The sequence below is a fragment of the Eptatretus burgeri genome, chromosome 9 (assembly GCF_056783735.1).
Source record: "Eptatretus burgeri isolate ZD-2024b chromosome 9, Ebu_testis_v1, whole genome shotgun sequence".
NCBI classification, from domain to species: Eukaryota; Metazoa; Chordata; class Myxini; order Myxiniformes; family Myxinidae; genus Eptatretus; species Eptatretus burgeri.
The window spans coordinates 67327702-67399790 of record NC_140969.1 but is presented as its reverse complement, the minus strand read 5'-3'; the positions used below and the strand labels follow the sequence as shown (position 1 = coordinate 67399790).

General features: G+C 44.3%; 1 protein-coding gene and 1 long non-coding RNA gene across 3 annotated transcripts; both read left to right on the top strand.

Annotated features, from left to right (window-relative positions):
* The first annotated feature begins 20054 nt into the window (after nt 1-20054).
* On the top strand, nt 20055-24466 carry LOC147020274 (uncharacterized). The gene is made up of 2 exons (XR_015061738.1): nt 20055-20314; nt 23298-24466. It is a non-coding gene; the product is annotated as an uncharacterized LOC147020274 (long non-coding RNA).
* Nucleotides 24467-29674: 5208 nt separating this feature from the next.
* Nucleotides 29675-66905, top strand: RFK (riboflavin kinase). Of its 2 annotated transcripts, none has more exons than XM_085895517.1 (5): nt 29675-29921; nt 52977-53091; nt 58794-58945; nt 60247-60349; nt 66330-66905. In XM_085895517.1, the coding sequence occupies exons 2-5, from the start codon at nt 53010-53012 to the stop codon at nt 66476-66478; spliced, it is 486 nt and encodes a 161-aa protein (XP_085751643.1). In that variant the 5' UTR covers nt 29675-29921; nt 52977-53009; the 3' UTR covers nt 66479-66905. The 2 variants fall into 2 exon arrangements, with proteins under 2 accessions (XP_085751643.1, XP_085751642.1); XM_085895516.1 differs by lacking the exon at nt 29675-29921 and adding an exon at nt 53450-53559.
* The last annotated feature ends 5184 nt before the right edge of the window (nt 66906-72089 follow it).

Sequence of the window (72089 nt, the reverse complement as noted above, 5' to 3'; positions counted from 1 at the left end):
GTGGTTGACTCCGACAGTGTGGTGCAGCCAGGGGCGTCGATCGCTACTTAAAAGTGGGGGGACATTGCAGGGTGCAAATTTCTGAGCCAATCTAGTAGATTACCAGGCAAATCTAGCCCTTGCAAATTGTGTATTCCAGACTCTCTTTGCTGGGGTGAATTCTAAACATTTAATCCGACCACTTCTGCCATGTTTCTTTGAAATAATTTAACGAATAAAAGATGGTGCTTTTAATTTCGAATTTCTTCTTGGTGCCAAAGTTTATTGTTACATTCAAAAAACATATATAACTAGAAGGGCACTCGGTGGAGCGCATACCTCCGCCACGCAATACCTGATCCACGAGAACATATCGGGTCCAATACGTTTTTGAAATACGCTATACTGTACTATATCGTTTTTGGCCTCGTATCTCAATGGTGAAGAATCACTTTGAAAATTAAATAATTCTCGCATCCAGATCCGATTCCGGATCTTCACCAAAATCGAATCAGTTCGTCCTTGTCACATACCCAACCTGTCCACCAAGTTTAATCCGGATCCGTCCACAACTTTTTGAAATATCCTGCAGACAGACAGACAGACAGACAGAGGCGTGAAAACAACCTCCTTCACCTTCCGTGGCCGAGGTAATAATTCAACATGCCAAATAAATCAAGCAAAACAAATCAAATGTTTGACTGGTTTTTTTTCTCATGACTCTTGAACTCATTCACAATGCAAAAACCAAAAATGAGAGTGACACAAAAAAAAAAACTAACCTCAAAACTTGCCAGAAATACGACCACGTGTGTCTGCCGCTCCATTGAAAATTTCCTGAGCAATGCCTTGGGAGTCAAGTGTTGCCAGTCGATCTCGACTGCTGGGTCATTGAACTACAAAGCCACTTCATCATATGCCTTAGTGCACTCAATGACCACTCAGTTTTGCATGAACTTGCTGGGGAGACCAAGAGAAGCCTGAGCAATCTTTGTACTTGTGGGAACATTTGACAGACTTCCAGCACCATGGCTACAAATATCTTCCGGTAATCCTCAACTGATGAACCACTAAACTGGTTATGAAAGAAGCCGAGTTCTTGCTCGAGAGAATCTGTAAGTTAAGGAATTTTGATTCTGTGCGGTTACCTCTGCAGTAGCAAACATCCCAGAAACTGTTACATCTGAACCCTGAAGGACCTTGTTGAATTGTCCAGGGCATTAAATGACAGGCAATGATGCAAACAACCCAAGAACACATTTTCCCGATGACAGGCAACTGTGAATGCCATGAGCTCACAATGCAGTATTTGTCCCAAAGTCATCAGTTGCTTCATGAAGAGCATCCAGTATAGCTTCACAGTTCTCCAAGACAGACTTAACTGCAGTGGAACTAGTTAACCGACACGTTGGGCAAATTGGCTTCAGTCGCGTCGGGCAAAAAGTGTCAGCGTCTTCGGCATGAATATTCAAGTACAGGTGTTTGAATTTCCCAGAGCTGTTGTTGAGGTTGCCAAGCTCCTGGACATTATTGAGTGCGTTTTGTATGAATGATGTAGTTTGCAGGGCTTTGGAAGTAATGAGTTGGGTGACATGAGCTCCACAGTGAACATAAGTGGCCAACGGTTAGATTTTCTTTACCTTTTGCCGGACAACCTTTGTACTTCCCAGCTATGTTGCTCACCCAATCGTAAATCTGTGCTCTAAGGTGTTCAACAGGCAGTTGGAGCCAGATCAGGACATCCTGCAGCATCTTATTAAGTGATCCTCCTGTTGTTGATGATACTTGGTGGAAGCCAAAAACATCCTCTTCAACAGTAAAGGAATCCTTGATGTACCGCACGCCGCACAGACTCCTGCTCATTGCCCTGAATGTCTTAAGTTCCATCAGATATGAGTGCAAACTGAATGGACATTTCATTCACATTACTGCAAACATTTCTCAGGATGGCATGACTCATCACTTGAAGAATATCGTTCTGAAATTCTGCGTTTGTAAATGCCGTCTCCCTTGACAGTCATGCCTTGAGGTTTACATCATCCTCAGCCCACAACGACAAAAGTATTTTGAAGTTACTTTCTGAGGCATCCTTTCCACAGATTGCAAGGCCTTGTCAAGATAAATATTGTAGTGAGGTCATAATCCTCAGTAGTGCTGATCGTGCAAACTTCTTCTCGAAGTTTGCTGTGCAACTGCACACTGACACCGAGTTGATTTTGCTGATATTTGAGATTTTCAGAGGCAAACTCATGTGTGGTTGATTGTTCGTGGCATCTGAATTTTTGGACGCCTTTTGTCCAGTTATGGAATCTCATTGAGACGAATGTGTCATTTTCACAGCTGGCAAGTTTGGTAAGTTTATGACGAGAAGAATCGGCACAAGTGTGACAAGAGTACCTCACCAATGCTCAGATCGAAATGAAGCCACGGAAAGTCATTGAACTATTGTTTTTGAAACTTCGATTTTTGGCTTGTTGGTGTTTGGATTGCATGCGATTATCACGAGGTTGAAAAGGCTGATCTGAGAAATTTGAGAGAGAGCAATCTCAAGGTCGGCACTCGAACATGCACCCTGATCTCCATTTACAGCTCACTATCCAAAAACATGGACAAAACATCTATCCTTTCATCCAAACTCTGTCTTCCTCATATGTGGCGACTTCATTTGTCATCATGCCAGTTGGCTGGGTGTGGGTACCTCTCTCTCCTGCCATGGAACTTCAGCAAAAGACTTTTGTGACTCATTGGGACTGACTTAATCGGTCAACTTCCTGACCGAGATCTCAACCAACGGTACTCCATCTCTTCTGGATCTGATTTTGACAATTTTTTCCTGAAAATATCAGCTGTTCTTCCTTCGCTCCAATTGGTTCTTCTGACCGTGTGCTTGTCAAAGTGGACATCTCTCTGGCTGTTATTAGAGAACCACCTCACCGCCGTCGAGTCTGACATTTCATTCAAGCCGACTGGCAGGGTCTCCAAGCAGCCATCAAACTTATAGACTGGTCTCCCATCGCCACTTTCTCCAACATCAACTCATCCTGGGGATTCTTTCAAAGAAACTTGCTCTCCCTCATGCACAGATTTATCCCCTCTCATCTTCAGTTGTCCTACCCTTCCTCCCACCCATGGTTCACTGAAGCTTGTGGCGAGGCATTTGTTCTTAAACAACTTGCCTTTACCTCATGGAAAGGAAACCCAACTGAGGGCAATCTCAGTTCCTTCCATCAAGCTCAGAACAAGTGTGTATCTCCCCTCATGAGAGCCAGAAAACAACATCTTTCTCATCTCAAGTCTTAACTTTCAAACCTCTCTCCCTCCTCAAAATCCTGGGGGTGTCTAATCAAATCTGTTTCTGGTGTATGTTCCCCCCTCCATCCACTCACTTACCTAAAATGGCCACACTGCTGATACCGCACGTGAAAAGGCTGAATGCCTAAACTTGGTGTTTGCATCTAAATCTTGTGTCCTAAACCCATCGCTTTCTCTACCCACCTTACCCAGTCGCACCCAACTGTCCCTGGACTCTGTGTCCTTTTCATCTGACAAAGTCGAGAGCTTGCTGTCAAACATTGCCTCAGATTCTGCAACCGGTCCAGACACCATCAGCCTGCGTGTCCTAAAAACCTGCTGCTCTTGCTCACCCTCTCTCTGTTCTATTCACCCTCTCATTTGCTCAAGGTCATCTGCCATCTTCTTGGAAATCAGCAAACATTCCTGCTCTGCATAAAAAGGTGCAAAAACAGATCCCTGTAACTACAGACCAATCAGCCTTCTGCCAATCATCAGCAAGGTTATGGAATCCACCATCGCTTCAGACATTAAATCCTTCCTCTTCTCCAATGTCTTGATTTCTGATCATCAATTTGGTTTCAGACCAGGTCACTCTACCCTGGATATGCTGCTTCTGCTCTTCCAACAATGGATGGAGGAACTGAATGCCAGAAATGAAATCAAAGTCACATCCCTAGACATATCGCGTGCTTTTGAAACGGTCGAGCACCCTGCCCTGATCACTAAACTCTCTTCCTGTGGTATCCAAGGCCATCTCCACTCATGGCTCGCAGACTTCCTCTCCTGTCACAGTCACCGTGTGGCCCTAAATGGAGTTCTGTCATCCCCTCTTTCTGTCCAGGCTTGAGTTCCTCAAGGTATCGTTCTGGGCCCTGTTCTTTTTCTGGTTTTCATCAATGATCTCTCGGACTCTCTGGAAAATCCTCTTTATCTCTTTGCTGATGACTCCATCCTCTGCCGTACAGTCTGTCATCTCTCAGACCAGCAAGCAGCAGCTTCTTCGCTCTGAAGATCTGTCCAATACGTGGAACACGTCCTTCAATCCTGACAAATCTCACACTCTCACAATGTCTCTCCGAAAGGACCGTTTAGAACCCCCCCCCCCCCCATCAACTTTCTCAACAATTTTCTGGAAGAAGTCCTTTCATTCAAGCCTTTATGTCTCACTACCTGCCATGATCTTTCCTCGGAAAGCCACATTTCCAACCTGGCCTCCAAAGCCATTCGCTGACTGGGAATCCTCCATCGTGCAGTCATTCCTTGGCCTTCCTGAGCTCCTGACCACATACAAAGCTTTCATCCACAGCCTGATGAAGTGCTGCTCTCCCCTCTGGGCTGGTGCTCCTGCCCCTCACCTTTCTCATCTTCACGGTGTAGAAACCAAGGCATTTAGGATTATTGGTATGTCCTGCGGTAAGGCTGAGTCTTTGGGCCTCTCACTCTCTCACCGCAGGCAGGTTGGTGGTCTTTCTGTCTTCTACCATCTCCTCTCCAGCCTCACCCCCCCCTACTCTGTTTGCTATCTGTCCCACCCATATTTCCGCAGGGTGCTCAAGATCTGCCAGCAACCCCCTCCTGGTTAAACTACCAATATCAAAAATCACTGCTCACCTTCACTCATACATTCCTCTTTTTTTTTCGCCTTTGGAACAAACTCCCACGCACTCTTCAACCCCACTCTTCCTTCCAGGTCTTCAAAATAGCTATTCACCACCATTTATTATCTCCCCCCATCCAAAAGCATGATCTTTTCTACCCCTGTTAATCCACCCCCAAATCCACCTCCTTCAAATTCACTGCTTTCCTTTCTGAAAGTACCTGTAGTGTCCATCTTGTTTACCCCGTGTACCCCGCCCCATCCCTCTCCCTTCCACAGATCTCCTCATGTGTCTATTCCCCACTGTTTTCTGCTTCCCTCTCCCATCCCTCTTGTCCCCTCCCCTTATTATACGTTCTGTGTGTTCGCTCTTATATGAGCCATAACATTGATTATAAAAAACTTCAACATCTAAAAAAAGTGCTGGGGATTGTGAAGAACAATGAAAATAGAGATTACAGGATGCAAGGAGTAATTTTGGAGTGTGTCACACAGGAGAAGGATCTGGGGGTGGTCATAGATAGGGGAGGTAAGCAGGCAGGTCTCAGTAAAGCAAATAGGGTTTTGGGCTGTATTCGGAGGGGGATCAAATATAAATCAAAAGAGGTGGTGTTAACACTGTACAGGAATTTAGTGAGGGCCACATCTTGAATATTGTGTGCAGTTCTGGTCACCACAACTTTGGAAGGACATAGATGCCATGGAGAGGGTTAAGTGAAGGACTACTGGAGTGATTCTGGGCCGAGCTCGACTCAGCTATGAGGAGCGGCTGAAGCAGACAGGGCTTTATACACGAGAAAGGAGGCGGTTATGAGGGGATATGATGGAGATGTTTTGGATAATGAAAGGTAAAGATATAATAATTGCAGAAGAGTTATTCAGAATAATCGACAGTGATAGGACCAGGGGGCAACAGCCCGAGAGAAAGAATAGGAGAGTTGAGACAGTAGTCAGGCAGGGGACTTTCACTCAGAGAGTAGTTAGTGCATGGAATGGCCTCCCTGGAAGGTAATGACAGCAGAAACAGGAGATAGATCAAAATTTGAATTCAATAGGCACCTTTAAGTGTTTTTGATACAGGGATATAGAGATGTTGGCAGGATGTTTCGGGAGGTTGGGGAGAGAGAGAGAGAGAGAGAGAGAGAGAGAGAGAGAGAGAGAGAGAGAGAGAGAGAGAGAGAGAGAGAGAGAGAGAGAGAGAGAGAGAGAGAGAGAGAGAGAGAGAGAGAGAGAGAGAGAGAGAGAGAGAGAGAGAGAGAGAGAGAGAGAGAGAGAGAGAGAGAGAGAGAGAGAGAGAGAGAGAGAGAGAGAGAGAGAGAGAGAGAGAGAGAGAGAGAGAGAGAGAGAGAGAGAGAGAGAGAGAGAGAGAGAGAGAGAGAGAGAGAGAGAGAGAGAGAGAGAGAGAGAGAGAGAGAGAGAGAGAGAGAGAGAGAGAGAGAGAGAGAGAGAGAGAGAGAGAGAGAGAGAGAGAGAGAGAGAGAGAGAGAGAGAGAGAGAGAGAGAGAGAGAGAGAGAGAGAGAGAGAGAGAGAGAGAGAGAGAGAGAGAGAGAGAGAGAGAGAGAGAGAGAGAGAGAGAGAGAGAGAGAGAGAGAGAGAGAGAGAGAGAGAGAGAGAGAGAGAGAGAGAGAGAGAGAGAGAGAGAGAGAGAGAGAGAGAGAGAGAGAGAGAGAGAGAGAGAGAGAGAGAGAGAGAGAGAGAGAGAGAGAGAGAGAGAGAGAGAGAGAGAGAGATAGAGAGAGAGAGAGAGAGAGAGAGAGAGAGAGAGAGAGAGAGAGAGAGAGAGAGAGAGAGAGATAGAGAGATACAGAGAGAGAGAGAGAGAGAGAGATACATACAGAGAGAGAGAGAGAGAGAGAGAGAGAGAGAGAGAGAGAGAGAGAGAGAGAGAGAGAGAGAGAGATAGAGAGAGAGAGAGTATTTTAGAATATATGCCTGCCGATACAGAAATCAATTTTGTGAAGACCCCTGGGCAACTGTCCAGTTCATGATGAAGGGCCGAATGACCTCCTGCGTCAAATTAAGTCCTTGTGTATCCTTGTGTGTAATTGCCAAATTATTCTCTGGATCCTTTCTTAAATAATGGTGTTGCATTTGCTACTCTGAAAAATACAGATAACATCCCTTTTTTACGAACCCACAGTGACACCTGGCGTGTTGATTTTATATCAAGAAACACATGGGATGTTACCTGGTTATATTGACACGCGTGGTGTCGCTGTTGGCTCGGAGCTGATTTTGTCAGTCGAAAACGACTGACCGATGGTCTCTGTCCTAAGTCAGACCTTCTGAAATTGGAGTTAGGCAAGGATACACAAGGAATTTAGATGCAGAAAGAGGCCATTCGGCTCATCATGCCTGCGCCACATCAACACGAGACCAACTTTTTCAAAAAATAGAAATTCTAAAAAAAATGTTTTTGTGTTTTTTGATATTTTTTTGTTCGTTTAATTTTTTTAATAGTTTTTTTTTGTTGTTTTTTTGCTTCCGGTTGTAGGGAGGGAGGTGTGTCGAAGCCCGAAGGCGGTTCTTGCATGAGAAACAACATCAATCATACACCACCCCTTGATGAGACCCCCACAGACAACACTCTGCACACATGCATACAATCAACCATCAACGTTCAAGCTACCTAAAGAAAGGTCTTGACAACATCCCTATACCCCTCTATCTCCAATACTTCCAGGTGCTTACTGCATCTAATTCCAATTTTAACTTATTTACTGTTTCTGCTGCCACGACCTGCATTCCGTGCATTCACTACTCTCTGAGTGAAAGACCCCTGCCTCACTACCATCTTAACTCTCCTCTTCTTTCCTCTCAGGCCCCAAGTTTTATCACTGTCTGTGCTGAATATTTATTCTGCACATATTTTGTTTCTACCCTTCATTATCTTAAATATCCTGGTGTAGGCGAAATGATTCGGGTGGTGGCTTGGTATCCTAGGGTCCTGAGTTTGAGTCCTGTTAACTGCTGAATTAACACCAAGGGATTGACTCAGCCTGTCATCCTTCTGAAGTTAGTGAAATGAGCATCAGTGCACTGGTAATAGGGGCACTGCATCAGCAGCATAGCGGTGCCCCTAACCAACAATGCAACTAGCAGCCAAAAATTCTGTACATGAAGGGATTATCTTAAGGCCCTGTCACACCTTGACGTTTTAGCCAGCGTCTGCCGACGTATGAAAAATTGCCGAATACGCTGGCACACGTTGAATACGTTATGGGTAAGTTTTGCATACATTAAGAGCACGCTGCAGCACGCTGATATACGTCGTAGTACGTCGAGCACGTCGACAAATTTTAAGCATGCTCAAAATTTTTCGACGTATGCCAGCGTATGACTCGCACGTTTCGCATATGCTGGCCATAAGTTGTAGGCACGTTATGCGATCGTTGACACACGTTACTGGTAAGTTACTCATAAGTCAAAACACGTCGCGGTAATGTTTAGTGTACCCGAAACTTATTTCTAACCTGTGAGTAACGTGCTTTGAACCTATGAGTAACGTATCTCCAACGCACATTGGTGTATGTAGACGTATTTGACATCTTCCGGACGACCACAGAACTTACTGAACGCGTTTCTAACTTACAGCTACCGTATAATGGCGTATTGGCAGCGTTTAGAGGAATTGGTATATAAAAATGGGCTTCACAGGAGGAACCCATGAGTGTTCCAGACTCCATGTGTTTTTTTTTTTGTTTGTTTGTTTTTCTTCAGCATGACGGTGATGTTGACACTTCGATTTCTAGTGTGGTTATAATATAATGTAATTAATAGGCTGCCGCTCAACGATTTAAATCATAACCACACTAGAAATCGATTTGATGTGCTGTGATTTAATTCAATAGTTAGGGAGCGATCCCAACACAATGGAGATGCCCCTCCCCCTCTTCTGCGAAGAGGAAGAAGAGCCCTCTTTTTGGGGGGGGGGGGTCGCGGCTCCAAAAGGTTGAGAACCACTGGGCTAAACATTACCTCGATGTGTTTCGACTTATGAGTAACTTACCAGTAACGTGTGTCAACGATCGCGTAACGTGCCTACAACTTCTGGCCAGCATATGCGGAACATGTGAGTCATACGCTGGCATACGTCGAAAAATTTTGAGCATGTTAAAATTTGTTAATGAGCTCGGCGTACTACGACGTATGCCAGCGTGCTTCAGCGTGCTCTTAACGTATACCAAACTTACCCATAACGTATTGGACGTGTGCCAGCGTTTTAGACAAATTTTTCATACGTCGGCATACGCTGGCTAAATCGTCAAGGTGTGACAGGGCCTTTACATGGGAACTCAAATGCAATTTTTTTTTCTTTCTGAAAAACATTGAAAATCATTAATCACGGTCTAATTTGAAGGGGGAAAAAAATTTAATTTTTTTTTGCCGATCACAGTCTCAAAAAAAGCCCGAAACTCCTCGAGTATCCATTGTTTATTTCGTCAGTGACGTCACACCTTGAAGCCATATTGAATGGCGGTGTACACAGAGAAACAGTTCACGTTGAGCTCAGATTCAGAGGCTGATTTCATCGTCATTAGTCAATCTCAAGGTTCTCAGAATGTTGAAACTCAACGATTGGTTTGATATTGAAGAAACTATTGGAGACAAAATTAGTGATGGAAATGCTTTCGGTGGAATTATGGAGCCGTATCACTTCGAGCTTTGTGCAAGTGGTTCAGAGGGAGAAGTGCTAGTTAAGATGAAAACGCTGATCACATGACGCCTTCAGCTCGGTAGAGTTTGATTTTCCACTCAATTGATGGTTTACAAGGGAGGGATGTTGTATTAATTGATAAATCGGTTTATATATTACTCCAGCAGAAATACCCATCATCGCCCGATAGCCAACACTGTGGAAAAAAATGGGTGACTAATGCTTTGTCCCACCGTCACAGACTGACCAGGTGTCTTGTATGTTATAGGATCGTCCCATTTCATACTTTCCCAGGATGCCATTTGTGTCCGTGCCGTGTCCCACCGTTATGTCTGTGAGGCGTCGATGTCCCTCCCCAGTTGGTGGGTGATTGTGTAGTGGGGAGGAGGGTGGAGGGGGCGGAGGATGGTGATGGTGGTATTGTGGGGGTGATGGGGGATGGTGGAGGGAGGGTGTGGGATGGTGGCGGGTATTGTGGGGGATAGTGGAGGGGGAGAGACCCTGAAAGTTAGAGCGTCCTAGGTCAAATCCTCTCGGAGGAGTAGATGATGATTCATACATACTTTATCTCCACTCTAAATAGACGCTGGTTATTTGACCTGTAGAAATTTATGTTGACAATAAATAATTATTTTCAGGTGTTCTTGTGCTAACTGCCGGGCAATGGCAACAGGTATTTGATTCACCACTTAAATCATCCGTGTACATGTACAGTACCTGTGGCCCAGCCACCCAGTCAAATAGTGCTAGAAAACGTTTCAATAGCATTTCTTGTTAAAAGCGGTCATCCATGTTCAATCTGCTCTTCATGTGGTGGCGATGGATATATGATCAGATGACATTCTTACTTTTGAACTTAAAGGCCATTTTAGGTCATTAAAGGTCACGCAGCATCAAATAACGAAGATTTATCTAATTTTTGCAGTAGCTCCAAAATGAAAGATGAATGATGGCTGAAACGTTGTGATTTGATCGCTCATTGCACTTTGTTTATTCCAAGACCATTTCCATAGTAATAGGCGCAGAGCATCTTTGGTACATTCAAAATGGCAGCCAAAAAACTCGCTCTTATTCCAGCTGAAAAAGCGGTTTGAATTGAGTGTCAGTCATGTAAGCCTTCCTGTTCCTGGAACTGCATCAACAACTGGACCTATCCAGAAGCATAGTTCTCAACCTCCAATTATATGGAAAGCATGTATATTTTTCAAGAAAGCTTACAACAAGAAGGCTCACAGGGAGACAGCAATGGGAAAATCCGAATGCATCATGGAGACTGATGTTGGCAGGTATCAGTGACCTGCTAGCAGCATTTTGAAACATGAACTTTCCACTGTCCCACCTGCACTGGCAAAGGCTGGCGGAGAAATGACCTCGACCACAAAATCTGCACTTGTCAGCCTGCGGACAGAAGATGTTCAAGTTCCTATGGAAGTCCTGGATACAAACGTCCAGACTTTTTTGTATTGATGGACATGCTCTTATTCAGCAACTAGGCAAGCCCCGTGGATGCAAAACGTTTGGTGAATATGCTGATGTATTCGTCAAAGCAGTTGCACACTACTTTGGAGAACAAACAGACAACTCGAGTAGATGCTGTATTTGACAGGTATTTGGGCACCAACTCTATCAAGACATATACATGACGAAAGTCTGTTGGGTAGAAAAAAAAACCCAAATGAAGGATGATTGACGGTCCACACATTCCATTTTTTGTGTCGGGGAGCAATTTATCGCTATGGGTGAGAGAGAGTCTTTCGATAAATTGCTCCCAAGTCTTGTCTGAAATCTCCAGAGTCTTGTCTGAAATTCTGGAAGCAAAGGGACCTGAATTGCCATAACCATGGGAACTTGTAACAGTCGGTAGGTTTACGACGAACAGATGCCAGGTCAGCAAGGCGAGAAAGTATTCATCTTCATGCTAATCACAAAGAGGTACATACAGGATTGATTCTGCATGCATGTGAGGCTGTAGACTGTCGTTATCAGAGACTCTTGGTTATCTCAGATACTGATGTCCTTGTGATGCTTATATATTTATTTTCTGGCCAGGCCGTGGAGATATGGATAGTTTCAGGGACAGCCAAGAGCAGAAATTGCTACCCAGTGCATCACATCACCAAATAACTTTCCAATTAATGTGAAGGACAACATCATTGGATTCCACTCATTGAGAGATTGTGATATGACCTCCTCATTCACTGGATATGGGAAGATGACCTAATGGAAACTATTTCAGACAGATCCTCATCTTCTGAGCAGGGTTGGTCATGGTGGGTTGGATGCTGTAACTGAAAAGTTTGTCTGCCGGTTGTATGGTTCTTCTGATGAGTAGGACATTGACAAAGTCAGATTCAACCTCTTTCACAAAGGGGAAGAAAGACCTGGAGAAACTTCCACTGACCAAGGATGCTCGACAGCTACATATTGCTTGAGTGAACCACCAGGCGAAAATCTGTCTACAAGCCGACAAGGTACACATGGATATCCATCCATCCATCCATTGGGACCATACTCTGTGCAGAGCGTTGGTGTTGCCTATGCAGTCACCTTGGCTATTGGACACAATCCTGGACAGGTTGCCACTCCGACACAGGATACCAGCAAGCTGGCACTCATTTTGCCGACCTCGGAAGGATGACAGGCAGAGTCAAACCCACCTGGTATTAATTCAACAGCCGAGGGGGATTTGAACACAGGATCCTTGGATGCCAAGCCCACCACCCTCACCATTACGCCAACACCAGGCATACATGGATATCGGAGACGCTGTTACTGTGAACGCATGGAAAGCTGGAGCTGGTACCCTTCAAATTGTCTGGAAGAGACTTCCTTCTGTACCAGATGCCTCTCTGGAATTGATTACATGTGACTGTTCAGTAAAATGTGGTTCTGTACAGTGCAATTACATCCATCCATCAGGACCATACTCTGTGCAGAGTGTCAGTGCTGCCAAAGCAGTCTCCTGGGCTATTGGGCACAATTCTTGATGGGTCACCACTCCAACACAGGATACTCAAATGGCTCAGTCATCCCAGCAAGCTGGTACTGATTGTGCCAACCTCAGAAGGATGACAGGCTAAGTCAACCCCACCTGGTATTAATTCAACAGTCAAGCAGAATTTGACCTCAGAACCTTCGGAACCCAAGCCCCCAACCACCCTAACCATTAAGCCAACACCAGGCATATAGTACAGTTGCTTCAACAAAATCTTGAGGTATATTCCTGCTTGTGGTTGTGATGTGGTGAATTGTAGCAATCCTGCGGGACATGGTGTGTGTCAGGGTGGTGCTGAGGTGTCGTCCACCAGAGGGTGGTCTCTCAGGTTAACCTGAGGCAGTCCCTTTGGGTGGGTGCCTGGAATGTCCTCACTCTAAGAGAGGATGATCACCTGTTTCTGCTCCCATCTGAGCTCCAGTCTTTGAACATCAGTATTGCAGCACTCTCTGAAGCTGAAGCATGAATGTGTATGTTCACTGAGGGTGGACAAGGAGGTCTATGTTAGAGGAATCTGTGAAGGGGAAGGGCATCACCTGTGGTCAAGTGATTCTTGCCCTGCTTTCAGAGGAATTCGTGCATTGCGTTCCAACATGCTTGTCTCTTGGTGTACTGTAGTTAGAGAGGAGGGTGGTGAGCTCTTGACAGAGGAGTTTCAAGTGAAGGCCCGCTGGGCCGCTTACTTTGAGCAGCTGTACCAGGTTGATCCACCATCTGTTGAGTTGGATGTCAGGGGTGTTACTATCCCTAATTGCTGACCCTCCACTCAACTGTGATCCACCTTTGTTTGTGGAAACGCAGGATGCGGTGAACCAGTTGAAAGGGGGTAAAACTCCTGGGATCTGTGGCATCCATGCTGAACTTTGCAAGGCTGGTGGAAATGCTGCACTCGTGTCATTGCATGCAGTTCTGTGCTCTGTTTGGAGCACATGTATCATCCCAACTGACTCGAAGAGGGGCTTTGTTGTCTCTCTCTGGAAAAGGAAGGGTGAACGCCAGGACGGCAACAACTACCGAGGGGTGACGCTGCTCTCAGTGCCGGGCAAGGTCTTTGCTTGGATAATTCTTGATAGGGTTCTCCAACATATGCTTAAGCACCAGCATTCAGAGCAGTCGGGTTTTACACCAAAGAGGTCAACGATTGACCATATCCTTGCTCTTTGGGTCCTCACAGAATGCAGATGATGAGAGTTTCAGCAGGGGCTGCTCACAGCCTGGTATTGATCTCTGCAAAGCATTCAATCCAGTGAATTGGGATGCACTCTGGAGGATTCTCGGTCTTCGTGGGGTACCACCAAAACTGATCAATCTGATATCTGAACCATACTCTGGTACTGAAAGTCCTGTGTGGTGTGGTGGTTCCATCTCCAACTTACTTTCAGTTGTTACTGGTGTTCATCAGTGGTGTGTACTGGCCACCACACTTTTCAGGGCTTGTATGGACTGGATCCTGGGGAGGATGTCAAAGAGATCAAGCTGCGGTGCATTGTTTGGGAATGTCAATATCTCTGACCTTGATTTTGCAGATGATGCAGTCATTTTTGGCAAGACTGTGAATATCCTTATGGGGGCCTTCAAGGTGCTGAATGAGGAGTCGGATCTGCTGGGATTACGGGTTTCCTGGGTCAAAATTAAGATCCAGGATTTCATTGACATATTCAATGCTGTTATCTTGTCTATGTATTGTCTTGTATTGTCTTATGTTGTTGTCTTGTGGTGCTGTCGGTACCTATGCAGGAGGATGAAAGTCCGAGTCTTTAAATGCTTCGTGCTTCCAGTCTTGCTCTGCGGATGTGAGATTCGGACTCTGACCAAGGATCTGAGATGGAGATTTAACTCCTTCGGTACCAGGTCTCTTCGGAGAATCCTTGGCTATCGCTGGTCAGACTTTGTGTCCAACGAGTGGTTGCTGAGAGAGACTCAGATGAGATTTGTTCCCTGCTAGCATAATTTGCAGCTGTATGGACATGTGGCTCATTTTCCCGATGCTGATCCTGCTCACAAGATTCTCTCAGAAAAGGAGCCTCGTGAGTGGAGTAGGCCAACGGGCCAACCAAGTACCTCGTGGTTGTAGCAGATTGATTGGCATCTCAGGAAGATGGGGATGGGCCAGGCATCTGTCTGGAAGATGGCCAGACCGAGGCCTCTTGAGTACCGGCGGAAAGTGGATGCAGCAATGCGCTGCTCCAGCACATGTTCCCATACCTGACCAGACCTGAACTGCAGGACAATCGCCTGAATATGTGACTGAGTCCACATCACCTGCTCAAATAAGGCAAGAAAATAGTAACTTTGTGAACATTTTCCTTGGTTTGACTGAAATTGTACAGGAAATGTAAACAAAACTTTTGATGGCATTTCATGTTAAAAAGCAGTCATCTACATTTAATTAATGTGATTACCAAAAAATGACTTTTATGACCAAAAGAGTGACCTCAAGAGTCTTAGGATGACCAATTATTAGAAATAGCCTCAAAGGTGTTGAGGTAAATTGTTCAGGTGAAATTTTCATCTGCCAACATTTTGCCCAACCTCTGCAAGTATCAATACTTTCCTGAATCTGATCACCACCCGCTCTGCTATCCACCTTCTCTCCAAGCTTTGTGTCATCTACAAATTTGAAAAGCCTACTCTTCACCCCACTATCCAAATCGTTGATGTAAATAATGAATAGTAATGGTCCGAGTAGTGATCGCTGAGGTACCCCGCTACTTACATCCTCCCAGAAAGACATCCTCCCACTCACAGCCACTCTTTGCTTCGTATTACGAAGACGATTTGCAATCCAATTAGCTACCTGACCAGCTTTTAAAGTTCTTGATACACAATTATGATCTTGTGGAGTACAAGCCCTCACTTTGGTGAACAACCTCCGATGTGGTACCTTATAAAATGCCTTCTTAAAGTCTAGATATACTCTGTCCACTGCCTTTCCCTCATCCACCCAATCAGACACTGCTTCATAGAACTCCAAAAGATTTGTTAAACAGGAACTACCTTTGGTAAACCCATGCTGACTGACTACCTTTAACTAGTTTGTATTTATCTAAATGGTTCCTCATCCGGTCCTTAATTAACATCTCCAACACATTCCCCACAACTGAAGTTAAACTAACAGGTGAAAAGTTTCCCAAGTATTCTCTGGATCCTTTCTTAAATAATGGTTTTACATTTGCTACTCTCCAATTCTGCTCCTGCTCTGACTCCAGTGAGTTATTAAAGATATCTGTCAACATCTCGCTTCCCTGCAGAGCTGCACAAGGACACACAAGGAATCTCGATGCAGGAGAACGCCATTCGACCCATCGTGCCTGTGCCACATCAACACCAGACCAGTTTATATTAATTTTTTAAAATGCCAATTTTTTTACTTTTGTAGTTTTTTTGTTTGTTTGTTTTCTGCAGTTTTTTGTAGTTTTATTGGAGGTTTTTTTTGTTTGTTTGCTGAAGTTTTTTGTAGTTTTATTGGCGTTTTTTGTATTTTTTTTGGTTTGTTTTCTGCAGTTTTTTGTCGTTTTATTGGAGTTTTTTGTAATTTTTTTTGTTTGTTTTCTGCAATTTTTTGTCGTTTTATTGGAGTTTTTTGTAGTTTGTTTTGGTTTATTTTCTGCATTTTTTTAGTTTTATTGGAGGTTTTTTTGTTTGTTTGCTGAAGTTTTTTGTAGTTTTATTGGCGTTAAAAAAAAATTGTTTGTTTTCTGCAGTTTTTTTGTCGTTTTATTGGAGTTTTTTTGTAGTTTTATTTGTTTGTTTTCTGCACTTTTTGTCGTTTTATTGGTTTTTTTTGGTTTATTTTTGCAGTTTTTTTTATAGTTTTATTGGAGTTTTTTGTTTGTTTGCTGCAGTTTTTTGTCGTTTTATTGGAGTTTTTGTAGTTTTTTTGTTTGTTTTCTGCAGTTTTTTGTCGTTTTATTGGAGTTTTTTGGTTTATTTTCTGCAGTTTTTTGTAGTTTTATTGGAGTTTTTTTGTTTGTTTGCTGAAGTTTTTTGTAGTTTTATTGGCATTTTTTGTATTTTTTTTGTTTGTTTTCTGCAGTTTTTTGTCGTTTTATTGGAATTTTTTGTAGTTTTTTTGGTTTATTTTCTGCAGTTTTTTGTAGTTTTATTGGAGTTTTTTGTAGTTTTTTTGGTTTATTTTCTGCAGTTTTTTGTAGTTTTATTGGAGTTTTTTTTGTTTGTTTGCTGGAGTTTTTTGTAGTTTTATTGGCGTTTTTTTAAAAAAAAATTTTTGTTTGTTTTCTGCAGTTTTTTGTCGTTTTATTGGAGGTTTTTTGTAGTTTTATTTGTTTGTTTTCTGCACTTTTTTGTCGTTTTATTGGTTTTTTTGGTTTATTTTCTGCAGTTTTTTTGTAGTTTTATTGGAGATTTTTTTGTTTGTTTGCTGCAGTTTTTTGTCGTTTTATTGGAGTTTTTTGTAGTTTTTTTGTTTGTTTTCTGCAGTTTTTTGTCGTTTTATTGGAGTTTTTTTTGGTATATTTTCTGCAGTTTTTTGTAGTTTTATTGGAGTTTTTTTGTTTGTTTGCTGAAGTTTTTTGTAGTTTTATTGGCATTTTTTTGTATTTTTTTTTGTTTGTTTTCCGCAGTTTTTTTGTCGTTTTATTGGAGTTTTTTTGTTTGTTTTCTGCAGTTTTTTTGTCATTTTATTGGAGTTTTTGTAGTTTTTTGGGGTTTATTTGCTGCAGTGTTTTTGTAGTTTTATCGGAGTTTTTTTGTTTGTTTGCTACAGTTTTTTGTCATTTATTGGAGTTTTTTTGTATTTTTTTGTTTGTTTCCTGCAGTTTTTTTCGTTTTATTGGAGTTTTTTGGATTTTTTTTTCGTTTATTTTCTGCAGTTTTTTTGTCGTTTTATTGGAGTTTTTTTGTAGTTTTTTTTTTGGTTTATTTTCTGCAGTTTTTTTTCATTTTATTTGGTTTTTTGTAGTTTTTTTTAGTTTGTTTTCTGCAGTTGTTTTGTCGTTTTATTGGAGTTTTTTTGTAGTTTTTTTGGTTTATTTTCTGCAGTTTTTTGTAGTTTTATTGGAGTTTTTTTGTTTGTTTGCTGCAGTTTTTTGTCGTTTTATTGGAGTTTTTTAGTAGTTTTTTTGTTTGTTTTCTGAAGTTTTTTTGTCGTTTTATTGGAGTTTTTTTTGGTTTATTTTCTGCAGTTTTTTTTTTAGTTTTATTGGAGTTTTTTTGTTTGTTTGCTAAAGTTTTTTGTAGTTTTATTGGCATTTTTTTGTATTTTTTGTTTGTTTTCTGCAGTTTTTTTGCCGTTTTATTGGAGTTTTTTTGTTTGTTTTCTGCAGTTTTTTTTGTCATTTTATTGGAGTTTTTTGTAGTTTTTTGGGGTTTATTTTCTGCAGTTTTTTGTAGTTTTATTGGAGTTTTTTTGTTTGTTTGCTGCAGTTTTTTGTCATTTATTGGAGTTTTTTTGTATTTTTTTGTTTGTTTTCTGCAGTTTTTTTCGTTTTATTGGAGTTTTTTGGATTTTTTTTTCGTTTATTTTCTGCAGTTTTTTTGTCGTTTTATTGGAGTTTTTTTGTAGTTTTTTTTAGTTTGTTTTCTGCAGTTGTTTTGTCGTTTTATTGGAGTTTTTTTGTAGTTTTTTTGGTTTATTTTCTGCAGTTTTTTGTAGTTTTATTGGAGTTTTTTTGTTTGTTTGCTGCAGTTTTTTGTCGTTTTATTGGAGTTTTTTAGTAGTTTTTTTTGTTTGTTTTCTGCAGTTTTTTGTCGTTTTATTGGAGTTTTTTTTTGGTTTATTTTCTGCTGGTTTTTTTTAGTTTTATTGGAGTTTTTTGGGGTTTATTTTCTGCAGTTTTTTGTAGTTTTATTGGAGTTTTTTTGTTTGTTTGCTGCAGTTTTTGTAGTTTTATTGGCGTTATTTTGTATTTTTTTTGTTTTTCTGCAGTTTTTTGTCGTTTTATTGGAGTTTTTTGTACTTTTTTTGTTTGTTTTCTGCAGTTTTTTTGTCGTTTTATTGGAGTTTTTTGTAGTTTTTTTGGTTTATTTTCTGCAGTTTTTTGTCGTTTTATTTGGTTTTTTGTAGTTTTTTTAGTTTGTTTTCTGCAGTTGTTTTGTCATTTTATTGGAGTTTTTTTGTAGTTTTTTTGTTTATTTTCTGCAGTTTTTTGTAGTTTTATTGGAGTTTTTTTGTTTGTTTGCTGCAGTTTTTTGTCGTTTTATTGGAGTTTTTTAGTAGTTTTTTTGTTTGTTTTCTGAAGTTTTTTTGTCGTTTTATTGGAGTTTTTTTTGGTTTATTTTCTGCAGTTTTTTTTTTAGTTTTATTGGAGTTTTTTTGTTTGTTTGCTAAAGTTTTTTGTAGTTTTATTGGCATTTTTTTGTATTTTTTGTTTGTTTTCTGCAGTTTTTTTGCCGTTTTATTGGAGTTTTTTTGTTTGTTTTCTGCAGTTTTTTTGTCATTTTATTGGAGTTTTTTGTAGTTTTTTTTCGTTTATTTTCTGCATTTTTTGTAGTTTTATCGGAGTTTTTTTGTTTGTTTGCTACAGTTTTTTGTCATTTATTGGAGTTTTTTTGTATTTTTTTGTTTGTTTTCTGCAGTTTTTTTCGTTTTATTGGAGTTTTTTGGATTTTTTTTTCGTTTATTTTCTGCAGTTTTTTTGTCGTTTTATTGGAGTTTTTTTGTAGTTTTTTTTTTGGTTTATTTTCTGCAGTTTTTTTTCATTTTATTTGGTTTTTTGTAGTTTTTTTTAGTTTGTTTTCTGCAGTTGTTTTGTCGTTTTATTGGAGTTTTTTTGTAGTTTTTTTGGTTTATTTTCTGCAGTTTTTTGTAGTTTTATTGGAGTTTTTTTGGTTTATTTTATGCAGTTTTTTGTTGTTTTATTGGAGTTTTTTTTGTTTGCTGCAGTTTTTTGTAGTTTTATTGGAGTTTTTTTGTAGTTCTTTTGTTATTTTTTTCCTTCTGGGGGGGGGGGTGGGGGAAGGCGGAATTCTTGGGTGAGAAACCACAACATCAACCACAATCCTGGACCAGTCGGTTTATCATTGATCCCCCAACGGTTCCAACCACACACCACCCCTTGAGATCCCCACAGCCAACGCTGCACACGATCGATCACCCATCAATGCTCAAACTACCTAGAATTCCAGCCAACACCCCCATACCCCTCTATCTCCACAACTTCCAGGTACCTATCTAATTCCAATTTAAACTTATCCACTGTTTGTGCTGCCATTACGTTTCCAGGGAGACCATTCCAGGCATTCACAACTCTCTGAGTGAAAGTCCCCTGCCTCACGACCGTCTTCACTCTCCTCCTCATCGTGATGCATCCATTGCCTCTGACGTTGATACTGATCATGACAAGAAACTTCCGATAGAAACCTGACGACGAACCAAGTCCTTCTCTAATGAAGTGCTTTGTGTTCTGATTTTGTAATTTGTTTTTTTTTCTTTGTTCGTGGGTATTTTCTTTCGGAATGCTTTTCCCGGACGGTTTCTGTTTTCGTGGCGGTGTAACCGGCGCCGTTAAATAATACTCGAGAAACGGTTTCATGAGACGTTTTCGGTTATTTTCCCGTGCACGTGGGAACGCATTCGTTCCTTTTTTTGGAATAAGCAGTTTGCGGACAAAATTTACTTACGAAAACTCCACTACACAATGGGAAAATAAAAAAGATAAATGAAAATGGAGACAGTGGCCGGAAACCATTGAAGCCAAAGCACCACCGTACGGTTGTGTGACGCCAATCCGTGCCCTGCTTGGCTGGCGAGTTGCGCCCCGATCTTTCCGTTTGAGGGGTCCAATTTGAGGTACCGAGCTGCGAGCATTTCCGCCGAGGACAAACACCCAGGTAAATCGCTTCTCTCAGACTTGGGATTATCAATCTCTGGATCGATGGGGGGGGGGGGACTGTCACGTCCTGAACATGGCCATTTGGAGGGGGCACGGTCGTTGATCTTGATCTGTGCTGGATCCCTGCACACGTGGGCATTGGAGGCAATGAGGCCCTGCGATCAGGCAGCCAAACGGGCAATGAGGTTTGATCTCGTCGCCCCAATCCCTCTGGGCTCATCAGAACTGTCCAATCGAATTCGGGTCTACGTCAACAAAAAATGGCAATCTCACTGGGGTGGGTGACCTCCGGCAAGGGTAGTTGGTGCTTTGAAGTACACCCTTCGGTCGAGTCTCGATCTCGTTTAGTTCCCTCGACTCTTCCGAAGGGACCAGGGAATCCTCTCCAGGCTCAGACTTGGACACTGCACTTTAAACGCCTATTTACAAAGGCTAGGGTGTCAGTGTATGATTCCTGAGGTTCTGATCCAGGCTCAGACTTGGACACTGTGCTTTAAACGCCTATTTACAAAGGATAGGGTGTCAGTGTATGATTCCCAAGGTTCTGATCCAGGCTCAGACTTGGACACTGTGCTTTAAACGCCTATTTACATAGGATAGGGTGTCAGTGTATGATTCCCGAGGTTCTGATCCAGGCTCAGACTTGGACACTGCGCTTTAAACGCCTATTTACATAGGATAGGGTGTCAGTCAGTGTATGATTCCCGAAGACCTGAAACACATTCTCATTCAATGCCCTTGGTATGGAGAATCCAGATCACTTCTTGAACACAGCGTCCGACAGTTGGGGATCCCCTGGTCGGGCGAACCGGATACACTTTGTCAATTGAGCCAGAAGCACCCTCAACTCTGCAAATCGGTCTTAAAATTGATCAAGAATACGGGGCGAACAGTATAAAGTCCCAAGCACTTTTAATTTTTATTTTTTTATATTTGGCTGAAGCCGATGAGTTTGGGTATGTAGCGTTTATAGATCCTCACGGCTCTGATAACGCCAGTAAACACAAGGTGTGCCATCCCTCCGATGGACATTAAACTGGTTATCCCGTCTGCTCGCATTTGCTGTGGTGGTTGTATGGCAGCTTAGCTGCTGGGGTAGCTATAATTTCTTGAGGCGCGACTGTGTCGCTGATGCAGTGCCCCTCGACCAGTACACACACTGGAACTGGTACTCATTTCGCCGACCTCGGAAGGATGACAGGCTGAGTCAACCTCCTGGTGTATGAATTCAGCGGCCGATGGGGCTTGAACTCAGGACCCTAGGATCCCAAGCCACCACCCTAACCACTGAGCCAACACCAGGCTGCTGTGGTGGGCATTAGCGATCCCACGATGTTTTTCGCAAAGAGTATGTGAGGTATCGCTGGCTCCCTGAACAAATTGCAAATTCCCTGCCAATCTGTTAAATGTCAGTTCTGACTAACCGATTCGTGAGAGTCTTGGAACAAAATTTTCCCCAAGTTACCCCACAAGGAGTGTGAATAATGGGGGCCATTTAAAGTTTTGGTAGTAGTAGTAGTAGTAGTAGTAGTAGTAGTGGTTGTAGAGACTTAGTTGATAAACCAGGGTGCATTGCTACCCTCTGAAGGTTAATGGCTGACCTCATCCAAGCAATAGATCTCACTAAATAAAAGGCTGTGTACTTTGTGCACATCTATAAACATAATGGAGGTGTAGTTTTGGCTTTTGAGCCATGGGACCAAATGCTGGTGAAGTGTCCAACCACATGTAGGTAATTTCAAAATGCACTTGGTAGCTTAGCAGATACTTTTAATCGCACTACTACTACTACTACTACTACTACTACTACTACTACTACTACTACTACTACTACTACTACTACTACTACTACTACTACTACTACTACTACTACTACTACTACTACTACTACTGCAAGTCCAGCCAATATTCAGATTTGTAGTATGACTAGTAGTTGTACAATTACTACGGCCCCAAATAGTCTTCCCTTGTTGTGGAGCCGGGGCCAAGACTTTCACGAACCAGCTTGCTATTCCTGATGTTCGGCAAAGTGGCAGGGATGTGTAATTTAGCCAGGGTGCTGGTAATAAACTTGTGTACTTTTCATTTCATAAGGGATACCGTGGGATCTTTGACATACAGCAACTCTTGCCAGCAGATGGGAGGCAGACGTCACACACATTGATGCCTCACTCTGCCTACGAAGCACCAGTATGACGGTTTACAGCTGGTCTGAGATTCAAACCCAAGCAAGACAGCTCAGAGATGAATGTATACATACAATCTGTACATCTAGGCTATCCTGCCAGCACCAACGGTGACAAAGGCAGGGCTGAAGAAAAATTGAAGCTAACAGTTGTGGAGTGGAGTTTGAGCAATAATTTAAAGCTTTTTATTGCCTGTTTTGGCTCCTCTAAGCTGTCTCGCCTGGGTTTGAACCCCGACCCAGCTAGAAACTGTCATCACAGTGCTTCACTGGCAGGATGATTCATCAATGTATTTGCCGTTCCTCAAATGGATGTTAAATTGGGAATCCCATCTGCTGATGTTCGTTGGTGGACGTTAAAGATCCCATGGTGTCCTTCGCGAAGAGTAGGTGCGCCATCACCGTCACTCTCACCAAGTTCCAAAATCATGCCCTAACCAGCAGAGGGAATTCGATCAGTAGCACAGTCATGCCCCCAGCCCCCAGCCAATGATGCTACCCCACAGCCTTGTGCTGCATACTGAGGAAGAAGAAGAAGAAGAAGAAGAAGAAGAAGAAGAAGAAGAAGAAGACTCCTCTAAACTTTTGTGGATATTTTCTCATTGTGACAGTTTTTTTTACAATTTGATTTGAATAAATTTATGTGCTGCTTGTCTTTTTTTTTATGGGCAACATTTTTCTTCTCTAACCAAGTTATTATGATGACAATAAGGATTAATGTCAATGTGTAGACCGACACCACATATGAACTCCACCTAATCTGATCCTTTGCTGTTTTGTGCTTTTTGTTTTACAGACTTGTGGCATCTCTGGAGCTGTAAAATGCCCAAACGAAGTTGGGAGTCTGTGCAGTCCAGGTGTCTTCATCCAACAAAACGCTTTGGCCCCTGTAATCCTGGCTACAATCTGGATGCTTGGAAATTACAATGTGTGAGTAAAGTCCCAATCAAGCGCTACAGAGATGAGGAAGATGTGCTGGAAAACTGCCCAAAAGGTGAAGGTGAAAGAGCTGTGATTGAACAAAAATGTAGACGGTTGTGTGTTGGAAATGAAGGCACACCTGGTTTGGTGCAGGAGCCAGGAACCGCTGCTTTGAGTGGTCTCTGGGCCAGGGTGATGGAAGGCGAGAATCAACCACATTTTGCAGCTGCGAATCAACCAAGTGCCAGAAACTCTTCTTTGTGCTGTAGTTCTCTCAGTACATTGCCTGTATCTTGTATTGATCAGTTTGATTTTAGGGATGGAATGAGCCATGCGTGGCAGATAGGATTGCAAGATGGACCAGCAGAATTCAGCTCCTTTCTTTATTGGCAACCCCCTGTTGCTGATATGGATTTTTCAGACCTGTTGAAATCTGATATGGAAATACAGAGCAGTTGGGAGGCTGCAGAGCCATAATTAGTAATTCCCGTTTTCATTTTTGATATTAACCTCTGTTTTTTGTCTTTGATATTGGCAATGGCATGAGCATTGGAGCAGCTTCACCGTTTATAATTGTTGTACCTTATTTTCTGCTTATTTTGTTTTTCAAAGTCCTTCAACGAAGCAAAAAATAAATTGAAAGTATCGCAAGATCAGAGGAAGAATGGTATTTTGCATTGAGTACAGCGCCGATGCACTGCTCCGCCACATGCTCCCATACCTGACCTCAGCTGACAGCAATAGCAACTTGTAATAGGCAACTTAGCAGCCAGAATCTCGAAGCACAATGTGAATTCTGTACAAAAAAAGATAATTATGCTGTTCTAATTCTTAAGATACTCGTATTTAATTTCTGCAACACCAATACAGAAATAATTTGAAGAAGGCACTTCTTTTTTTTTTTCATGACATAAATTAAAAGTATATCCAGTCACTGCTTGGGATTTGTGGGTTGAATGATCAAAGTATGATTGCATTTTATTTTGAATACAAAATCCTTTTTTTCAATGGGACTGGTAATCTGAATAAAAACCTGGAAATAGATTTAGGTGTCAAGATCTTGGATTGATGGTTTAAATCAAGCTTTTCTTTCCATTACTTCTTAAAGCTGCAAGATAAATTAGAGAGTTAATAGAACACCTTACCCCACATAGTTTTGAGAAAAAGGACATGGGACTTTGTTGGAAACGTTTTTTTTTTATCTTGCAAAAACCTTGTTTTTATCAGCTTGTATGTTTTTTGTTTTTTTTGTTTGTTTGTTTGTTATCTTGCCAAAACGAAGTTTTTGCAAGATATGTTAGTCAGCTTGTATGTTTATTTTTTTTTTATTTTTTATTTTTTTTTTGTATACCTTGGTCGAGGCTCGTATGAGAGCTAACACACAACTCACAGCAAGGAGGCATGAGACAAGAGGGGCGGGAGTGGAAGGGACAAAACAGTGGGGAACAGACACATTAGGTGAACTGTGGAAGGGAGAGGGATGGGGATGGGACGGGGAACATGGCGAAGAGAAGATGGACATTTCAGGGACTTTCAGGAAGGAAAGCAGGAGAAATGAAGGAAGTGGGCTTGGGTGGATTATCGGGGGTAGAAAAGATCGAGGATTTGGATGGGGGAAGATAAGAGGTGGTGGTGAACAGCTGTTTTGAAAGCCTGGAGGGAAGAATGGGAAAGAATAGAGTGAGGAAGTTTATTCCAAAGGCGGGAAAAAAGAGGAATGAAAGAGTGAAGATGAGCAGTGATGATGAGTTTGTTTGTTTGTTTGTTATCTTGCCAAAACGAAGTTTTTGCAAGATATGTTAGTCAGCTTGTATGTTTTTTTTTTGTTTTTTTGTTTGTCTGTAATCACATATAAAAAATTCTGCAGAGCACAGTTATCATTGGAAATTTTTGTAACTTCACATATCAGAGGCCTATAGAGGTCCCTTTCAGTGCATAAAAATTTTGAAGGTCAAGGTCAAAGGTCAAGGTCACTTTGTCGCAAATCAGGGGAGTCAACGAAACCCTTATTTTTTGAGTAATTTTGATCGGATCGTCTTCAAACTTCATGGGAATATAGTTCATGGTTTGGCGCTCAGCTGATTAATTTTTGGTGACGATTAGCCTTGACCTTCATGGTTAACGCCAAAGGTCAAACATATTTGACCCCAAGGTCAAATTTTCAAGTTTTAGGAACCATATCGTGTAGTACCTCAAATTGAACACCTCGATAAGTGCTTTCTAGATATGTCAAGCTTGAGACATTATGACGTCATTTGGTGACGTTATGAGGAAAACGCATATTTTTCATGGTTACTCTGTAGAATGATTCTCATCGGAATCTCTCGTAGGCAGATATTCCTCAAGGAGTCGCTCCTGGTGGATAGCAGCTCTGTTCACCTCAGTGTGACCTTAAAGAAGTCACACGTGGTCACCTTTTGGCAAGATATGGGTCACCCTGCGGGTGACATTGGTTTATTTGTTTGTTTTTGGATACATAGTTGAGGCTAAAGAAAAAAAAAGTACACCGAACGGATCAAGACGCAACAAGACTAAAGAAACAGCAGGGAGAGGGGGTAAACACCAACAGCAGAACTGAAGGCCATTGGAGATGGAGGTGGACAAACAATGGGTGTGGGGAGGAATAGCAGGCAGGAGAGGATGCATGGGGTGGATAATATGGATACACAAGGAAACCCTGAGGAGGAAAAACTGGAAATTTGGTGGGAGGGATTGGGGTGGGTTAAACTGGGGTCGAAAATATCATGATTTTGAATTGGGGATGATCTGAAATTGGGGATGTTGGCAGCTGTCTTGAAGACCTGGAGGGAAGAGTAGAAGTCAAGGATGTGGAAGTTGGTTCCACAAGTGGGGAAAACGAGGAACAAATGAGTGGAGGTGAGCAGTCAGTGATCTTGGATTTAGGTAGTTTCACAAGGAAGGTGTTGATGGTGGACCATGTGAGCCCTGCATAAACCTTGGGGGGGAGACAAAGTAAGGAAAGAGCAGAGGGTGCAAGACAAGAAAGGAATCTGTAGAAAGAGAGACTACCGACCTGTCTGCGATGGCAAAGTAATAGGCCCATAGACTCAGCTTCATTGCAGGAGACTCCAATAATCTTGAAGACCTTGGTTTCCACAGCGTAAAGCTGAGCAAGATGTGAGGCAGGGGTGCCAGCCGAGAGGGGGAAGCATGACTCCATGACACTGCAGATGAATGCCTTGTAGGTGGATAGGAGTTCTAGTGTGCCAAGGAAGGACTTTGTATGATGGAGGGTGCTCAGTTGGCTGCTGGCTTTGGAGGTCAACTTTGAAATGTGGTTTGTCCAAGAAAGATCATGGTTGATAGTGAGACCCAGGAGTTTGAATGACTGAACATCCTCCAGGGAATTATTAAGAAAGTAGATAGGATGGTTTGTCAGACAGTACTTTCAGAGAGATATCGAGTGTGAGAATTGTCAGGATTGAAAGACATAGTTTTTTTTTATTTTAATTTTTTCAAGGTCTGAAGCAAGGGAAGAGGCCGCAGCCTGCCTGTCTGCCTGGAGGATGAGGGATATCATGGCAGAGGATGAAGGCGTCAGTAAATCGATAGAGGATTTTCCAGAGAGTCGGAAAGATCATTGATGAAGATTAGGAATAGGACTGGCTCCAGAACACTACCTTGGGTCACTCCAGCCTTGGCAGGGAGAGGAGATGAAAGGATTCAGTTGAAAGTCACACGTTGGCTATGAATGTAGAGAAAGTCAGTAAACTATCTGTGGAGTTGGCTTTGGATGTCATAGGCAGATCGTTTGGAGAGTAAGGCAGGATGCCAGATTATCAAAAGCACGAGATATGTTGAGAGACGGTCCTGATCTCATGTCTGACATTGAGGGCCTCCATGCATTGTTGTGTGAGTTTAAGCAGTAAGTCCAAGGTGGAGTGACCTCGTCTAAAGCAAAATTGGTGCTCTGAGATCAGGTTGTTGAAGAAAAGGAAAGATTTCAGAAAGTTTATTTGAGGAAAAAGAAGAATCAAAGTTCCCCAAACCCTGGGAGCACGAATGGCAAATTGAGATTCTTTAGTACCATTTTCTCCACATTGTAGTTGTTAATAATTGAAGGCAGCTTCAGAGATGCAAAAGCACTCGTCAAGGATTACACTAGGTGGTTTGCCACTGCCTTCACAGCAGTCGTCAGAACAGGGATTTGTAATTTCTTCAGGATGCCGGCGATAGCTCACCTCCTTTTTACGAAGGACACCTGGGATCTTTAACATCCACCAACTAATACTGGTAGACGGGACGTCTGTTTAATGTCCATCGGAGGGGACGGCACACACACTGATGAATCACCCTGCCTGTGAAACACCGTTTGACAGTTTATCACTGGTTCGGGAATCAAACTCATGATATAGACAGCCTTCAGGTGAGTGTGAGGAAACGTAAAACACTGACTGGTATTAAAGTTCGGAACCTTCCGGGTGACGTTGAAAGCTGAAATTTTGTTTGCCGATGGACATCGAAGTCGGGACACCAGAAAATCACAGAACCGTCGGAAAGCATCTGCAAATAAAAATGTAAAGGAATGAAAAAACACAAATGCAGGTGAGCGACCGAGACAATGGGGAAGCACAGTTGTTATTGCTTGAATGTGTAAACATACCCCACTAGTAATTACTACTCGTAAAAACTACCAGTAATTACTAGCAGGGTATGTTTACACATTCAAGCAAAAAAGACCGTGCTTCCCCCATTGTCTTGGTTGCTCACTTGCATATATATGAAAACGAAGACCCACCCACATCTCTCACCTATGGATGGAGGGAATAACCAATCAGTTCTCACGTAATTAAACCCAGGTGGCTCGGATTATATAAATAAATTGACTCCTCTCATGCTCTTCAAGCAGAAGAAGCCGCATAAAGCAACCAAGAAAGGTTACCCAAGGTAAGCCCTTTGCTGTTTCAAACCCTTCCCAGAGTTCCTCCACAACTATAAAGACGTTCACAAATCGTACACATGAGAATTCCAATGCTTCACACCCCCTCAGCTGCCGGACCGGTTTCATTGCTTGTTGGTGACTCCTCGGCGACGGCCCAGACAGCAATGCGTACCAACAATGCTCACAAGCATGTACCATGTGTAAACGTCAAAATAAGTCAACATATAAATTAAAATGAAGGGTTATTCCCTCCATCCACAGGTGAGAGATGTGGGTGGGTCTTCATTTTCATTTATATTGTGCACCGCTCCTTCCCAATTCCATATCCAGGTGATGCATGAAGTCATCGCAGAAGGGAGTATTCAGTTTTTACTCCGTTTGTTTGTTTGCTTTCTTGTTTGCTTTCTTGTCCGGGTGATATCTCAGCCATCCTTTGAGCTAGGAAGCTGAAATCTGGGGACAAAAGTGAAGATGTGCTTTGGCAAAAACAGTATTTATTATTTTTTGATCAATCAGTTAATTGTTTGATTACTTAATAATCATCGACTTATTTACTATTTATTTTCTTTCTCAGCTCGGGGCGGTGGACTTTGAATGTACAGCTACTTTCTATAATATATGTTGTTGTTCGTCTTTCAGCTGCTCCCGTTAAGGGTCACCACAGCGGATCATCCGTTATGATCCGCACACTGATTTGGCACAGGTTTTACGCCGGATGCCCTTCCTGACGCAACCCTGGTCGCCACTTACGACACAGGGCTAAGGATTGGGTTTCGCCATGATTCCGGGCTGCCCTACATCCTCTCGTAGTGCGGCCCAGCGCAGAGCACCCGTCCTCAAGTGATCCTCCAACCCAAGCCTCCGAGTAGCCGGATGACAGGCGCACACCACTACGCCTGGTTACTTACTATTATATATATATATATATATATATATATATATATATATATATTTTTTTTTTTTTCATTCGTTCACTCACGAAATGGATGGGTGGAACACATGCAAGTATCGATATTGAGGAAGGCACTTTATCTCGGCTGTTAGGGACAATCAAGGCCGAGGTCTTTTGTCGGATAATTCAAATGCCTTTTCTCCCCGGATGGTTGTGCAACTGCCGGCAAACGATAGAACCAAACTGGGTCCTTCCCACGTGTCCTGTTTTTGTGCAGGTCCATCACAGCGCAGTCGTTCACCATCGTTGACGGAATAAGAGCTTGTCTTTCATTTGACGAACTCGGTCTCGTCTCCGGTCCGTTGTCCTCCATAATGGCGGACGGACAACGTATCGGAAGTAGAATGACGACACGACGAAACCTCTGCGGGGGCATCATGTAGCCACGCCCACAGGAAATTACGCACATCAGCCAATCAGGACGGACGAACGATGCGCATGATTGAAGAACGAGCTAAGCCGATGAATGTTTCGTGACAGGACGCGATGCATTTCGCGGCCTCCATCCGAATCTCGGTTCTTTAAAAGATCCAACAGTAACACCATGTTTGACCACATAATTAGTGCTGCGCCGCTGGTCTAACGTCTTAATTAAGAAGAGTTTTAAAGTCGTCGTCGGGGAATCGGAGCTGTGTACCGTCCAGGTAAGACGAGCAGGTTGTTGTTCGCTTCATTCAATGCAGGAGGCGATTAGGCCCAAAACACTTCGATGCTTTTTCGCGTTGTTGATGATATTGTGGTGATGAGCGTTGTGCTGCTCGAGTGATATCGTTGGCGCCAAATTGTCCTCGAACATCGGATACGTGCGTGATTACCGTACTTGGCGTGCGAAGGCGACAGTGTTGAATACCTTTAAATATCGTCGATTGTCAAGGTCATCCGTCTGGTGAGGTGTCCCCTTTGTCATGTTGCCCACATCTGTGTTGTGTGAATTGTAATTGATAACCCTCTTCACATACCACACTCGTTGGTTGTCATGGTTGCAGCGTCCGCCCTCTGTGTGTTCCAAACCCCGGCCTCGAGTCATGTACATCCGGAAGCCTTCATTGTTTAAGAGTAGAAGGGTACCCGGTAGAGTGCATACCTCCACCACGCAATACTGTTACGGATCTGGCAGCTTGTGCACACACACACACACACACACACACACACACACACACACACACACACACACACACACACACACACACACACACACACACACACACCGGTCCCTAAAGGCCCAGTCACACCTTGACGTTTTAGCCAGCAATGGCAACGTATTAAAATGTATGTAAAACGCTGGCTTACGTTGAACTTTTGATGTTTTTTTTTTTTTAAAGATTCGGACGTATTCATAACGACTTGGTCTTATGCATAACGTATTAGTAACGGACACAGAACGTTTCGTTGTGTTATAGATAACTTATACCAACGAATGCTGAACCTGTTGTCGGCCTTCACAACCTATGCCCAACGATAGTCTAACTTAGGCATAGCGCGCTGCACGCATCGCCGACGATGACGTGGCGTAGGTTATGAAAATGCTGCCGCACAACGATTCGAATCATAACCGCCGCAGAAATGGAAGTGTCAACATCGCAGTCACACCTTGGCGATCTTGCCAGCGTATGCCGACCTCTGAAAAATGCGTCTAAAACGCTGGCGCACGTCGAATACGGTATGGGTAAGTTTGGTATGCGTGAATAGAACGCTAAAGTACGCTATCATACGTCGTAGTAAGTGGAGTACGTCTTGTAATTTTAAACATGTTGAAAATTTTACGACGTACTTGCCGTATGACGCACGCTCCGCATGCGATGGGAATAAGTTGTACGCACCACGATATGCGATCGTTGACACGCATCGACACACGTTACTTGAAAGGTACTCATAAGTCGAAACACGTCAAGGTAATGGTTAGCGTCAGTGTTCCAGACTCCCGGGTTTTTTTTTTTTCTTCGGTATGACGGTGTTCAGTGTACAGTGCGGTTATGATTTAAATCGTTGAGCGGCAGCCTATTAATTATATTATATTATAACCGCACTAGAAATCGAAGTGTCAAAATCACCATCTTACCGAAGGAAGGAAGAAAAAATAAATAAATAAAAATAAAACCAGGGAGTCTGGAACACTGACGCTAACCATTACCTTGATGTGTTTCGACTTATGAGCACCTTACAAGTAACGTGTGTCGATGAGTGTCACCGATCACATAACGTGAGTACAACACGTTACTCATAGGTTAGAAATAAGTTTTTCGGGTACGCTAAACATTACCTCGACGTGTTTCGACTTATGAGTAACTCACAAGTAACGTGTGTCGACATGTGTCAACGATCGTGTGACGTGCCTACAACTTATGGCCAGCGTTATGCGGAACGTGCGAGTCATACGCTGGCATAAGTCTTAAAATTTCAAGCATGGAAAAGTTGAGGACAACCGAAAAGTACAACGTTTAAAGCCAGCGTACAACGACGTATGGCAGTGTTTTTCATTGTGCTCTCAATGTTATCAAAACTTACCCATAACGTTCAACTTACCCATAATTCAACGTGTACCAGCGTTTTAGACAAATTTTCCAAAAATCGGCATAAGCTGGCTAAAACGTCAAGGTGTGACTGGGCCTTAAGCTTAGTTATTTCGATAAGTATGTGTTTATAGTTCGGGTCCCATCCTTATGTCTAATGGGAATTTTGTGTGTGCGCTTCAAGTTACTTTTATGGTCAGGCTTTTTTTTTAATATCTAAATCTTCATCCTTCGTTTTCGCACCATCGCCATCCATCGCCCACATGCAGCGTGTCACGCACAGGGGTGAGGTTCCCTCCCCCCACCGTGAGCTCTTCCAATCAACGGCAGCCACGAGTCGCCCGACAACCCCTCGTCCAATCGGGAGGCGAGTACCTCGGAGCGTTGCCCTCGACCCACGGGGGAGGGGAAGGATAAGATGAGGTGGCGAGCTCTCTTCGACCCATCGTAAAAAAACAGAGGAGCAGGAGAAGAAGCCTTGTCTTGCCTGCTGGCGTTCTCATATACGTGCTCGTCTGGTCCGTTCCCGTGCTGGCTGGCGTCCGTTGCATCGTCCCTGGTCCCTGGTCCCTGGTGCTTGGTGCTGCGTTGTTGGTGGCGGGTTCGTGTCCTGCCACCGGACAGGCTCGACCAGACCGTACGAGGCGGGCAGGTGCAAGAGTAGGCCCCTTCCCTCAGCTCGCCTTCCCTCCGAGCTGAAAGGCCGAAATAAAGACCTGACGGGGTCCAGTGTGTGTGTGTGTGTGTGTGTGTGTGTGTGTGTGTGTGTGTGTGTGTGTGTGTGTGTGTGTGTGTGTGTGTGTGTGTGTGTGTGTGTGTGTGTGTGTGTGTGTGTGTGTGTGTGTGTGTGTGTGTGTGTGTGTGTGTGTGTGTGTGTTTTTTTTTTTGCCGTCCTGTAAGTAGAAACTGTCTAAGTGCCCTGTGTTCATTGTACATTACATTTTCATATCCGGATAACTCTGCTCTTTGTGTGCTCCCCTGCCCCCTGATAAATAAACCCCTGTTAATTGCACCAGCTTGTTTTCTGTGCTTTCTACCATTGACCCAGCACAGTGCGTATTGAGAATTAGTGAGGCCGTTCGTGCCGTAAATTGTTAATTTGGACCGACGGATCTTGGTAATCCCCGCTTGGTTTACACCCGGATCGGGCTCGGTAAACGGTCTGTTCCGCCCGATGTCCGTCGAGGGTGTGGTTTTCCCCGGTAGTTAGACGACGTGCGCACTTAGGTATCTTGAAATTAGGCAATTAACCCTACCCCATTCCGTCAAAATATTGGCGACCACGGTCCACTAAGGGACCTATGACCTTTCGGACTTATCCGAGAGTCACGACCTAAATTCCGGGTGTTCGGTGGGAGACTACTCCACTGCTCCACCAAGTGGACGTTTATCACCACTGAACCCCAGCCCACAACAATACCTCATCCACGAGAACATATCTGGCCAAATGTATTTTCGAATTTCATGCTAGCTATTTCATCGTTTTTGGCCCAATCTCTCAATGGTGAAGAATCGCTTTAAAAATTAAATAATTCTCGGATCTTCACCAAAACCGAACCGATTCGTCTTTGTCACACACTCAACCTGTCCACCAAGTTTCATCAGAATCCGTCCACAACATTTGAGATATCCTGCACACAAACAAACAAATGAAAAATCACTCGTGGAATGACACTTTGATAAAAGGAACGGCACTCTGTAGAGCACATAGCTCCCTCCGCCAAGCTCAACAGTTTACATTTTGTATGCCACCGATAGGTCGGATCTGAATCCCGACCTTAACCAAAATCAAATCAGCTTCTCATCGTCACATAACAAACTCATCCACTGAATTTTGTCAAAACTCATCGACAACTTTTTGAGATATTATCTTATATTGTTGTGGGCCGGGCATCGGTTGCGAGCACGACCGCTAGGTGGAGCAGTAGTCGGCTCCACCGAACACCCGGAATTTATAGGTCGTCACCCCGGATAACTCCGGAGCCGACGGGTCCCTTATCGAACCGAAGATCGCCAATAGGTCGACCGCGTGGGATAGGGTCGATTGCCAATTTCAATTTACCAAAATACCCACGTCGTCCAAACTACTGGGGAAATTCACCCTCGGCGGAGCTCCAGCGGAACGAGCCGTTAGCGTGCTCGAACCGTGCGTAACCCGAGCGGATGGTTACCGAGATCCGTCGGTCCAAATGCCCAATTTGCCGCTTCCAAATATCCCAACACGCACCGTGCTAAACCAATGAAAAAACACAAAAACGAGCTGAAACATTTAACAGGCGATTTATTTATAATAGGGGGGGAAGAGGGGAGTACGCAAGGAGCAGAGTTATCCGACTATAAGAAGAAATGCAATAATGTACAGCAAAAGCACTTAACAGTTTCTACTTCTAGACAGGGCCCCAGACACACACGCACACACAAATACCCAAAAAGAAAGATGGACCTCGAGGTCTTCGACGTCCTGGGTCGGCGGGACTCGAACCTGCAACTCGTTGCCTCTGCGAGCGCCAAGTACGGTGGACAGCGTCGGGCTCCCACACACTCCTCTGGCATGCGATGAGACCAGAGCCAGCGACGAGACGAGATCAGACCGGTACCAGCGACGAGACGAGATCAGACCGGCGACAAGATCAGACCAGCTCCAAGATCGAACAGAGAACCAGAACACGCCAGCGAGCAGACGGGGCGCAAATTGTTTGTTCTCTGTTCCTTCGTCCTCTTCTTGGGCGCCGCTCGCTCGTGCGTGGCCTGCGCCTATTGGTCAACCGTCGGCGAACTCGCTCGCATCTCCCTGATTGGGCGAGAGCGACGTCAGGTCCTCGTGAACTCCGCCCACGTACGTGCTGACACGCATGTAGGCAATGGCGTCCGTGTGAGGGAGCGAGGTGAAGGCGTGTTGTTGTTATCGTTGATGTAAAAATAAAAGAAAACCCTGACTATCAAAATAACTACGCAGCACATAAACATTTAATTACCCATTAAACAAGGGAAAGGGAGCTATCTATCCCCATTTACTTATTGAAATAACTGAGCAATGGGGACCTGAATATCTGTGTGCACAAGGCTTCCAAATTCGTAACAATATATCGTTTTTGGCCCAATCTCTCAATGGTGAAGAATCACTTTGAAAAATTCTCAGATCCAGATCCAGATTTGGATCTTCACCAAAATTAAGTTTTGCTGTCCATGGCTAGTCACATACATACACACAAAAAATTCAGAACGATTGCTTGAAAACTGTGGCCAAAAATCGTGACAATTCGATGAACTCTACAGACCAACATACTTGGTGAAAAAAAAAAAATTGTCACCAAGTGATAAACAAACAGATCGGGGTGAAAACATAACGTCCTTCCACCTTCGGTGGTGGAGGTAAATATTGAAATTCTGGTCACGTGAATGGTTGAATGGAAGCCCTCTTGATACTGATTATCGTGATACCTGTTTACAGGTCTCTTTTTGTCTGCATCGCACCCTGTAGGTTGAGCTGTTAGCACTGGACCTCAAATTTTTTAATTAATTAATTAATTTTAGCATTTTAGGCCTGATTTCAACCCATTAATGTGCACAGATCTTGATGTGGTAACTACACCTTTGTTAAACATCAGACATGAGGCTTGTGGCCAAATTTCATCAAAATCTCATGTTTGGTTCAAGTGATTATGGCTGAAGTGTTTACAGCTGACGCACTCACTAACCTATGGACGCTGACTTCGCTGACTTACCCACGGACACTGCTCGATTGAAAAGCTCACCGGCTTCAATTCCAGGTGAGCTAAAATGGTAGTCTGTGTCCTGTTTTCTTCCTCGTAAAAGGATGGACCATGGACAAGCAAAGCTGGGAACGCAAAGGCAAACCACCCAGCATAACCCTTGGCAAGAAACTTCCTCGGCAGCACCAATGTTCTGTAAAGAGTAGGGAACATCAAACTCCAGTGTTTTCCATCCATAGGGCTCACTTGGGTGGCTGCCGAAGTCAATTTCTGGCCGCCCATCTGCTTTTAAATTAAAAAAAAAGATTTTAAATATTTATGGTGAAGATACATACATGCTAAATATAAGATATGTTGTCAGTGAGAATTTTTTTTTACAAAATTGATGATGTCAAGATACTAATTTGTGTCTCTACTTGCATGCTCAGAATGCCCCAGAATGCACCTACGAGCATTTAAAATTGCTCTAAATTTCCTGAGGGAGACCCCGCTCTCCCCCCCCCACACCCACTTATCGTGGCCGTCGCGGGCCGCGAAGCCGCCCGCAAAATTATACATGTTGGCAGTTTTACCCAAGTTATTTTAAAACCCAGGGTAAACCCTGAACTCAAATTGTCTGGATAGTTGTGCATGTTTAGACGTGCGTGATTTTAAAAAGGGCATGTTGCCCAACCATTGAGGGAGCATGCACCGTCCTAGTTCAGCCTTTTTATGATGACAATACACATTATTAATTTCTGGGATGCCTGCAACCACCTTCATTGTGGTTGTGATTATTGTGTTTGCTATATACATAACAGTATTCTGTTGTTCAATACAGTAACGTCACAGGTTTTGTCGGCTTGTGGTTGATCTAAAATGAATGGAAAACTAGTTTTCATTGTGAAGGAATGTGTCATTCTGCATCAGTGGACAGGTAGAACAATGGATGAAATCAATAGAACATTGATGGAAATATTCAAGCTGCAGTGGGAAGCAAGGAGAAGCTAATGTTTCAGGCATTGACTCTTTGTTGAAGTAAAAGAGCCTGACAATGGGTTAGCCCACAAACATCAGCTTCTTGCTTCCCTTGGACGTTATCATACTTCATCAATGTTCTGTTAAATCCATTCACAGGGTTTATCTAACAGTAGGGCTGACACGATGTCCTGGAGGTATGCACACTCACCTCAAAGCCATCTCACCTTGGTTTGAATCCTAACCCAGCTATAAACTGTCATCCCAGTGTTTCATGTGATTCATCAATGCGTGTACTGTCCCCTGGATGGAGGTTAAACTGATGTCCTGTCTGCCAGCTTTAGTTGATGGACGTGAAAGATCCAATGGTGTCCTTCGCGAAGAGTAGCCGTGCTATCGCCAGCACCACGGGCAAATTCCAAATTCCTGCCCTAACTAGTCAGACTGGCCTGGCTAGCCGGTTTGTGAAGTCTCAGGCCAAGCTTACCCGGCCGAGCCCACAAGAAAGGTGGGATAATAGTGGCCCTTAAAGAAGAAGAAGGGTTTCTCTAACATTGGCTGTTGAAATGAGAGCGAGAGAAGAACCTTCAGAGTTTAGGCTTTATTCCATTTGATTGGAGCCGCTTCTGTGGGCACACCGGGGAATACAGGTTCAGCTAGGAGTACATAAGCAGTAACGTATACATGTGCGATTAATCATTGCAGACTAAATCCGCGTAAGCACGGAGTTCGATATAATCTCCATTCTCACCAGTCAATGAGAACCTTCAGTTAACGAGCATCAAGTGAACAGCCGATGTAAATGGCAATGCCCCGGGGACAACCACTCGTGCCGCGGAGACCTCCCCTTATACGCGAGACGCACAACATGTGATCCCGCGTCATGTCCCTCAATTCACCTCAATTCACCACATTCTCCGCACCTTTAAAATGTAACTAGGGGCCCATCTTACACACCATGATTGCTTTAGCACTATAGGAGTATACATTTCAAGCAACGTGGACTAATAGGTCTACAGAAGCATACATGCCAAGCAGTGATTATTTTGAGTTCTAGGAGCATGGAAATGAGCATCGATATATGATATAATGAGCATATGGGAGCATGAGCAGCGAGAATGCCGATAATCCCCTTTACAGATTGAGTCGTCGAGGGGGCCTTATTCGTCGACCTCTCCGGGAGTAAATGGCAGTTTCACTTGAGGGAGACTCCCGATCCTCTTGGTGAGCCTCGACTTGTGCCGGGGATGACTCCTCGATCGCTCTCGGGTGGAACGCGGCAGCCCCGTCGCCCGGCGGAGTTCCTGGGGGGAAATGTCAGAAGGAGGAGTGCCAGAAGGTGGTGTACCTGCGGGAGGAGTACCTGAGGGAGCCAGATGGCGAACCGACACAGTGGTCTCCCTGCCATCCGGGAGCCTGACATGAGCATACTCTGGATTAGTGTCAATGAGTTCGACCCCCTCCACCAGGGGTTCATACTTGCTTTGTCGGACCGGGCGTTTCATGAACACTGTACCGGGATGGGTCAGCCAGTTGGGCACCGTTTGACCGTCAACATAACGTCGCTGGTGAGTAAACATTCGTTCGTGAGGAGTTGCATTGGTGGACGTGCAGAGCAAAGAGCGTATGGAATTCAGAGCGTCGGGAAGAGTAACCTCCCACCGCTCGGGGCCCAGTCCTCTCGATTTCAGCGCCAGAGTTACGGCTTTCCAAATAACTCCATTCCACCTTTCCACCTGCCCGTTTCCCTGTGGGTTGTAACCCGTCGTTCGACTAGTTGCTATGCCGAGCTCTAGTAGGAATTGTTTTAGCCCGGCCGACATGAAACACGGCCCTCTGTCTGAATGTATGTACGAAGGTTTCCCAAACATAGCGAAGAGGTCAGAGAGACATCTCACGACAGTGCCCGAGGTCATATCCGAGCACGGAAATGCGAAAGGGAACCTTGAATATTCATCAACAACGGTGAATATGTATCTGTTGTCTGTCTCGGTCGGCAGGGGCCCTTTGAAGTCGATGTTTAGTCTCTCGAAGGGGGAAGTGGCCTTGATCAGTCTGCCAGATGCCGCGCCAAAGAATCTGGGTTTTAGTTCAGCACAAACAGGGCATGAAGCATTCATTTGTTTAATATCTTCAACAGAATAGGGAAGGTTTTGTCTGCGCACGAAATGTGCCATTCTGGTTACCCCTGGGTGGCAGAGAGACACGTGTAGGTCTTGCAAAGCCTGACTGATTGTTGCCGAACTGTAGACCCGAGAGAAGGTATCTGCAGCAGGGTTTTCCTTCCCGGGCCGGTAAACAATGTCGTAACTGTAGCAAGCTAGGTCTATCCGCCATCTCATAATTTTTTCATTCTTAATTTTCCCGTTATTTTTCCCATCAAACATGAATGCCACGGATCGTTGGTCCGTAACGAGCGTGAAGTGGTTTCCCAGTAAATAATGTCTCCATTTCCGCAGCGCTTCGACGATGGCGTACGCTTCCTTCTCTATCGCTGAGTGTCTCTGCTCGCTTCCAGAGAGAGTTCTCGAGAAGAACGCGACGGGTCTCCCAGACTGATTAAGTGTAGCAGCTATGGCGTGATTTGAAGCGTCGGTTTCCACCACGAAGGGCACCGAGCTGTCGATCGATAAAACCACGGACTTACTGATATCATCCTTGAGGTTGTGGAAAGCTCTTACAACAGCGGCATCTGGTGGAAAGTTTTTGCAATGCACTAGGGGATGTATTTTCTCGGAGTATTGCGAAATCCATCTCGCATAGTAAGCGAACATCCCGATCACCCGGCGCATTGTCTGCAAGTCCTGAGGTGGTGGAAGCTCACGGAGCGGGCGCAATCGTTCAGGATCAGGCTTAATTGTGCCGTCGGCTATCGTGTAGCCGAGAAGGTCAATTGACCTTGCCGAGAATACGCATTTCTCGTAGTTGAGAGTCAGATTATATTTTCTAGAAATGCTCAAGAATCTGTCTAGATTCCTATCATGTTCCCCCTGATCCCAACCGCACACTGTGACATTATCCACGTAAACAAAAGTGTCTTTGAGGTTTTCATCTGAGATGATGTCGTCCATAACCCGTTGGAAGCAAGCTACCCCATTCGTGACACCGAAAGGTATTCTCCTGAATTGGTAGAGGCGCCTCCCTGCCTGGAATGCAGTGTAAGGTTTGTCTTCCTCTCGGATGGGAATTTGATGATAGGCGCTTCGCAAGTCGATGGTGCTGAATACCTTATAATTGGCCACGCGTTCGACCATCTCGTCTATGCGCGGCAGGGGGTAGGCGTCGAGTTGGGTGAAGCGATTGACCGTTTGGGAATAATCGACAACCATTCGTTTCTTATGGTTCTGACTGCTGGTTACTAACACCTGTGCGCGCCATGGCGAGTCGCTCGGTTCTATAATTCCTTCTTCCAGTAATCGCTTGGTTTCTGAAGTGATGAAATTCATGTCAGCAGTGGTATATCGCCGCGATTTAATCGCTATCGGTTTGCAGACCGGCGACAAGTTAGCGAACAGCTGGGGGGACGTCACCTCCGCGGTGGTCAACGCATTTAAAATTAGACGAGGCTTGCTTCCTCCAAAGGGTATTTCGACGCTCGTGTGCTGCTTGAGGACATTATGACCCAGAATTACGTCTGCGCACAAATCACGAAGCACCAGTACCCTTACATCCCGATGCGTGTACCCTTTTACGTCCAATTCAACATTGCAGTACCCTCGTACGCGGGATTGTAGTGAGGTGGCGGCCATGCATACCGTATTGTCAGTCGGGTGGATTACCCATTTCCTGCCCTTCACTAGCGAGCTGTTGACGAAACTTTCAGAGCTACCGGTATCAATCAGTGCCTCAGCCATATGCCCGTTAATTCGTACGTTGATGATAGCCTTGGATAGATTCCCCTGGGAGGCTGCAGTTAATTTATTTTGCGAGTAGAGAGCTGCAGAAGTGGGTTTATTTCTCCTTAGAGTAGATTTACATACCCTGGCATAATGCCCTTTCTTGTCGCAATTCATGCATGTGGCATCTCTGGCGGGACATTTTTGACGAGGGTGCCTTTTATACCCACAAAAGAAGCATTTACCAACCGGAGCAGTTGCTGAGGAGTTTGACGTGGCCTGGGTATCCGGCTCCTCGGGTGTTTCTCCATCCCCTATGTCTGGCTGTGTCTGTGCCAGTGGGGTTCCTTGGGTTCCCATCGTAGCAGCGTTCATTAGCAGCATCGGTGTCCCAAATGACTCAGATTGCTGCTGAGCCGTATCCATCGCTCGTGCCTGATCGACTACCTTGTCAAGAGTGGGTTGCGCTTTCTCTAGTAAGCGTTGCCGTATGTGGGCTGATCTGAGTCCTTGGATGAATGCCTCCCGTGTGGCTTCCTTTCGGTGTTCCTCGGCGCTTACGGCCCGGAAGCTGCAGTCTTTTCCCAGCTGATTCAGAGCTTGCAGGAACTGATCGATTGTCTCCCCGGCTGCTTGCTTGCGTGTGTTGAGAAGATGTCGTATGTATACCTCGTTCTTGGGCTTCACGTAGAGCGCTTGCAGCACCTCGATCGCTGCTTCGTAAGTGTCGCACTCCGAGAAGAGCCTGAATACACTGGGCGAGACATGATTCACGAGAGCGGCAAATTTGTCAGCTCCCTCCTCGATGATGGTCAGATAGTGTGAGAAGGAACAGAACCAATGCGACCATTTCATTTCTGCGTCAGTCGCGTTTGGGTCTGCGTCGAACCTCTCTGGTTTGTAGATCTTGTCCATCGTTGGTTGAGAGAGCCGAGAAAACCAAATGGAATAAATTGAAATGAGAGCGAGAGAAGAACCTTCAGAGTTTAGGCTTTATTCCATTTGATTGGAGCCGCTTCTGTGGGCACACCGGGGAATACAGGTTCAGCTAGGAGGACATAAGCAGTAACGTATACATGTGCGATTAATCATTGCAGACTAAATCCGCGTAAGCACGGAGTTCGATATAATCTCCATTCTCACCAGTCAATGAGCACCTTCAGTTAACGAGCATCAAGTGAACAGCCGATGTAAATGGCAATGCCCCGGGGACAACCACTCGTGCCGCGGAGACCTCCCCTTATACGCGAGACGCACAACATGTGATCCCGCGTCATGTCCCTCAATTCACCTCAATTCACCACAGCTGTTGTGATGATATTTACAATAGGTCAAATATATGTTGTGGCAGAAGGCTTCAATAAACATTCCTGGATGATGAAAAAGTACAGTTGGGCTCTTCCCCGAGGAAGGGGTCATTTTTGGAACATTTATACTTGGTTGATATTCAGTTTCCACATGCACATTAGTCCGGAAGCTCGGTCAGGTGGACAAATTCATATTCAGGCCTTCAAATATGTATATTGATAGTACGCATTATTAAAATCAATACCATTGCCTTCTGTGTCGTGAATCGTCATTATTACCTCCGCCACCGAAGGTGGAAGGAGGTTATGTTTTCATCCCTGTCTGTCTGTTTGTCTGTTATGGACGGATTCAGACGGAACTTGGTGGATGAGTTAGTTCGGTGACAAGAAGAAGCCGATTTAAATTTTAGTTCAGGCCCGAATCCAGATGCGGCCTATCAGTGGGAAACAAATCGTAAACTAATCAGCCTGTCGGAGGGATGTGCTCTACTGAGTGCCCTTCGAGTTGTTTTTGTGGTTGTTGCTGAAAGCACCTTGCAATAGAAAATGCTGTTTTCTCCTGAAATGGGCCAAAACCCAAGACACTATGAACACGATGACTACATTGCCAGTCAACACGTGAAACAGCTCGAGTAATGCTAATACTGTACAGTATTATAAACGCACCTTTGGTTATCTCGAAGCCGATGGGATTTCTCTGGGGTAAATGTCTCAATTCCCTCCCACCTCCCTTCCCTTGCAGTGCAGTTGGTCTGTGTTTATTGTTGAGATATGCCAATGGCAGTAACCATCATCATGTTTCATTGGCCATTAGAACTCTTTTAGTGCCATTTTCTCCAGGTTGAGATTGGGCCCAATTATTTAGAATCTAGCCAGGGCACTGAAAGGTACCATGGTATCTTTAATACACCAGTAAGACAGTTTGTAGTCATAAGATATTTATTTCTTAGTTTAACTTTGATTGTATCGGCAAAGACTAGAACAGCACTTGGTAGAGCGCATACCTCTGCCAGGTTGAACAGTTTACATTTTGTAGCCCACTGGTAGGCTGGATCTGCATTCGAACCTGTAACAAAATCTAATCAGCTTGTTCTTGTCACCGACCCAACTCATCCACCTAGTTTTGTAACAATCCGTCCACAATGTTTTGAGATATCCTACTGTTGCAGACCCAGAGTTGGGGGCGAGAAGACCACGAGGGGGTGAGCTACCTCAGGTTCCCACCAGACTTTCTGGAATTGCAGGCCGTCGCACACAAATAACTTTGTGATGCGGCGGGTTGCTAATCGACCATGAACGCCAATAACTTGACCACGTGACTTAGGGTCCTCCGTCTGGTTCCACTTACCTAAAGGTCACGTGGTTTAATTACCGGGGGACATGCCCTCGGTACGCCTTGCTCAAACCGGATCACCTTACCAGATCAGATGCAGCCGAGTTTAACTGTCAAGAACGTACCGGCGAGATAACAGATCGTTGGGGAATAATGCCCCGGCTCGACTAGAGTACGAACCATGCTAGACCAATGAAGGAAAAGACGAAAATGAGCTGGGAACATTTCTACACAAGCATTTATTTACAATGCCAAGGAAAGGTATGTGGCGCAGTGAATTGGGTCTATTGGTATGTATAGCAGGGATAGCAAGGAATTTGTGGGGTGCGACAAAAAGCAAGCAATCTTACAAAAGCAGACACAGAGCAGACTTATCCCGTTATATCTTCTGCAATCTTAACTTAAAGTAGGACAAGCGACACCACACATGACACACCACACACGGAATATTAGATATACCCCATTGAGAAAAAGAGAAGACAAGCCGGTAGGCGACATGGGTGGTCGCTATATAATTGCATACTAGTCATACAGTTTTTGACGGATTGGGCTGAAATTTTTTGACAGAGGTTGATTATCGTGCGCATAAAAGCGCGGAAGCCGATTTTTGATTTTCGAAAAAAATAAAATAAATATTTTTCAGATTTTTCAAAAATTTCAAAGTCCCGTTGCTAGGCAATGGTGGCGTCCATAGCAACGGTGCTCAAAAGCATTCAACTAGATCCTGGTATGAACCTACCAGTCAAGTTTCATCAAAATCGGTTGACTCCTCTGGCCTCCAAAGCTGTCCATTACATACATACATACAGACAGACGGAAAACCTGAGAATAATGGGAGTCATGGTTGACCACCACCATAAAAAATAGGGCTTTTTTTTCGCAATAACCTACACTTTTCAACGATACCGCTGAGGTTGTTTGCCTTGATCAAATAATCCCGAAGAGTACTTGACTGAATCGGGAATTGATTTTTTTAATAATTTTTTTTGTTGCCCGATTTGAACGAAACTTGATACTACACACCGCAGGCGAATGATAAGTAAGTTGGCCCGAAAATTTTTGCTTTATTGTGAGCCGTTTTGGCTGTATTTCGGGAACATACATACATACATACAATATGAGAGTTTTATTAATACATGAGCTGACCCGTGAACCCGTTGGGTTCCCGTTATGACAGCGTTGATATAAAAAATCATTTCAAAAGAAAAAAGATAACTCCAGCGAACTATACTGCTGATGTTTGCATTGATCAAATTCTCCCGAAGAATACTTGACTGAATCGGGAATTAATTTTTTTATTTTTTTTCGTTGCCCGATTTAAAACAAACTTGATATTGCGCGTCAATGTGAAAAAAAGAAAGTCGAAGAAATTATTGTGCGTCATTTTCCAAACACGATTTTTTTATATTAATGAACACGGAAGTATTAGATCCGGATATCAAAGTAGAACATGGATATCAAAGGGCGGAGGAGCTCCTTATGAGCCAACAGCCATCCATATCTAGTGCCCAACTGTGTCTGCGGACGTCCTCCTGCAGTTGGGTCACTTCTTATTAGGAGGTTGGTGGCAGGATTTGCACTCTGGCCACCGTAAAACCCTTCATTCCGCAAAACACAAAAACGCAAAAATCTGAAAACCCACTCCGTGGAAGTACCTCCTGTGCAGCTTCCCTTCGCAGGGCAGCTCACCGGATGACGGGATTGGGGCAAAGCCTTCGGGACCCACAATCTTTGATGATAGGAGGGAAACCACGGGGTAACATTCCCGGGTCAGATTGCAGGAGAGTGTGTCGGAGTGGTGCTGAGGTGTCGTCCACCTGAGGCAGTCCCTTCATGTGGGTGCTTTTGAATGTCCTATCCCTAAGAGAGGATGATCACCTGTCTCTGTTATCATCTGAGCTCAAGTGTTTGGACATTGGTATTGCAGCACTCTCTGATGTTCGGAGACCGGATTGCGGCGAGATCATGGTGGATGGTTACACCTACTATTGGTCTGGTCGCTCTGATGGTTACCATTCCCAAGGAGTTGCTGTAGCTGTGTCCAATAAGCTGACTCCAATGATAATTGAGGTAACACCAGTCACCGAGCGTATTATGAGTCCAAGGATTCATCACTCCTTTGTCATTTCCCTGGTCTCTGTTTATGCTCCGACTGAGGCAAGTGATCTCACAGTGAAGGATGTATTCTACGCCACGCTCGAGTCTGTGGTTGATCAGTGCCCCAGACGAGATACACTTCTAGTCTTGGGGGATTTCAATGCATCGACTGGAACTGAAAGGGTGGTTATGAGACGTGTGTTGGTCCCCATGCGTCAGGAACAATGAACCAGAATAGCATTAAGTTCCTTGACTTTGCAAGAAGTCATGTACTTAGGGTGGCCGGTTCATGGTTTCAGTTTCAAGAGTTGTGGAGTGCCTTCAAGACCATCGTCCTTGATGTTGCCGGTGGACGTCTTGGGACTCACCATAGGGAAAAGAAGAATTTTGTTTCTCAAGGGACACTGGATACCATTGACCAGAGTCGCAGGGCCAGGCTGAATGGCAGAGCTGAGCTGTTCAGGGAGCTGAGGCGAAAAACTGTACGTGCACTAAGGGTGGACAAGGAGGGCTATGTGCGAGGAATCTGTGAGAGGGTCGAGCATCACCTGTGGTCAACTGATTCTCATCCTGCTTAAAGGGGAATTCAGCAATTGTGTTCATCGATGCCCATCCCTCGGTGCACTGCAGTTAGAGCGGAGGGTGGTAGGCTCTTGACAGAGGAGTCCGAAGTGAAGGACCGCTGGGCCGGTTACTTTGAGCGGTTGTACCAGGCTGATCCACCAGCTATCGAGTTGGATGTCAGGGGTGTTGCAATCCCTGTTGCTGACCCTCCAATCAACTGTGGTCCACCTTCACTTGTGGAAACACAGGCTGCGGTGAACCGGTTGAAATGGGGTAAATCTCCTGGGATCTGTGGCATCCATGCTGAACTTCTCAAGGCTGGTGGAAATGCTGCACTCGTGTCGTTGCATGCAGTTCTGTTCTCTGCCTGGGACACAGGCATCATCCCAACTGACTGGAAGAGGGGCCTTGTTGTTCCTCTCTGGAAAGGTTGTGGAAATTCGCATTACACCATAAAGGGTCCTCAGGTGAGATATATCGGTAAGTTCATGTGTAGTTAGCCCAAACCCGTTGTATAGAGGGAATATGTGTGATTCATCCAGGCTGCGACGCTTTGAGTTAGCCATTTTTCTTTCTCTATTGTTATTTTGGACCATTAAGCCACCAACAACTCAAACCACACCACCCTTGCCTGTTGACCTCCACAACTCCATCCCGCAAACATCGCTTCACCGCCATTCCCAAACGACGCCCGCCAACCACCAAACCACCACAGCAAACCCCCCACCACCTTCACCTATATCCTTCTACAACCATCGACCACACCACCAGTCAACACCAAACGCCGTGCTGTCCAGGGCCCTGGAATTACTTTCTGGAATTGCAGGCCGTCGCACACAAATAACTTTGTGATGCGGCGGGTTGCTAATCGACCATGAACGCCAATAACTTGACCACGTGACTTAGGGTCCTCCGTCTGGTTCCACTTACCTAAAGGTCACGTGGTTTAATTACCGGGGGACATGCCCTCGGTACGCCTTGCTCAAACCGGATCACCTTACCAGATCAGATGCAGCCGAGTTTAACTGTCAAGAACGTACCGGCGAGATAACAGATCGTTGGGGAATAATGCCCCGGCTCGACTAGAGTACGAACCATGCTAGACCAATGAAGGAAAAGACGAAAATGAGCTGGGAACATTTCTACACAAGCATTTATTTACAATGCCAAGGAAAGGTATGTGGCGCAGTGAATTGGGTCTATTGGTATGTATAGCAGGGATAGCAAGGAATTTGTGGGGTGCGACAAAAAGCAAGCAATCTTACAAAAGCAGACACAGAGCAGACTTATCCCGTTATATCTTCTGCAATCTTAACTTAAAGTAGGACAAGCGACACCACACATGACACACCACACACGGAATATTAGATATACCCCATTGAGAAAAAGAGAAGACAAGCCGGTAGGCGACATGGGTGGTCGCTATATAATTGCATACTAGTCATACAGTTTTTGACGGATTGGGCTGAAATTTTTTGACAGAGGTTGATTATCGTGCGCATAAAAGCGCGGAAGCCGATTTTTGATTTTCGAAAAAAAATAAAATAAATATTTTTCAGATTTTTTCAAAAATTTCAAAGTCCCGTTGCTAGGCAATGGTGGCGTCCATAGCAACGGTGCTCAAAAGCATTCAACTAGATCCTGGTATGAACCTACCAGTCAAGTTTCATCAAAATCGGTTGACTCCTCTGGCCTCCAAAGCTGTCCATTACATACATACATACAGACAGACGGAAAACCTGAGAATAATGGGAGTCATGGTTGACCACCACCATAAAAAAAATAGGGCTTTTTTTTCGCAATAACCTACACTTTTCAACGATACCGCTGAGGTTGTTTGCCTTGATCAAATAATCCCGAAGAGTACTTGACTGAATCGGGAATTGATTTTTTTAATAATTTTTTTTGTTGCCCGATTTGAACGAAACTTGATACTACACACCGCAGGCGAATGATAAGTAAGTTGGCCCGAAAATTTTTGCTTTATTGTGAGCCGTTTTGGCTGTATTTCGGGAACATACATACATACATACAATATGAGAGTTTTATTAATACATGAGCTGACCCGTGAACCCGTTGGGTTCCCGTTATGACAGCGTTGATATAAAAAATCATTTCAAAAGAAAAAAGATAACTCCAGCGAACTATACTGCTGATGTTTGCATTGATCAAATTCTCCCGAAGAATACTTGACTGAATCGGGAATTAATTTTTTTATATTTTTTTTCGTTGCCCGATTTAAAACAAACTTGATATTGCGCGTCAATGTGAAAAAAAGAAAGTCGAAGAAATTATTGTGCGTCATTTTCCAAACACGATTTTTTTATATTAATGAACACGGAAGTATTAGATCCGGATATCAAAGTAGAACATGGATATCAAAGGGCGGAGGAGCTCCTTATGAGCCAACAGCCATCCATATCTAGTGCCCAACTGTGTCTGCGGACGTCCTCCTGCAGTTGGGTCACTTCTTATTAGGAGGTTGGTGGCAGGATTTGCACTCTGGCCACCGTAAAACCCTTCATTCCGCAAAACACAAAAACGCAAAAATCTGAAAACCCACTCCGTGGAAGTACCTCCTGTGCAGCTTCCCTTCGCAGGGCAGCTCACCGGATGACGGGATTGGGGCAAAGCCTTCGGGACCCACAATCTTTGATGATAGGAGGGAAACCACGGGGTAACATTCCCGGGTCAGATTGCAGGAGAGTGTGTCGGAGTGGTGCTGAGGTGTCGTCCACCTGAGGCAGTCCCTTCATGTGGGTGCTTTGAATGTCCTATCCCTAAGAGAGGATGATCACCTGTCTCTGTTATCATCTGAGCTCAAGTGTTTGGACATTGGTATTGCAGCACTCTCTGATGTTCGGAGACCGGATTGCGGCGAGATCATGGTGGATGGTTACACCTACTATTGGTCTGGTCGCTCTGATGGTTACCATTCCCAAGGAGTTGCTGTAGCTGTGTCCAATAAGCTGACTCCAATGATAATTGAGGTAACACCAGTCACCGAGCGTATTATGAGTCCAAGGATTCATCACTCCTTTGTCATTTCCCTGGTCTCTGTTTATGCTCCGACTGAGGCAAGTGATCTCACAGTGAAGGATGTATTCTACGCCACGCTCGAGTCTGTGGTTGATCAGTGCCCCAGACGAGATACACTTCTAGTCTTGGGGGATTTCAATGCATCGACTGGAACTGAAAGGGTGGTTATGAGACGTGTGTTGGTCCCCATGCATCAGGAACAATGAACCAGAATAGCATTAAGTTCCTTGACTTTGCAAGAAGTCATGTACTTAGGGTGGCCGGTTCATGGTTTCAGTTTCAAGAGTTGTGGAGTGCCTTCAAGACCATCGTCCTTGATGTTGCCGGTGGACGTCTTGGGACTCACCATAGGGAAAAGAAGAATTTTGTTTCTCAAGGGACACTGGATACCATTGACCAGAGTCGCAGGGCCAGGCTGAATGGCAGAGCTGAGCTGTTCAGGGAGCTGAGGCGAAAAACTGTACGTGCACTAAGGGTGGACAAGGAGGCCTATGTGTGAGGAATCTGTGAGGGGGCAGAGCATCACCTGTGGTCAAGGGATTCTCATCCTGCTTACAGGGGAATTCAGCAATTGTGTTCATCGATGCCCATCCCTCGGTGCACTGCAGTTAGAGCGGAGGGTGGTAGGCTCTTGACAGAGGAGTCCGAAGTGAAGGACCGCTGGGCCGGTTACTTTGAGCGGTTGTACCAGGCTGATCCACCAGCTATCGAGTTGGATGTCAGGGGTGTTGCAATCCCTGTTGCTGACCCTCCAATCAACTGTGGTCCACCTTCACTTGTGGAAACACAGGCTGCGGTGAACCGGTTGAAATGGGGTAAATCTCCTGGGATCTGTGGCATCCATGCTGAACTTCTCAAGGCTGGTGGAAATGCTGCACTCGTGTCGTTGCATGCAGTTCTGTTCTCTGCCTGGGACACAGGCATCATCCCAACTGACTGGAAGAGGGGCCTTGTTGTTCCTCTCTGGAAAGGTTGTGGAAATTCGCATTACACCATAAAGGGTCCTCAGGTGAGATATATCGGTAAGTTCATGTGTAGTTAGCCCAAACCCGTTGTATAGAGGGAATATGTGTGATTCATCCGGGCTGCGACGCTTTGAGTTAGCCATTTTTCTTTCTCTATTGTTATTTTGGACCATTAAGCCACCAACAACTCAAACCACACCACCCTTGCCTGTTGACCTCCACAACTCCATCCCGCAAACATCGCTTCACCGCCATTCCCAAACGACGCCCGCCAACCACCAAACCACCACAGCAAACCCCCCACCACCTTCACCTATATCCTTCTACAACCATCGACCACACCACCAGTCAACACCAAACGCCGTGCTGTCCAGGGCCCGTTCGGTAATTGATGCCGAACGCGTCGAGCCGTGGGTACGAATGCGTTCCTCTCGGAGAAATTCGGATCAGGAAGGCTTCACGTCCCCTTTTTCTCCGTCCAATGGGCGAGCGTCGGGCGGTATGGCCCCGCCTCCAAGTGCGATGGATGTGAATTCCTCTCAGGAAGGAATTCAGATCAAAAGAGGCTCACGCCCCTTTTTGCCATGCCAATGGCTGAACAGAGGGTGGCGTGGCCCTGCCTCCAATCGCGTTTTGATCCTAAAATCTGCATAAGGCTCCTCCTCCGGTCTATAAAGAGGCGAGCACAAGGCGACGCGCGCTGGTCGAGTGAAGACGGGAAGTTCGGGTCGAGTGAAGACTGAGGTCGTCGTCGAAGTTGGAGTTGTAGTGTGGTGTCGTCTCATCGCTGGTCACTGGGCTGGGCCCGTCTCGTCGTGGAATCGACCCACCTTTGCTCTCACAAGCGACCAAGCCAGCCAGCCATTCCCCTCGCTCGACCCTGAGCATCAACAATTCCCCCCCCCCCCATCCGCGCTGAGATAGTGCCGGTGGCCCCGTTTATTCCCCACCCTAACCGTGGTGCCGACCCAACCGTGCTGGCGCGGAGCACGCCGGAGAGGGCTCACCGACCACGCCAGGGGCACGGAGTCGGGGCGCAGCTGCGCAGACATTGCGGCTTGCCCGCCATCGCGTCACGAGGATGCGAGTAAGACCTTGTCGGTCTCGTGGACCAGGCCGCTCCTCCAGGTTCCGCACACATTTGGTCCACGGACCCTGTCTATCTCCCTGCTATGGGGAGGTCTTTTCTTTGCTTTTGAATGCATGATGTGGCGCCGAATCCCGACAAGTATAATTGTTTAAGTGTTGTCAATAATTATAGTCGGAAGTAGTGCTTTTGCTTTTGTTGCATTTTGTCCTGACGGTTATACGTGTAATACTGTATGGCTGTGAATACGTGCTTGTCTGTGTGTGTGTCATAAAGTGCTTGCTTGTTGAACTGTTTCCCATTTCGTTTGCGTCCTTTCCTCTGTTTGAAAGTTCCATCTTGCATCATGAAAGGGATTGGTAGTGGGTTGAAACACCCGAGAAGTAATCTGAACCGTCGAGGTCGACGATAACTCTGCTCGGTTATCCCTGCAGCACGGAACGAGCCGCTTAAGCAGTTCGTGTCCGAAGTCGAACTGTGGCGAGGTACGATCGCCCGGTCGACCACTTGCGCAGGTACTTAGGAAGGTCGAATTTGGCGAGCAACCCTATCCTGCGCGGTTGGGCAATTGGCACGATCATGGTGAGGGTAAACCCACACCTGTGACTGGCTCCTGGCGGTAGTTCCCGGAGGGTCACGACTGAATTGTCCGTTCCGGTGGGTGAAGCGGCCGCTATTGGCCACACGCGGTCGTTCGCACGCCGGACAGGCCAGAATTCGCAACTATATATATATATATATATATATTGTTGCGGGCCGGGCGTTGGCTGCGAGCACGACTGTGAGGTGGAGCAGTAGGGTCGACTCTACCGAACACACGGAATCTAGATCGTATCGTTCGGAAAACTCAGAGGGTACGGGTCCCTTACAGGATCGTGAATCGTCAATAATTCCACCACGTGGACAGGGTTATTTGCCAAACTTCAAAATACCTAGAGACCCACGTGGCGAGCTACTGAGTATTCGCACCCTTGACGGGACGAGTCATTTCCGTGCTCAACCCGTGCGGGTGGTTACCGAGGTCCCGTTGGTCCATATGCACACTTTGCCGCTTCCCCAAATTTCCCAACACGCACCGTGTTAAACGAATGAGGAAAACACAGAAACAGCTGAAACATTTAGCAGTGGATTTATTTACAATAGGGAAAGGGAAAACACAGAGCAGAATTAAACCGACTATAAAGAAATGCAATCATGTACAGCACAAGCACTTAACAGTTCCTACTTAAAGACTGGCCCACAGACAGACGCACACCCAAAATAAACGGACCCAAATGGTCTTTATTATCCTTTCGGCTCGGAGGGAAGTCGAGCTGAGGGACGAGAATGTGGCAGGCTACCTGGCCGCGAGCACGTGGCTGGACGTCCATCCCCTCCCGGAGCTCCGGTCGCCAGAAGACGGACCAGGGCAGCCAGACGCAGACCACGCCAGCGACGAGATGAGGGCAGAGAGCCAGAGCATGCCAGCGACGAGATGAGCCGAGAGCCAGAGCACACCAGTGACGAGATGAGCACAGAGAGCCAGACCATGCCAGCGACGAGATGAGCAGAGAGCCAGAGCATGTCAGCGACGAGATGAGCAGAGAGCCAGAGCACACCCTCCACAAGACGGGACACAGACTATTTGTTCTCTCTTCCCTTGTCCCCTTTTCGGGCGTGGTTCGCTCATCGCTCATTGGCCGCAAATGACGCCAAGTCCGCTGATTGGACCGGGGGGGGGGGTGACGGCCGTCGCGGCGGACCGCCCCCCAAACAGGCAGAGGAATATTATCCTGTGTGGGCTGTGCTCATTGGACGACCGCCGGGGAACTCGCTCGCATCTCCCTGATTAGGCGAGAGCGACATCAGGTCTTGTGAACTCCACCCACGTACGTGCCGACACGCCCGTAGGCAATGGTGTCTGTGTGAGGAAACGAGGTGAAGGCATGTTGTTGTAGTTATCAGGGGTGTAAAAATGTAAAAGAAAACCCGAACTATCAAAATAACTCCGCAGCAAATGAACAATTAATTACCCATTAAACAAGGGACGGGACCCGAACTAGAAACACATTCCGATATAACTGTTCTCTATGACCTGTAGGTTGAGTGCTCATGGCTTCCAGATTCATAACAATATATATATATATATATATATGTATATATATATATATATATATATATATATATATATATATATATATATATATATATGTATATATGTACATCGTATGATTGCCATTTATTTCTGATAATTTCAAGGTTAATCATGCATGCCTTCATTTGAATGCTCTCTAACCTATTTCTCCCTGCAGGTTTTGTCCAAGCACTGACCAACAGCGTGGGTCATGAGCCAGCTTCTGTATCGATTTCATGGGATCGTGGTTCAGGGATTTGGCCGCGGTAGCAAACAGCTGGGAATTCCTACCGGTAAACCCTTTTTCATTGCTTCCTTTCTGCTGGGATTTCACTCTAACCTTGCTGCTCTATATCAACCTTACCAATTCCCTTTTGCAAGGAGATCAAGCAGTGGCTCATGTTACTAATATTACATTGTGCCTTTTGAAATTCTCATATTTTTTATTTTAACATTTTGAAAAAACCTATCGTTAGTCTTCCCTTGTTTTTATGCAGTGTAAGTTTGCACTGAGCATATTATTATGCTCATTACTCCATGCAGTCAAATTGTTCACGTGGCCACTGGCCATAGGCCTACTTTTACTTGCTCAATTTCACTGACTGGGGATACTTGGTCATTCCTGTCTGTCTGTCTTTCCCCATGAGGCAGCAAGATATGCTGAAGTGGCCCAGTGATGTATGATAGAGCTTCGCGAGTTGGAACTTCTCTTGAATTGCTGGCTCATTCAAGCATTAGGTTACATCTACTTGGGATTGCGGGTAATTGGAGCAATTTCTAAAACCAACATATGAAGAAACGCTTCGGTATCAGTTACAGTGGATAATGTAGTATTTGTGTGCAGTTGTTGCTTCACTTCTGTTGCAGTCTCACTGAAACATTTTCAGACTTGCATTACATATATTGAGGTGGGAATAAATATTTTTCATTTTTTGGTTGTCCAAGCCTATACCTCGGCCAGCTCATGTCTTTATATGACACCGGAGGATATCACGTATGGTTATTCCTCATTTAATGCAGTAGTTGCGTTCCGAGAATTTACCGAGTTAGCTGAAAACATGTACAACAAAAGTAATTTTCCCATAACAAACAATGTAATAGGTGGAGGTTGTGTCAAGACTTGAGTGAATGGGAGAGATATAGATAGAGAACCAAATTTTGCTGATATGTCAAATGTTGCTTGCGGTGATGGTGATGGTGGAGGGGCGATGGTGTGGAGTTATTGAGGTGAGGAAGGTGCATGGTTGTCAATAGCTGACAATGGTGAAGAAAGAGACATAGGGGCATCAACTGAAGGCGATGATGCAATTGGGGCCTCCACAACTGCTTTGGAAGTCGAAGGTTGAGGATTGTCAAGGTTGCCAAGTGCTGCTCATGATTGTGCCGGTTTCGTCTTGAAGAATGTATCCAGTGAGAGTTGTGTTGCTTGCTGCTTATTCTCCTGGTAAAGTTACTAATAGCAATGCATCACGTCATTGACCAGCCTGGAAACTTGAGAGCTGCGTTGCCTATCGGGATCTTCCTCGTCGAAGATAGCCATAGCCTGCTCCACGGGTTCAAATGCCTTTGCCATCCTTTTGGTTGTCAAGGCACAAGTAGGAAGTGCAAAGTCAACAATTTCCTCCTCCGCCCCCCCCCCCCCAATCCAACTGCTTCAGCACGTAATTACACAACTCCTTCTGGTGTGACTGAAGCAACTCTTCCACGTCAGCCTCCTCCATCATCTCAAAGCCAAACTCCTTGGTGAGATTGCTGATGTGATGTTTTGTCTTGGAAATGTCATAGCCGACCTTGAACCCCATGAAGCCGTGCACGTACTGTATTGCTGACCAGAGTTCTGCCACACACCATTCATGCATGCTTCTGAAACTTCAGCCCAACTCTTGCTGATTATGTCGATGGCATTCGTTGTTAAAGGAACTCCAAAACTCATTTGTGGGCTTCCTCTTGCCATCTGTAGCCTTGATCAGCCTGTCGAATGTTCAGTGGCAATAATAATATGCCTTGGATGTAGCAATTGATCCTTTATCCATGACATTGAAGATCTGCTGTGGGCTGTTCGATTATTTCTTCGATGATCTTGGCCAAAATTTCAGGAAACTCTTTGGCAGCTTTAATATCAGTGGCAGCAGCTTCACCCATAACTTTGATATTATGGGGGATTGAACGCTTTAAGAAGCGTTGAATGTCTTCATATCAGCAGAGTCAGCATCCTCCTTCAGGTCATTGTACAAGTTTCTCATTTTCTCTTGGATGACGACTAAGCTTAGTGGATGATACTGTGATACTGATGATACTGTGATACTTACTGTGATAAGTGGATGACACTGCGACGAATTGGGGATGTGATACTGATACTGTGATACTGATGATACTGTGATACTGATGATACTGTGATACTTACTGTGATAAGTGGATGACACTGCGACGAATTGGGGATGTGACTTGGACAAGCCGATTCAATTTTGGTTCAGGTCCAGATCCAGCCTATCAGTGGGATACAAAACCTAAACTGTTCAGCTTGGTGGAGGTGTGTGCTCTTCCAAATGCGGTTCTAGTTACCCTCGCCATAGGAAAGGGTATTGCATTTCGGTCCGTTTGTTACTTGGCGAAATCTTCGATTTTGTCAAGTATGTTGGTCTGTTCCGTTTGTTTGTTTGTTTGTTTGTCCGGCCGACTACAGCCCAAACAGCTGGACCAGTCGTTATTAAATTTTTACACCCTTTGGCAATCCACCTGTGACGGTCCGCGTCCAAACCCCGTCTTAATCGGACTAAACGTCACGACGTGACGTCACACAACGTGAAAACACATTTTTGGACATAACTCAGTGACCGGAAGTCGTAGCGACTTCCGGTTGACGCCAAATTAAACCTCATTCAAATATCTAAATGATTACTAAATGCATCTTATTGCAAGTTGCGCATAGTTTTCGCAAGCGTATGATGTCAAAGTTTTGCCTATTGACGTCATTAAAAAAAATATTTACGCTCGTGTGCAGCCAAAACTACTGAAGCAATCGTTCTCAAATTTTAACACATGATAGCCAATCTTGCTGAAATAGTCTGGGATCAAATCACGTCATAATCGCACTTAACGTCACGACGTTACATCAAAAAAGGTGAAAACAAGCTTTTAAACATAACTCGGTAACGGGACGTCGTCGCGACTTCCTGTTGACGCCAAAACAAACTTCAATGGAATATCTAAATGTTTTAAAATGCATGTTAGTACAAATTATGCACAGTTTTCGCAAGCGTATGACGTCAACGTTTTTAGCTATTGGTGTGATTTAAAAAAAATTCTCTTCGTTCTACAGGTCACAATTCTTAACCGATTTGGATGAAATTTTAACAGCTGATAGAAATCCACAGTGCAAAAAGATATGTGACTTTTGTTGATGTTCAAGATCAGGATCTGGGTTCTGCATCACTTTATATTATCGGCCATTATAAACTAGTGGGTAATTTTGTGAATTACACATGGCTATTTCTCAAACAGTTTTTCACTTATTATATTGAAACTTATACTGTCTATTTATGCATGTAATATTAACATGTGTACAAAGTTTGATCGAAATTGACCCAAGGTCAAGGTCAGGGTCACCCAAAACATGAAAAACACACATATAAAATACATATTTTTGTTTTAAAATGTATTTCAAACCTGATAACGGGATCGTAAAGCTGGTTGAAAAGCAATGTTCCTCGGTATTTTCAAATATTTTCTACGATCAGAATGAAGGCAACAAGCACCGATGATAAGTTGTTGAATGTCACATGGTGGCTTTAAATGAGGTGTGAAAATTTTCAATCTGCTGCCGTTACCATGACAACGCGCGCCTGATAATTGTTATTTGTGACGTCGCGTCATTTTATTAGTGTACGAACAAATAAACACCACACATTCCATGACATTACAGCTTGGACCACCACACGGAAAGGTCAACTAATTCGCCAAGTATCGTGCTCAGCACGATTTTTCATTTGTTTGTTTGTCTATGTCTCTCTTTGTCTGCGCAGAACGTGAGTACAGTATCTGTATTAATTACATTAGACACTTTATAACCTTAAGACTCTTTACAATCCTCAGAACCTGTTGACCTATATAGTCCCCATTGTACCCTTTAGACATCCTAGACCCTATATGTACTCTTTGAGCTTTCAGAACCCTGAAGACCATTTGACTCCTTTCTACCCTTTTGACCTTCATACCTTTCAGACTTGTCATACCTGGTAGACTCCTTTGACCTCAAGACCCTTTCTAGGTGTTTTAAGCCCCTTTAGACAATTCTGTCCAATCCTTTCGACCTTAATTTACACCCTTTAGACCCCTTCAAGCTTTTACGACACTTCTGACCTTTAGACAATTTAATTTGACCTTTACACATTACACCAAGACCATTTAGCCCTTTCATTTAGTACATCCTTCCAATTATTTGCCACACAAAAGACACCACACAAAACAAGTCCTGGTGAGGGTCTGCAATCTCTGATTGCTCTTTCTTGTTTATTCGGTTTTGGGTTCAAAGGTTTCTGGGTTTGGGTTTGTTGTTTAATTTCAAGGGTTAAGATTGTAGATATGAAATGAATGTTAGAGATTTCCCAGAAGGAGTGGGTTGGGTTGGGGTGGTGAGCTCTGGCGATTGATGTTTATGTTTTTTACTTTTATTACCGACGATGGACAGAGGTTATGTTTTCACCCTTGTCAATTTGTCTGTCTGTCAGTAGGATATCTCAAAAAGTTATGGACTGCTCCGGGCAAAATTTGGTGGACAGGTTGGGTGCATGACAACGATGAATTGATTAGATTTTTGTGAAAATCTGGCTCCTCGAATTTTATAGTCATTCTTCACCATTGAGAGAAAGGTCCAAAAATGATATGGAGTGCATCCATCCATCCATTGGGACTATACTTTGTGCAGAGCATAGGTGCTGCCTAAGCAGTCTCTCCTTGGCTATTGGACACAATACTGGACGGATCGCCACGCCGATAGTATTCCAGCAAGCTGGCACTCATTTTTCCAACCTCGGAAGGATGACAGGCAGAGTTTAACCACACCTGGTATTAATTCAACAGCAGAGTGGGATTTGAACTCAGGATCCTAGGATCCCAAGCCCACCACCCCTAACCATTAAGCCAACACCAGACAGTCATATATGTAGCACCATGTCTCAAAAAGTTATGTATGGATTCAGACAAAACTTGGTGGACATGTGTGTAACAAGGACAGATTGATTCGATTTTGGTGAAGATCAGGATCTGGATATGAGAATTTCTAAAAAATATATATATATTTCAGTGAATCTTCACCATTGAGAGATGGGGCCAAAAACGATATATAGTGTAATATTTCAAAAAGTTGTCAGCAGATTATGAAAAAAACTTGGTGGATGAGTTTGGTAGGTGACGAGAACAAGCCGGTTTGATTTTGGTTAAGGTCTGGATGCAGATACGGCCCATCATTAGGATACAAAACGTAAACTGTTCAGCCTGATGTATGCGCTCTACCGAGTACTAGTTGTGACTTGTATTACCCAACTCCACCTGGTGGTGTTCTACGATACATATGTACAAAGAGAACTTTACCCTAAATATATATTGCCTGAAAATGTATTGCCTGAAACCTTCCTGAGTACAACCACAAGACAGTTTTCAAATCATTCCGTCACAGTTTATTTTAGCAGTGCATAGAAATCAAACAAACAGTTCTCAAATTATATATTGTATGATTTCTATTGTGAGTTTCTTCTTGACAAAACTTTAGCTTTCAGCTCATGATGTATTCATTCCACTATTTGCTCATCGGCACCAACCCATCTCCCTTTATCTCACTTGTAAGCACTTCTCCCCTGAGCTCTTACAAATCAGACACTGTATCCTGTTGATTTAAATAACATTATAGTCTGTGGTCCACAGCATTTTCGAAATCTTGAGTCGTCGCAGTTCATATTCTAATAAAAGTGATTTGCAATTTTATCTCTCTGTTCTCCAGCAAACTTGCCAGAAAGTGTGGTTGACCAGCTGCCTGAGAGATTTCCAACTGGGATCTACCTTGGTTGGGCAAACGTAGGTGGTGGGGATGTGCACAAGATGGTCATGAGTGTCGGCTGGAACCCTTTTTACAACAACACCAAGAAATCAATGGTTGGTGAAGTTATATGACCAAAGCCACATTTTATCATTTTATGAAATGAATGAGCAGCTTTACATGCAGTCTGTGGGCAAATGCACTGCCCATGGTGCAATGAGTGATCACATTCACTGATGTTCACTAGTTAATTGTGGCTTGAAAGCAGAAGCTATTTCTGTGGCCTCAGATTACAACTTTCGGTCGCTCTCGCTCTCGCTCTCGCTCTCTCTCTCGCTCTCTCTCTCTCTCTCTCTCTCGCTCTCTCTCTCGCTCTCTCTCTCGCTCTCTCTCTCGCTCTCTCTCTCGCTCTCGCTCTCTCTCTCGCTCTCTCTCTCGCTCTCGCTCTCGCTCTCGCTCTCGCTCTCGCTCTCTCGCTCCGCGCGCTCCTTCTCTCTATCTCTCGCGCTCTCGCTCTCCTTCTCTCTATCTTTCGCGCTCTCGCTCTCCTTCTCTCTATCTTTCGCTCTCTCGCTCTCCTTCTCTCTATCTTTCGCTCTCTCGCTCTCCTTCTCTCGCTCTCCTTCTCGCGCTCTCCTGCTCTCGCTCTCCTTCTCGCGCTCTCCTGCTCTATCTCTATCTCTATCTCTATCTCTATCTCTATCTCTATCTATCTCTCGCTCTCCCTCTCTCTATCTGTCTCTCTCGCTCTCCCTCTCTCTATCTGTCTCTCTCGCTCTCCCTCTCTCTATCTGTCTCTCTCGCTCTCCCTCTCTCTATCTGTCTCTCTCGCTCTCCCTCTCTCTATCTGTCTCTCTCGCTCTCCCTCTCTCTATCTGTCTCTCTCGCTCTCCCTCTCTCTATCTGTCTCTCTCGCTCTCCCTCTCTCTATCTGTCTCTCTCGCTCTCCCTCTCTCTATCTGTCTCTCTCGCTCTCCCTCTCTCTATCTGTCTCTCTCGCTCTCCCTCTCTCTATCTGTCTCTCTCGCTCTCCCTCTCTCTCTCTCGCTCTCTCACATCCGTTAATACAACAACTTACCTGGATACCTGATAATTTTTATTTGGGTAAATTTGAGTAGCCAAACCACTTGGCACTATTGTATATTTACAAGCTGAAAAAATGCCATTTCTGATATAATGGCAAAAAATGCTGAAGGTAAGAAGACAAAATGCTGGAGTTATAAACGCTTTAAATTTGAAATGAATCAACTTTGGGTGTCACAGCCTTGACATAATACTTTATTGACACAAACAAATATCTTAAAACGTTTAGAATAGGGGGTGGGGAGCTTTACATTCTCTTTAATTCCAACCAAATGTGACCGTTTCAAGAACTGACCAAAACAAGCAATTATTCCCTTTGTCTTATCTTTTTCAGGAAGTGCACATCATCCACAAGTTCAATGAAGATTTCTATGGTCAAGATCTAAGGGCTGTTGTGCTGGAATATATCCGTGCTGAACGGGGATTCAACTCTGTTGGTAAGCATTTCTACAATAACAACAAAACAACAAGCATTTTAAGGCCATTTTCCCTGCTAAAGCGGGGGTTAGCCTTGCGGGCTCCATGACAATCTTCTCCACTTCACCCTATTTTCTGCATCTCCCCTTATTAATCCCCTTGCCCACATTTCTTCTTCCACCACCTTTAGCCAAGTTTTTCTCAGTCTTCCCCATCCTCTACTTCCTACTACACTCATTTCCAATACTTTTCTCACCCAGTCACTTTCATCCTTTCTCAACACATGACCCAACCATCCCAACCTGTTTCTCTTCACAACATCCATCATCTTCCACAAGTCATCATTTTTCTTCCTCTCTCAACGATACTCCGCACATCCACCGAACGATTCGCATTTCGACCCTTTCCAGCCTTTGTTGCTGCTCTATGTTCAGTACCCATGTCTCACTCCCATAAATCATCGTACTCCTCACACATGTAGCATACACCTTTCCCTTCAGCTTCAACGACACTCCACTCTTCGAGTCAGGTCAATATACAGTTTAACCCCCAAAAAATTGCTACAAAAGGTTTCTCAACTGATTCTGGTAGGTTTTAGTGTACTTTATAACATACTAAAAGTTTACCAAAGTATGACCCCCGGAAAAGTGTTTTTTTCAAGATGGCGTCCAAGATAGCTGCCGAAACCTTTTAATGATCATAACTCTGCAACTATCAACTCAAATTTGATGATCTTGGTGTCTACCCCTAGGTTTTTAGGGGCAAAGAACACATTAACATCATAAAAAATGATGTTGGCCTATTATGTAACACAAAAATCCAACCTTTGTCCAGAGAATAAGTTTCAGAGCGTTCAGTTTTGAGTGCCATCCTCCTCAGTATCGACCTCTTGAGTGTTGTTTGTATTGTCACAGTTTTCAGTTTGGCAAGGGCCACATGCAGCAGTGCAGGGGAGTCCATAGCGTCTGCAGCTGCATTGAGAGGATTTGCACCCCCTCGAACAGTTGCAATGGATAATTTTCAAGAGTTCGTGAGGCGCAGCATTGTTTTGGGTCATAATTGGAATTAACTGATCATTTTCATGTTTCCATCCCCATTCAGTTGGGTTCATTTAATTTGCCATCCCCATCCATACCATAATTTGAAAGTACACACGTTGGCTATGGAATCTTGTTGCAGGTGATGTTGGTGGAAGCCATTCAGGAGTGACAAATGCTTGAGCAGTTGCCACTTTCTTGGTGAAAATGATATGGCGCAGTGATGATAGTGTATCATTTGACTTGCCACCAAAGAGATCAACCTTCGGGTCTTTTCCAAGATCTGATATGTCCTCTTGAGATTTGTTTTGAAGGATGAATGCACTAGCACAGGACTTCATGACAGGATCAGATTTCACTAATTTTCAGAAGGCTGACTTTTTTCCGATGCCAAAAATCCTTGAAGTTAAATCACAGCCTGTGTAGGCATGTACAAAGAGCAACTCATTGCACACATCGTCTCCTAAAGTGTCTTTCAACAGGTTAATGTTATACACTTTGTGTTCTTTTGACTGTATGCTTGCGTCAGAATGAAAGTAGATGATCTCATTGTCTGTTCTAGAGTAATGAAGGAGCAAGATCAGCAAATCTGTATCCTCACCGACCAACGTTGTGGTGCAATGACGGGATCGTTCAACAGTTGCCTTAACAATATCGTTGGCATCCCCTGGTGACTGAATGACATGGCATCCCCTTTTAGTTAGTGCTGTGCTGTTGAGAGCAATCATGTCTGCCTTGTTTTTGTCACGAGACAAAAAGTCCTCCTTTTTGCCTGAGAACTCTGTTTCTGCAGTGAAACGAACAATAGGGTGCAGGTTTTGTCCTCGTCTCTGATGTGTGTTGTCTTTTATGGAGGGACCTTCACCATAGCCATCGAACACCACTGTCGCTAGTCTGTAATGTCTCACAGTGAAGTCTGCATAAGACTCAGCTATTGCATTATATGAGTCGCCTTTCTTCCATGGTAAACGATGGAGCAAAGAGCCACCATCGAGCACGTAACAATCTGTTTTAGGAATAGAGTTCATCACAGCCTCACTTGATAAGTCCGCAGCATGGTCTCGAATTGCCTGAGCAAGCTGAGGTTTGTCTGCTTTTCGAAGAATGTTCCTGACCTCAAAGAGGGCTGGAGGGTAGGGGCTTAGTTCATACGTCAAAACATCTTCAAGGGAAAGATATCCTGACCTTGACACCACAAGGAAACGCTGGAACAGAAGGGCAGGATCAATGGTACGATCAGGAGCAATCTTCACAGCAGAGATATTCCCAAGGGTTTGGGCTCTGTCTTTCCGCTTGAATTTGTAAGTAAATGCCGACTTTCCGATTATATCTTCAATGATCTTGTTCCCAACCGATTCAAAGGCATGTACATTCACATCTGGCCCAGCCACTATCCCGTTGGCAATGTTTCTCAGAGTTGAATCAGATGTGAAGGGTGAGCAGGCTGCAAGCTTTATCCGAATTTTCTCGAGATCAGATGCATCTCTTTTGATGTGTGTCTCAGTTGATTCTTTGTGTTGCGGACTTGTAGTATAGGTCAGGTCTGTGAAATCCTGCATCGCACTGTTGTACTCGGATGTTACAGGTGCAGATAAGGTCCAAAGGTTTCGCATGTCCTCGGTCATCCCACTGCCACGAGTTAGGCCACCAGTGCTCTTTCGAGACCTCATCAACGTTTGTTCAATGACAAGATCACTACTAAGCCCTGCCCAGCACTGATTGCTCCTACGAACAACGTGAAAACCATCAAGGAACTTTTGATAAATGTCTGGGTGCTTTTCCTCCAGGTTGTTCATTTGCTGCAGGTAATTGAAGTGCCCAGCTGCAGCAAAGACAGTTAAGCAATTGGACACTGCCTGCAAATGCATCAACCAAGACCCAGTACGATCCGCCTTGATCAACATTCTTGCCATGCCAACCATACGCTGATAATTATGCGACAACTGGCTGGTCTTTGAGGTCTGAGCAAGTTCAGATTTCATCTTCTCCGTTACTGTCTCGAGTTGGATCAAAACCTCAGAACAAGCAGCATCTCCTCACGTCGTCTCTCCGCTAAGAAGGGAGGAGTACAATTCCTCGGCTTGATCCAGCAGTGTCTGAATCTCAGGATTGTCTTTGGCCATTTCCGTTATAAGCTGGCTATGCAGGCACTTGTCAACAAGAAGATGGCCCCTCAACCCCCAAAACATTGGTACAAAAGCTTTCTCAACTGATGGCAGCACTGAAAATATGGAAAGCCACTGCAGCAAAAAATCTTAACTTTCGCTATGTGATATTAAAATGGTTACAATGTGTTCATTTTTGATGCCATATTGGATTTTGATGTTACATAGTCGGCCAACATCATTTTTTTATGATCTCGATGTGTTCTTTGCCCCCAAAAACTTAGGAATAGACACCAAGATAATCAAATTTGAGTTTATAGTTACAGAGTTATGATCATTAAAAGGTTTCGGCAGCCATCTTGGACGCCATCTTGAAAAAACACTTTTCCGGGGGTCATACTTTGGTAAACTTTTAGTATGTTATAAAGTACACTAAAACCTACCATAATCGGTTGAGAAACCTTTTGTAGCAATTTTTTGGGGGTTGAAGGGGTATTTTCCATACATTGACCTGACTATTCATCAGCACGCCACTCAGTTCCCGAAACTTCTTCCATGCACATCTCACTCTCGCAACCGTCGAAGAGTCTGTTCCACCTTCTACATTTGGCATGTCTCCTAGATAGCAAAATGTTTTCACACCTTCCAGCTTCACGCCATCTCCAAGATCCAACTCAACAATTCCTTCATCTGCAGCTCCCTCTATGCACACCTTACATTTGAATGTAGCTGCTACACTGGTTAATGATCCCCCTCACACCACTACATTTTCGATGAACCCATTCAGCACACATTGTACACTGAATGGAGTTCACACTGACACCCTTCCTGCACACAGCACACGGCCACTTCCCAGTCCTTTCCACCTCAACACATGCTTTACCACTTGCCATCACCTTCGTCTTTCCAATATTCACCTTCAAACCTTTTGGGTTTGACTAACCCTAACATCACAACTACAAATAGAAGTGGACTTGGGACTGACCCCTGATGCACTCCTACCCTCACCTCAAACTCACCACTGTTCCAGTCCTTCGTCCTTACAGCTCTGCTTGCTCTCTCGTACATGGCCATCACTACTCTGATCAACCATTCCTCCACTCCTAATTTCCTCAATGCCCATGTCATTACTTCGTGCGGAACCCTTTCAAATGCTTTCTCCAGATCAACAAACCCAAAAAACAACTTCTTCCTCTTCTCCATGTACTGCTGCAACTGCCTTACAATAAAAATTGCATCTGTCGTTCCTCTTCCTGGCATAAATCCAAACTGCATTTCGTCAATCTTTACCTTCTTCCTTATCCTCTTCTCCAACACCCTTTCCAATACCTTCATTCCATGCTCCAATAACTTTATTGCAAATTGTAAGCATATTCTGGTCTATCAATTTAAAAGCTCAACTGTGTTAAGAGATGGCCTCTGTGCAGAGCTTGAATTTATTGAATTGTGCCATTTTACCATTTTATTCCTGTCGTTTGGGGTTGGAAAGATAGACTAGAAATAAGGGCACTTGCCTCTGAGCTGTCTAGCCTGGATTCAAATCTCGTCCTGGTGTTTCCTAAGCGGAGCAATTCATCAATGTGTGCACCATCTGTTGGAAGGATGTTAAGTTTGGATCCATCGCTTAGCATTACTTCAGGAATGTTCAAGATCCTGCAATCTTTCTGTTTAGAGTAGGCAAGTATACACCAGCACCTTGAACATTGAGCATGATGAAAGAAAGAAAAAAGACTGATATGATGGAAAACGAGAAGTTTTAATTGTAAACCACAATCTTTGTCTGCTGTGCATTGTTCAGCAGTAAATATTAAATGGAATTGTCACCTTTAATATACTATCAAATGATGTCCAAATGTAAATTAATAAAATTATTACCAGGGTATAGGGGGCCGGTGGGATGGCCTTGACCTAGAAGTATGCAACTTGCCTCTAAGCTGTGCATCCTGGGTTTGAATCCTGGCCTACCTATAAACTGTCATCCTGGTATTTCACAGGCAGGGTGATTCATCAACGTGTGTGCCATCCCTCAGATGGATGCTAGAATAGGCGTCTCATCTGCCGACATTAGTTGGTGGACGTTAAAGATCCCAAAGTGTCCTTCGCGAAGAGCGGGCAAGCTATTCCTGCCATTACTACTTAGTTGAGCACGAAGGTCAAGCCAGGCAGTTTGTGAAAGATGGGCCAACCCCCCCCCCCCCCCCGACCAACCCCACAAGAACATGGGAATAATTGTGGCCATTTATGAAAAAGAAGATCAACAGGGGAAAGGGATTATTTACAGAAGTGGTGGTGACTGGGTATAATGACAAGAGTAAATGGAAAGATGATGATGAGGAGGAGGAGGAAGAAGATTAATTTGAATGTACTGTAGCTGGTTGATATTTTAGTATAGATTAATTTGAGGGTGTTTAATAGGGATCCAGAGGAGGGAGAGTAGGAAGAAAGGTGGAGGAGGTATGAAATTAAAGAGGATGTGGGTTTCATGTCTATCTATTAAATCGGAATACAAGGTGCATTATCTTCTTCTTTTTTGTACCTGCAATGTTTTTATTTATTTATAACAACAGAAAGCAGTTTTTGAGCAAATGTGATCAAAGCAAAGGGTAACAATGTCAATTTCACAGGTGAATGCAGATAAATATGCTGCTGCTGTTTTTCTTATTTTTATTTTCTAAGACAGTGTTGTCAAGGGTGTAGGAGTTGCGGATTCCTACATTTTCCACAATGATTGTTCAAATTTGACATGGTTGTATGGCTGTTATGCTTCGGTCGATTGAGTTTTTAATTTATTTGTTTTATAGCTGGACATCCTTGATGTGAAGTTTTGTCTCGAGTTTTGCTGTTTGTTGCCTTTGCAGATGAGCTCATCACAGCTATACGATCTGACATCTCCATAGCGACAGAACGGCTGGAAGAGGAGCAGCTTACAATTTATAAACATGACTCCTTTCTGAAACAACAAACTACCAACTCCTATGAAGGATCAAACCTCCCACCGGAATCCTAACCATGTAAAATCTTCTTGCTTGTATAAATTAATCGAATGTGAAATCAAATTTTTATAATTCTTGATTATATTATAAATTAAAAGTACAAAATTTCATGATAATTTTTGCAGCATGCACATTGCAGGCTTTGTTTATCGTGCAACATATGAACACAACATTATCTATGTCCTGTGTTTAGTAAAGAGGAAAAACTAACATCCTGCAGATGTTATTTTCTGTAAGTCTCGTGTGAGTAAATGGTACAGATGCAATACAAAGGAAATGTGGATACTATTCAGTAACGAGCAGAAAAAATGGAAATGTTCTTTCAACCAAAAGTAAGCATTGCTTTGTTGTGATAGTTTTTTTTTTTCGTGGTACAAATTGTTAATTTCAACCTGCAACAAAATACAACCATACCATAATAAATACATACATCTTTGCTTACTCTGGTTTGTTTAAATCCCAAAACAGGTTAACAGCATTGAATTCTGCTCTGAATACCTATATAAATACTTTTAGACGTTTTAATCTTCTGCAAAAAAACTGCCAATCACGTTTTCAGTAGAAGTCGAAAAAATATATTTTAATGAAAATCATCTTGTCCCAAGGGATCAGACCTGGTCATGTCAAAGATTAACGCTGCAAGAAGCTGAGCAGGCGGCGCTACCATGCATGCGCGGTAATATTGCTATGAAGTAATTTGGTCCATGCACCAAGAATAACGGCATGCTTATTCCCCTGTTAGTAATTTCATCATGCTGGAGGCCTGATGGCATCTCACATTCCACAGCGAAACAAGTTAAATTAGAGGGGGAGGACTCGGTCGAGTGCAAAACCTCCGCCGCCAATACTGCAAGGTCACTCAAGTGAACCTGATATCCTATTCATTCAATTTGACGTCAACAGTGCTCAGAGTTATAGTTTGCAACTTTCCCTTTTACTTTTAACTTTTACATACTCAATTCATTCATCATAACTCGATTCCTTGAGACAGAAATTGATTTCATTGGGAATATCCACCTGAAGTTCCAAAATCAGCCGCAATTATAATTTTGGCATGTTTTTTGTTGGAAATCACTTAAAACATGTAGAAATGCAAAAACAAAAATTCAAATATTTTTTCAAAATGGCCACCAGAGTGGCCATATTGGACTTTGGACCAAATCCAAAATCTAATGGCATGATCCTTGGACCATACCTAATCCCCCCCACCAAATTTCGTCGAAATCCGTCAAGGAGTTTTTCCATAATACTGTTCACAAACAAACAAACAACCAGACAGGTGAAAACAGTAACCTCCATCCATCTTCGATGGAGGAGGTTAAAAATTTTGAGGCATTTGTTTGACAAGGGCAAGGGGAAACAAAAAGCAACATGATCGATGGGAAAAGGATAGCCAAGTTTGATGGAACCTGCTTGATTAGACAACGATGGACTCGACACCTAATGTGAAATTAATCTCATGTGGACTCAGACAGGAACACAGGACAGAGGTAGAAGTTATTGGTGGCCTTTCCTTTGGAAGGAGGCACAGCATGGGCATGCTGGTCAAAGCACTGGTGTTTGTCCTGACTCGTATTGCTTTACAGCCAGTTCTCAACGATGTGGCTCGACTCAAACTCTAACTGATTCAATTCCGACTCCAACTGCCTGAATGTGGCTGAGGAATGCATTTTAAATCTTTTGCCTGCTGCATCATCAGTGCTCTCCCGTTTCATCACATTCCCAGCAATGTGATCCATCTAGCACCAGCCATCATGACGCCATGCTCCCACCATGCCCTGCCTCCTCAGTCACCATCCTGTTGACCATGTACTGAGGAATAAAATACAAGTAACAAAAGGAAAGCATGCCATGGAGAAGTAAAAAATAGCCATTACGCCTGTGGCATAAGAAGAAGAGGGAAAACATTGCTGATAAGGCCTAAGTCACATTTGCTCTACGGCTAGGATACGGCGGCCGTACCCCCCCTGAATTGACAGAAACGTGCGGCGGTCGCAGAGTTTCTGAGGTGGCCTCAGGGTGGCCCTACGCCATATGGCTATCTTTTACAGGCCGTAGGGGTCGCCGTGGAATTATAGCGCGGAGTTATAACTTTTTTCATTTCTACGTTGGCCGTAGCAATTCGACAAGCCGTAGCCGTGACGTAGATGTGTTCCACGTCGACCGTACGTAGGGCGTATGGTGGGCTTGCGTTATTTGTGTGGCTGCTGTAGGCTCTTATCAATGAAAAATGAATTTTGCCAACCCCCAAAAAATGACGGTGGCTGCACTATTTCCACGGTCGCCGTACGGTGGCCTTGCGGTCTGTGTGACTACCTGCGGGCAACGCAGGGTCGACGCACGGTTCCCCTACGCCCGCCATGCGTCCTACGTACGGCCTCCGTGGCAGTCTGCGTCGACCGTGCGTCCACCGCTAGAGATCGGAGTATAGGTGTTTGCCACCAGTGTTGGGCACAAAAGCGATAATCCGATAACAGATAATTATCGAAGTTTACATTTTTTTTATCGGAAGTTAATTACCATTTATCGTTATCGGACAAGTTAACTTCCGATAACTCGATTTTTTTTTTTTAGTCCGATAATGTCCGTTATTTTTTTTGTCCGGTAACATTTTTATCGTTTCCGGGTCGCATTTCGCCGTTTCCGGGTCGCATGTTCTTGGTGTGTTTGTAAGTTCGTGCATCTCATTTTTTAATTAACGGTGCCACAATCTATATGACAGAAATGAGATGATATACATATGAAAAAGAACTGGTATATATACCCACTCGTTACCGTCCGTCTGGCCGCACGTTCGCCTTAGGGGCCCCCTGTGGTCGCCTTGCGGGCACCTTGAGGCTACCTTGCGTCTGCCTTGAAAATTCAATGGCTGCCGCAGGGACGCCCTAAGCTCACTGTGCGACATCAAATCAAAGACCGTACGGCACCCCCACGTTTTCGGTCTCCACAATTTCTAAATACACCGTGCGGCTCCCCGAAAAATAAAAACATATGTGACTGCTACATTGTGTGACCGTAGAAATACTGCGGCCGCCCTATAATTGCTAGTGGCCGTAGATTTTGTAGACCCTATGGCCGCCGAGCCAAATGTGACTTAGGCCTAAGGGAGATAGAGGTCTCTGTATAAACGATCCTGGCAGAGATAATTTGGGGAATTATGGGACATTATCCCAACCTTAACTAAGAAGTAACTAATATATGTTTTTTAACCCCCAAGCCCTTTTTGTAACTTCTTTTTTCCGCTATCAAGAAGAGGTTTTTTGCCAGTGAAACTTGACACAGTAGTCTTGTACTCTGGGGTCTCCAGCCACTGTCACATTATTCCCAGCATTGTCTCTGAGTTTCCTGATGCCATTTGAATAATAAAACTTTAATTTCTCTTTGTATGTACTTCACATAGTCACAAAATTGGTTACACTAATCTATCTATAATGGAGCAAGTGTTTGTGATTATGTATGGATGTACGTCCGCTCTTCGCCCATTGGTTGGACAGCTGGCTTGAACGCCACCCACAATTTTAACCTAAAGTACCCAGAGGAGCCAAAATACCTCGTGGACCCCCCCCCCCCAAAAAGACCCAAAAGATACCGAAGACCCAAAAAACCCTTGAAGACCCAAAAGGCCCTGAAGACCCACAATACACAAAAGACCCCGAGTATCCCGAAGACCTAAAAGACCCAAAGGACCCAAAAGACAAAGAGGACACAAAAGACTCGAGGACCCTGAGGATCCAAATGACCCGGAGGAACCAAAAGACTATGAAGACTGAAAATACCTGGAGGACCCAAAACACCGAACGGGACTCTCTGTGATCCTGGAAATTCAGCATAATTGTAAAATGTGACTTCAGGTACCCAAGCCTGCGTACACACGCACACATGCACCCCCAAGTTCTCAACCACCCTACCCTCCTAACTCTGTCCTTTCTCTGCCCCCCCCCTCCTACCACCGCACCCAAACTCTGTGCTCTCCTTCCCCTTTCTTCAAATTCTCAAAACCCCTCCCAAGCCAAAATCCTCAACTGCTACCTCCCCCACTCAAAAGCCTCTGTCCCCTCTCTGCTCCTCCCTCACCCAACCCAACTTTCATCCCCTCCCCTTCAACACGATCACCTGTAGGGTGGGTACTCTTCTAATATGCATAATACTGGTACTGAGATACTCCACATTAAACGATCTTTTGGCATTTGAATAAAAATGAAATTGAGACCATTCCTTAAGGTGCTGTCACACCTTGACGATTTAGGCCCAAGGCACATTTGCTCTACAGCGAGGATACGGCGGCCGTACGCCCTCTGAATTGACAGAAACGTGCGGTGGCCTCAGGGTGGCCCTACGCCGTTTGGCTATATTTTACAGGTCATAAGGTCGCCGTGGAATTATAACGTGGAGTTATAACTTTTTTCATTTCTACGTTCGCTGTAGCAATTCGACAAGCCAAAAAAAAAAAACTGATAAAAAAATAATAAAAATTAACCCATTCGTTACCGTCCGTCTGGCCGCACGTTCGCCTTAGGGCCCCCCTGCGGTCGCCTTGTGGGCACCTTGCGTCTGCCTTGAAAATTCTATGGCCGTCACAGGAACGCCCTAAGGTCACCGTGCGACATCAAATCAAAGACCGTACGGCAACCCCACGTTTTCGGTCTCCACAATTTATAAATACGCCGCGCGGCTACCCGAAAAATAAAAACATATGTGACTGCTACATTGTGTGACCGTGGAAATACTGCGGCCGCCGTATAATTGCGAGTGGCCGTAGATTTTGGAGACCCCACGGCCGCCGTGGCAAATGTGACTTCGGCCTAAATACGCCGTGCGACTCCCCGAAAAATAAAAACATATGTGACTGCGACATTGTGTGACGGTGGAAATACTGCGGCCACCGTATAATTGCTCGTGGCCGTAGATTTTGGAGACCCCACGGCCCCAAAAGGCCTTTTGTTTTTTCATTCAATTTACTTGTTTACAAAACCGAAAGGATGGACACTATTGCTTTGCTTACGTTTTTTTTTTTTTTTTTTTTTAGTTGTTACAAAAACCACGATAAACGTTTATGCCTACTTGTCACTGGATTGTTAAGTGTTGTGATATATTTCCACAAATGCAGAATTGGGAAAGGGTTTGAAAAAATCTGGGGCCAGCCAGCCAATTTGGGCTGCCTAAATTGATAAGGAGATGCAGTATGAGGGGGACAGGGCTTTTAACTTGGGTTGAGTGGTTCACACAGCTACCGAATAAAGGGCCATCTCTTTATTCTGTGTGCAAATAAGGCAGTAGTTTAAGGCCACTAACCCACCCGCCCCACTCCCAACCACCATCCACAATGTAACTACTCCAAAACCCTCCACGACTCCTCTCCCCAACCTTCCCCATTCCTATTTCCAGGAATATTAATTCTTTTTTTTTCTTAGCACCGAAAAGCTTCCCGCATCCATCCTAAGTCCAACCACCAGTTTTAAATTCATTCATCCAGTATTTTTTTTTAATACGTGGTCTAGGCTCATGGAAGAACTATGACAGAACAAATCAGGACATAAGGCAACAAAGGGAACAGTAGGAGAAAAGGGAAACACCAACAGCAGGGTGGAGGGAGAAGGTAGATGGAGACGGACAAACAAAGTATGC

Coding starts and splice junctions, on each gene's coding strand:
- RFK (XM_085895516.1), top strand. CDS start 53,475: ATGTATGATAGAGCTTCGCGAGTTGGAACTTCTCTTGAATTGCTGGCT. Junction 53,560..58,793: donor ACATCTACTTGGGATTGCGG/GTAATTGGAGCA, acceptor TCTGTTCTCCAG/CAAACTTGCCAGAAAGTGTG. Junction 58,946..60,246: donor ACAACACCAAGAAATCAATG/GTTGGTGAAGTT, acceptor TATCTTTTTCAG/GAAGTGCACATCATCCACAA.